At 36.7% G+C, this 62,549-nt stretch overlaps 3 protein-coding genes across 5 annotated transcripts; all 3 read left to right on the top strand.

Annotated features, from left to right (window-relative positions):
• The first annotated feature begins 6,017 nt into the window (after positions 1–6,017).
• LOC140801223 (ATP-dependent DNA helicase At3g02060, chloroplastic) lies at positions 6,018–30,775 on the top strand. 3 transcript variants are annotated; one of them, XM_073156235.1, is made up of 15 exons: positions 6,018–6,766; positions 10,232–10,457; positions 12,483–12,728; positions 14,841–14,975; positions 15,275–15,399; positions 16,194–16,333; positions 16,840–16,910; positions 17,140–17,301; positions 22,408–22,494; positions 22,697–22,870; positions 26,317–26,361; positions 26,515–26,685; positions 26,774–26,959; positions 29,714–30,085; positions 30,166–30,775. In XM_073156235.1, the coding sequence occupies exons 1-14, from the start codon at positions 6,177–6,179 to the stop codon at positions 29,813–29,815; spliced, it is 2,460 nt and encodes an 819-aa protein (XP_073012336.1). In that variant the 5' UTR covers positions 6,018–6,176; the 3' UTR covers positions 29,816–30,085; positions 30,166–30,775. The 3 variants fall into 3 exon arrangements, with proteins under 3 accessions (XP_073012336.1, XP_073012335.1, XP_073012337.1); XM_073156234.1 differs by having other exon boundaries at positions 29,714–30,089; XM_073156236.1 differs by lacking the exons at positions 26,774–26,959; positions 29,714–30,085; positions 30,166–30,775 and adding an exon at positions 24,042–24,102 and having other exon boundaries at positions 26,515–26,586.
• A 15,439-nt stretch (positions 30,776–46,214) lies between these two features.
• On the top strand, positions 46,215–52,330 carry LOC140801436 (enolase-like). Its single transcript, XM_073156557.1, has 17 exons — positions 46,215–46,508; positions 46,633–46,696; positions 48,246–48,310; positions 48,886–48,933; positions 49,055–49,141; positions 49,233–49,313; positions 49,402–49,503; positions 49,584–49,664; positions 49,755–49,829; positions 50,446–50,508; positions 50,598–50,678; positions 50,801–50,995; positions 51,074–51,124; positions 51,260–51,348; positions 51,419–51,470; positions 51,614–51,670; positions 52,001–52,330. The coding sequence occupies exons 1-17, from the start codon at positions 46,443–46,445 to the stop codon at positions 52,079–52,081; spliced, it is 1,338 nt and encodes a 445-aa protein (XP_073012658.1). The 5' UTR covers positions 46,215–46,442; the 3' UTR covers positions 52,082–52,330.
• Positions 52,331–58,968: 6,638 nt separating this feature from the next.
• On the top strand, positions 58,969–59,442 carry LOC140801147 (uncharacterized). The gene has a single exon (XM_073156152.1). The coding sequence runs from the start codon at positions 58,969–58,971 to the stop codon at positions 59,440–59,442; it is 474 nt and encodes a 157-aa protein (XP_073012253.1).
• Positions 59,443–62,549: the final 3,107 nt, after the last annotated feature.

The following is a 62,549-nucleotide window of genomic DNA, read 5'->3' as shown; positions in this document are numbered from 1 at the left end:
CCTTCACACTAGGATTAAGTGGGGGTGGTTTCAAGAGTGAGACATTTTTGAGTCATTTACTTTGTATTTTGTAATTAATTGGAGTGAAAGGAGATAAATGAAGAATTTTCAAGAATTTTGATGTAATTTATGATAAGTGTGGTGATACTGTGGCAAGATATGTTGATGATGACGTACAAGTTGATTGTGAGTTTTGGAGAATTGTAGGAATTTATCTAGAACTGCATAAAGCACAAATTTACTATTTGTGTAGTTCCAAAAAAAATAATTGAAAATATTTATATGAGGTTAGAAAATGAAGAAACTTACAAGAGATTAATTCGGTAATATCGAGATCTACGTTAAATACGGAATCTAATCAGATGAAATTAATTTGATCAAACCTAGGAAAGGACTTCTGAGTCTCACTTGATCTATGGATTTAAAGCTTCCATAAACTCCTCTAATAATATTTGAATTGTTTCTAGTTGTTTGATCCTAGTTCTTGATCAACTTTAGAGTTTGCATCTAGAATATTATTGTGAAGTATGTAGATTGACCAAATTGCATATTTAGTTGCGATTGTGAATTGAAAATTTAGATGATGCCTACCTTGGATTATGTGTTTGTATGACTCCTAATTTCACATAACTTGATGCATTGTTATGTTTGATTATGTCCAAGTGTAGGATTCATACATGAGAAAATTGGGCTTAAAGTGACGGATCAAGAACTTAAGCACATAGTCTTTGTTAATTAACTTATTAGACTGATTAAGAAAACTAATGGTTGAATTTGATGCTTTGGTGTTGCAATTATTTTGCTCAAAATCTTAATATCAATCAACATTTTCTTAAAAATTATTAATTTGGTTACAAACTTGTCATGCTATAACATTTAGTATAGCCGAAGCATTTTAAAAGGAATTTAGTAAGTATGTCTCAGAAAATTACTCTCTCTTATGAAAATATTGCTAGCTAATTTTGATTATTGTTTGATTGTTTTCTCCTAATTGGTGAAAATCGTTAAAGGTGGAGATGCTGAAAATTGGTGGTAGTGGAACCGCCATGAATTTAAAGGGAGAAAACGATCTAGTAGATGCATTTCGGGAGTAATTTTTGCTTTTTATGAGCATTTATGGTAGATGATATGATGGTTGTTGTATTTTTTATTTTTGTGGGTGTGTGTTTTTGTATTGCTTGTGTCTAGAAGTGTAATCTAGTCAAGCTCTTGAATTAAAATTAATTTCGAGCATAATTATATAGTCAAGTTTGAATTGAAATAATTTTAATTCTAGCCAATTTTGAGCTCGAATTGACTTAAGTCTAAATAAACTAATCAATAAATAATTCAAGATTCAATCAATTCAAGTCTTAATTAAGCCTGATAAAGCTTGAAAGAAGGCGGCCTCATTCAACGGTGAATGTATAGATACTAATATATATAATAAGAGTATAAGTCCTTAGATCTTTGATCTTAAAGTTCTTATTAGTCATATAGATATATTATATTATTATGTTTGAATCTCATCGAGTTGGCTCTTAATATTTTTGATCCTATTTGGCATATCAGAATCAGCTTTGTATTAGTGAGCTAAACTTAATCAAGCCTTACTGAGCTGAACTCGAGCTAAGCTTGTGCATGAATTTAATTTTGGCAACCCTAACTATGTGTCATGAATTTAATTTTTTTTAATTGCCAAGTAATAAATTAGAAAAAGAGATTTATATAGAGCAACTGGAAGGTTATATGATAAATAACTTAGAAGATAAAATTTGTAAACTAAATAAATCTCTTTATGGCTTAACGCAAGCACTACAATGATATAAAAAATTTTAAAAATAAATTAAAAAATTTGGTTTCAAAAAGTAAGAAAATAGAGAGTTGTGTTTTTATGAAAATAATTGATACATATAAGGTTATTATTACTCTCTATGTTGATAGTTTACTTATTTATGGCACTTACATGGTTAGTATAAAGAAAACTAATGAATTTCTTACTAGATCATTTGAGATGAAAGATATTAGTCAAGTAAATGTTATTTTGGTCATGAAATTGATTAAACGAAATAATGCTTATATGTCTTATAAGCTGAAACCTAATAAATGTAAGATAAGTAGACAAGAAAAGTATGTAAAAATTATTGGTAGTTTAATGCATGTTATGAATTATAGTAGATCAGATATTGCTTATGTTATTGGTAAGTTATGTAGATTCACTAGTAATCCTAGAGTTATGAGATATCTTAAACATACAATGTTTTATGGTTTACATTATAAATGTAATAATTCTATTCTTGAATGTTATAGTGATGCTAATTGGGCTTCTGATAAAACTAGTTCTAAGTCGGTTAGTAGTTTTATATTTACTTTGGGTGGAGACTTAATTACATGGTTTTGTAAGAAACAATTATGCATTGTTTTATCTTCTATGGAACTTGAATATATTGCTATGTCACAAGCTAGTAAAGAATTGATTTGGTTGAGATGTTTTTTACGTAATATTTTTTTATGAAATGCCTAACTTTTTAATTATTTTATATTGTGATAATTAAGCTGCAAAATATGTTTTTAAAACTAATAAACTTACTCGTAAGTGTAAGCATATAGCAAGGAGATATAATTACATGAGAAAACTTGTGAAAAAAGGTAAAATCACTTTAGAGTATTTACCTACGAATTAAATACTTGTGGATCCAATCAACATACCACTTAGTAGTGAGAGATTGAACAAAATTTGAAAAGATATGAGATTATTACTTATTCAAGAATAGTATGATTAAATGCCTACTCTTTAGGGTTCAAACGACTTAATCATTAATTATCAAAACAAATATTGATGTGTAGGTCATATTTCGAGTGAATATTACTTTTGAAGTGGGGATGCCACTATTTAATCCAAAGTCATATATCTAAATTAATGCACCTTAATCCACAAGATAAGGATAGACATTTAGTCCTTAATAGTATTCATAGGATTGGTAGAGTGATACAAAGCAATTGTGGACACTCTTGATGAGACTATTTTTGCCAGTATGAAGGTTAGGGCTACCTTCTATGGGTTATCAGTAAAATCTAAATGTATCTGCTAAGTTTGGATTAGCATAAGGTCTATACATTGTCTTAAGAAGACCAATAATTGCGTGCAATGTCGATAATAATTCATTTGACTTTAATGATATGATATCAAGGTCTAATCCTCTCATCCATTCAAAGTATTTGAATTGTGTTCAAATTATAGGTTCAAAGTTTTAAAGGTCATCCGCTTACGGCGATACATTGTACATTATTTAAATATTTTATTTATTTTTGATGTTTTTATTTTACTATTATTTTGAAAATAAGTGGGGAATTGTAAAGTATTTTCGTAAGTATATGAAACAAAATCTACATAAATAGGGTTGTTTTATTGAAAATATAGTATTATAGGAAAAACTGTTGAAAATCCGTTTGAACGAGATTGATCCATTTGAACAAAATTTTCTAGAGAGCAAATTTTATCCAACGTTTGGAACTCGTCTGAATGACTTTTAGAAAATAGTTCTTTTTGTTAAAAAAAAGGGCTCTATTTGGTCCAAAAAATGTCACTTCGAATGTGATCACTCAAAGAGATGCCTATTTGATCTCAAAAACTCTCTAAATAAAGAGGGAAAGAAATCTAAATAGAGAAGAAAAAATAATCATACTTTGATCCTCCCTTATTCATACAAAAATATTGATTTTTAATTTTCTCCTTGATTTTTGGGTTGGTAATTAGTCTCTAAGTTTCTTGGAAGTATAGTTATTGGAAACTTGATTGTGTTGTAAAGGCATTATATCGTAGAGAGAATTTCTAAGTGTTCATTTGTACCTTGGTAGAAAAATTATTATCTTAAAAGAAGTTTCTAGTATTTTGACTCTATTTTTCAAATTTTCCTAACAAATTTGTGAAAGTGACTAACATTATTCATCCAAGCAACCATTATGAAGATTTTCTTTAGTGTATCAGGATTGTCTATCTTCTAGTAGAGAAATGATATTGACTTCTGTAATTTTATACATACATATATAGAAAATGCAATGGAGATGCTAATTTGGCATTACCTGGATAAGACGAGTGCCTCTTCCCCGTTTGAGTTAGGTTATATCTTCTATTTTAACACATCTAGAGCCTTTGCCTCGTAAGTATAAATAAATCTTAGTCGGTTACTTGATCCCTCTATGAAAAAAATCACTCACTCAAAAAATAAATAAACTATATTGTGCACCATTTGGTGGCTTTTGTGATTTAATTATATTTAAAAATTTTAATTTGTAATAATAAGCTCTATTGTGCACCATATATTAACTATAACAAAATGTGCATTGAGTACAAAAAACATGTTACTCAGGTTTAAATGCTAAATTAAAAAAATCAAATATAATTAAATTTCAAAAAGCGCCATCATAGACAATTTACGTAAATTAATTGCATTTGGTTTGACTCGATTTTGAGCGAAATATGTGTACTTAGGTTTTAATGATGTCAGCTTATGATTTCCTAAATAAACCGATGGGAGATTATCATAATAATTAGGATAAATGGGAGAAATCGTGGAGTTTATCTATTGCTTCTAGAATTTAGATTAAAATATGAAAATTGATTTGGAATCGATTGACGACCAAAGAGAGGCTGATCAAACATGGTATGTTAGTTAGTCCATTGTGTGACATTTGTAAAGGGGATGTTGAAAGTAACTAGCATTTCTGTATGGAATGTGAAATGACCAAACAAATATGGAATCTTACTACGTCAACTTTTGATTTTTATATCTTTTTTGAAGTCAATTAGATCAATTGCAACCGGCTTAAAGAGGGTGTAACCTTTTTAAAGATAAACACAATCTTTTGCTAGGTATTATTGCTAATTCTTTCTAGCAGCTTTGGAAGCTCAGGAACGATTATAAATTTAACTTCTCTCCTCTCCCTATTTATAATTATTAGAGAAAGATGATCATTATAGCAATGGATTACCTACAACCAAATATTAATAGTGTTACTAATGTAAACCATCCTTCCCTACCTAAGATTGGCCGGACTCCACCTAATCATGTTGGGCTTAACTTAATTGTGATGGTTTAGTAGATCAATTGACATGGGGTTGGATATTCAAAGATTCTGACTGCGATATTTTATTGGCAGGTGGGGCACCACTGAGATGCAATAATGTTATCACTACATAAGCTTGGGCTTTGAGAGAGGTCTTGCTACAAGCAAGGAGTTTAGGAAAATAAAATTTCCATATCAAAATGGATTCGCAGATCCTAATTAGCTATATAAAGAATAGTGTGGGTTTTTAGGTCTTGTAGAACTTGATAGCTGATATCAAGATCTTTCTTTTATTTTTTGATAACATAATAATCAAACATAATTATAGGGAAGCTAACTTTATAGCCGACCTAGCTAGCCAATCGTACGAATCAATGTCTACTAACTTTTTTTGTGGAGGGGCTCAGATTTTTTTCAGTTCACTTCATTTTTATGTAAAGATATCATTAACACCTTGTACAAAAGAGGAAGCGAGTTGCAACATTTTAAGCTTCTTACTTTTGGTTTAATAAATTTCTCCTTTAATAAAACAAAACTGCATTCGATTTTTTTTGATTTGACATATAAACTAAGTGCATATTTTTTTATAGTTGATACATATTTTGTTATAACGAAGTACACATTAATTTATATATGGAGCATACACTAGAGTCAATTATTACAAATAGAAAAACTAAATGTAATTAAACTCCCCCAGCTATCGTAGCCACCTAACAATATTTTTACAAGAACGGTACTACGTTGCAACTGTAATGCCCTAATGTCGAAATTGCCCCGCTGTGAATGGCGTGAAATTTGACAGGTATTACGGCAACGGTATCTCATCCGCACGATTTCCACGACCTATCAATCTGCACCGCCAATTTCGTGCTCTTCCTATCCGAACTTTGATAAACTTATCCGACGGTAGATACGCTATCGACGTACGATATCCCCCATGACGGATAAAAAATATCTCTCCCTTCCACCCTGATATCCACAGAATCCCACTTCCTATGTCGATAAACCCTTCCCAAACCCCCCGCACTCTCTCTGCCCTCTAATGGCGTATTCGTCTTCTCTTCCATCCACTCTCATCCTCAATTCCTCTTCTCCTTAGCTCAAAATCTCACACAATTCCCCCCCCCCCAATGGCTGCCGTCCAAGCGCCTCCTCTCCCAACCCCTACCCCAAAGCTGCCACCTTTATGCTTCCCCTTTCATTCCCGCGTCTCAGGCTTCCCAATTCAAAGATTCCGACCCCTATCCATCCGCACCTGCGCATTCTACACGGAGGGGATCCCGGCTTCGTTGGCGCCGCGGAGGGAGAAGAAGTCACCGGAGACGGACGACATCGCGCTCCTCAACGAGAGGATCCGACGGGAGCATGGGAGGCGGCAGGAGTCTTCGAAGGGGATACCTGCAATGGACTCCGCCGAGGCCGATAAGTATATACGAATGGTGAAGGAGCAGCAGCAGAGGGGGTTGCAGAAGCTTCGCGGGGTCGATGCCGATGGGAAGGGTGGTGGGGGTTTTGGGTACAGGGTTGATCCCTATGCGCTTCGTCCTGGGGACTACGTTGTGCATAAGAAGGTCGGGATTGGGAAATTTGCGGCGATAAAGTATGATGTGCCCAAGGATTCATCCTCAGGGCCGGTTGAGTATGTGTTTATAGAATATGCCGATGGGATGGCAAAGCTTCCTGTCAACAAGGCAAGCCGCATGCTTTATCGCTATAATTTGTGAGTAGTCTAACCTTTTCTTTCCATCGATGTCTTGGTTTATATGTGATGCTTTGATTTGTAATAGTAGCCAAGGACAAAGAAAAGGAAATGGAACACTGGCTCCTTGGGAATATGATTTTCCTGAACACCAGTTAAGTAATAGTATGCCATAAGACTCCTTAGTAAGAATCTAGAAGATTTAATGCAAACTAACGCCTGCAGTTTTGATAGGATAATTCTTGAAGCATGTTGTTATTATTGGAATGTCCTTAGGGAAGAAGGATATCTCATATGTACGGTTAAAAAATGAGCTTTAGATATTGTTTGAGTTTCTTTCAGGCTGTACTTGGCTCATTCAAGGACCTGGGGTCAAGAACTTGTAGAAAAGACTCTTCAAGTCTACTTGAGTCACAAATCTGCATCTTTTCTATCAGTGGGTTTCCTGATCCTGGCTAAACGGTTTAAGTAGGTTTTTCCTAGTGTCATAACCCTATGGAATCTCATAAACATCTTCACCTAGCCGGTTAACCCCAAATATTTATCTAGTTTATAATGCTTATGCTTATGGGTTGAACCCACTGCATTAAGCTTTATATCTTAGATTATAAATGGACCAACCACCACCTGGGAAGCCTTCTTTCCTTATTTATGGGGATGGCAAGCAGATCTGATTGATCCAAAGTCTAGGTTGACCTAGATATCGGGACGGACCACTTGTTATTGTGTTTGTGACATTCTGGCAAAGATGTAGAGAATTCTGACAGAGATAGTGGGTTAGTCGACAAACCGCCATCTTAATAAGTTTGTCACATTAAAGCAGAGCTTACTGATCAACTTTGAACATGGATGTAAAGTGATTGTAAACAGTAAGTAGAACCTAATAAGTTACGAGTGTGTAAGGGTTCTGTTCCTTTTTTGTTTTTTTTTTTTGCTGTCCCTGAGGATACTAGATTTAGGCCCTTGCTACAAGAGATCCCTGGATTCCAGATGCACACTCCATCTTTTAGTGGTATTGTGTCAATTGTCAAGAATGGTAATTTTTCAAGGTTTGGCCATTCTACTTCTGGTTTCTGAGAATAGAAAAGGTGAAGGCATCAAGATCTTACGCAATGAACTTGATTCTGGGCATTTGCAATACAGTCGCCTTGTTTCTGTTTTAATATATGCATCTTTTTGCAGTTCTGTAGAAAAATATGATTCTTTTGTTATGTAAGCTCCATGGTATGAGAAGCATGTTCTTAATAGTTAATAGGGTGAATTACAAATTGTCCCCAAGTTTTGCCTAAAATCAAACTATCCCCTAACTACATTTGCATCACTTTTTAGACTAATTTGAAATTGTTAACTTTTCCATCCAAAATTAACAGAGAAATTACAAAAAAAATTTTAAAAATATTAGAGGGAATTTTCCCACCTAGTGAATATTAAAATGTCAAAATTACCCTTTTCCTTCCATAAATTTACTCACTGTATCCTATTTTTCAAATTTAAAATAAAGTACACTTTCAACATTTCTATCTTCCTCATATCTAATACTACAAACCTCAAATCTTAGTTATTATCTATCACAATGTACCTCCTTTAAAAATATTATCATGGAATAAAATTTTTTAATTATCTTAAAATATGGGTATTTACTCAAGTAATGGGATTCTTAATATTATAGGGGTATTATGGTAATTTACTTTTTCTTTGTTAAGTTTGGATGGAAAAGTTAATGATTTCATAGTACTCTAAATTAGCGAACCGCCCTAGATGGTGCTCGAGCTATGATACCAAATTAATACGAACTCGCCTAGGTTGTACTTGCGCTCTAATACCAAATTAATATGAACCGATTAGAGTTCATTCGCAACAAGGGTCTGCTCTGATACTAAATTGATACGAACCACTTTGAAGCGGTTTGATCTAGTCTGCAACGATCTTTGGATAGAGGGAGATCTACCTATTAGAACTTCTTGAAATTTAGATATTTTGTTTCTCTAGAAAATGGCTTTCCAACGAATCCAAGATTGCGAGGTTGCTAGATATTGAGATATCGTCTAAATAGTGGATGCAAATCGGAGAGCACAGACTTTTGAGATAAATGTCTTAAGCTGGTTGTAGGGATTCTGTGGGTGGAGGCATGGATTCCTAGGTGTTAGATGGAGGTGATGGATTGGTGGTGATAGGGTGGGGTCGGTAGAGAGGGTGGTGGTGGCTTATAGATGCGGATGCAATAGATGACGAAAGATTATGATTAGCCTACAACTATAGTATCATGCAAACACGAAAACCATTTGGCAGGTAGAAACGATTAAAGCAAAGAGAGACAAAGAGGGAGAAGTTTGAGACAAAAAATTTGTGTACAGTGAGAAAGAATACCGTCGTGGTCAAGATGAAAGCCGCTAAGAAGAGATGGCGACAAAGGAGAAAAGAATTTACTAGATGATTGAGAGAAGCTAAGGAGAGACAGAGAGATTAAGAAAGATAAATTCATTCCCTTCCAAAGCATTCCAAAACATTAGCATTACTAAGACAAGCTGTAAAACCCTATTTATAGATAATAAAATAGAAGAGTCAAACTAAATAATAAACAAATTAATAAACTTAGCTAAATCGGTCTTCTTATCTTCCTCGGATTAGTTCTCCATTTTGTTATAAATAGAGTCCGAATTTAAAGAAATTTTGAATATGAAAGTTTTAGATCATGATGTCACCGATCTTATCCAACTAGTTTCATAGTATTTAGATGTCTGATGAATATCTTCTGAATATTATTTTGAAACTGCGTAGAACTGAAAATTACTGGACTTAGCTAATTAAACAAATTCTAGCCTTTTAGAACTCTGTCTAAGTCATATAAGCTAATAAGATAAATAAAGTAAATTGAACCCAATGTTTTCCGAGGTAATCGGATCTGGTTCGAATCACATTAATCACATGGGGGCAAAGTGATACAAATAAAAGTTCAAAGGCAGTTTGATTTTAGGTATAATCATAGGTGGATAATTTGAAGTTTACATAGTTAATATCTTCTTTTAGATGATTTGTTTTTCTTGATATTAGTGTATCTTGAATGAAACATAATTGGAATATTTAAATTACAAAATCCCCTTTCTTTCTCCCCTTCTCTCTTGTCCACTCTTATTTTCTATTAGAGGTATATTGTGCCATTACAAATCATTTAGGTTGATTGGAAGGTGAAGGCAGTTAATCTTTAGTCTGAACTTTGCAACATGTATATTGCTAAATGGAAATTTTCCATCTGTTAAATCTCCATCAAGTGTATAGTCATTTGTATTAAAAGTTCTCTCAAATATCAATAACTACATTTGCATTTTATTGAACATCCTCACAAGAGTCTGCTGTCTGCAGTTTAGCGTGTTACAAAATCATTTTTGTAGAATAGTTAGTTAGTTACAAGCTCTTTCCAAGCTATTTCCATGTAGATATCACTCATCCTTATATATTGACGATTTATTCAGTTTGTTAGTTTTGCAGACCTAATGAAACAAAAAAACCACGAGCCTTGAGCAAGCTGAATGACCCTAGTACATGGGAGAGGAGAAGGATAAAGGGGAAAATTGCTGTACAGAAAATGATAGTTGACTTAATGGAGTTGTACTTGCATAGATTGAAACAAAAAAGGCCCCCATATCTGAAAAATCCGGAGATGACTGACTTTGCTGCTCAATTCCCTTATGAGCCTACCCCAGACCAAAAGCAGGTTCATTTCCTAATCTGTACTTTTTTTGTGCGTACTGCTGTACCTTTCCTACATCCATCTCTTGGATTAATCTATACTTGTGTTGGTTAACGTGGTGGATTTCTAAATTCATTCATGATGCACATTATTTGATTATTTCAGTATGTTAAAATAATCTATATCTATTCGCTGTTCAAGCCTTATGACAGTAATGCCTTGTTGCATAATGCACTTATCTTTTTGAACCTAAATGAATAAGCAGGATTGCTAATATTTTGGTAACATATATGGGAGAATTCTACATTCATACATAATGCACATTTTTTCAGTCTGTTGAAAAATAATCCAAGTGTATCTATTTGCTACTCAATCATTATGACAGTAATGCTTTGTTACAAATGCACTTATCTGTTGATCCTAAATGGATAAGCAGGATAGCAAATTCAACTTAGAGTTTACAAAGGTAATGGTCTTGTATGACCTAAACCATCGTAGTTACATTCGCCAAAGATTTTTGTGGTCATGCTATGATGAAGTCAATTTATGAACTATTTATATAATTCAACTGACAATCATAAGACCAAGTTTGCTCTTTAAATGGCTGATATCATGGTAAAATTGATGTCTCCTTGTAAGTTTATTCTAGTGTTTTGATAGGCTCTGATACCAAATTGATGGATTCTTATACCAAAAGATAGGCTACAGAACAATTCCGTTAAGATCTGAATTTATTGCAGAAAGCAGTCCGCGCAATCATGGGAAAATATTCGTCAAATATTCTCCTGTAGTCAGAAAATTATGAAACTAAGTAGATTCGATTCATAACTTCCTGATCTACAACTTTTGTATTTATGCCCTTCGTAGATTCGAACTGCAACTGGGACGAAAACACGGAATAACGTGGGTGATAATAGTAGTGACGGGTGAGTGGATGTTAGGGTTATGGATGATGGGTATGAAGATGGAGGTGGATGATGGATGTGATTAAGGGATATAGATGAAGGGAACAAAGTGGTTGAGATCCCAAAGAAGAGGGGTGGCTCGACAGTCGAGGGAGATTAGAAGTTAGGAGAAACCTTGCCAACAGTAGAGGTGGAAGGATGGTGAAGAGGGAGGAGGGAGATTAGGGTAGATAGATGATAAAGAGGTAAGAAATCAATATTCCAATAGCATTCTGAATTTGGCTGCCATTCACATATATATAGAGGCTAGCCAATAAGTCCTAAAACAATAAGTAACCCTAATTTTAGAGGATTCCCGCCGATCGCGTGCCTGATCGCATTTGAACGCACAAAAGGCGTTCTCTGTATGTGCGAATGCGATGCAGGCGTTCGAACGTGAGCGTTCGAACTCGTCAGACTGCGTTCGATCGCACAATATGCATTCTCTGTATTTGCGAACCTCATGTAGGAGTTCGCAAGGGCGTTCGAATGCGATCCCTCCTGCATTCGAATGCGACCTACATGAATTTCATTTTAATAAAAATAAACAACTAATGTAGTAAGAAATGATCCTAACTAAATGTATCATGTTTATATAGTGTCTGCTTTTGATTTTACTTTATGAATACTTTCTTGATTTGCAAAAGATAGAAACTTTTTTGTTTGCAAACATGAATACTCTTTGTTAGTGATTCTGTCCCCTTGAACATCATGTTGCCTTGTATGCCTTGATACTGTTTTTCCACAATGTTCTAGAATTGATTGCAGATGTGACAGAGTGAATAATAGTTCCCATTGTTATTGTTCTTATCTTGGGATATATAAACTAATTATGCACTTCTGATATAGTTACTTGCATTTTCTGTTTATTCTAAAAGTGACGCGAATGAGCATTTCTTATTCTCTTTTTGGCTTCTTCCTTCTTTCTTTCTGCCCACTTTTAATTTTCTGGATCTTAATGTACTTGTGCGTGCATCTGTGAAGCTCTGCTACCTCATTGATGAGATATCAATATATTACGTAATATCTACAAGTAAAATTACATTCTTATTTGGATTTTGTTGCACTTACTGGGAGCCTGTATGATTTTCATTGTGATTTGCAGGCTTTTATTGATGTTGAGAAGGATTTGACGGAAAGGGAAACACCAATGGATAGGTTGATCTGCGGAGATGTTGGATTTGGCAAAACTGAAGTTGCATTACGTGCAATCTTTTGTGTCATATCTGCGGGTAAACAAGCAATGGTTCTTGCACCGACAATTGTCTTAGCCAAACAGCATTTTGATGTAATTTCTGAGCGCTTCTCTATGTATCCTCACATAAAGATTGGACTTTTGAGCAGGTTTCAGGTATGCTATGGTGTCGAACTGGTTTAACTTCACACAATATGCTTAAAGCCAACTTTTTTTTTATATTTTTCAGATTGATCTGAAACAATCAATTAATTTTTTTTCTATTTCTCCATTACCAGTTCAAATATCGACTGTTAGAGATATCAGAATGTTGTGTTTTATGAAACACAGACATTTCAAATAGTATGTTGTCTCCGTGTGCAACACTCGTCAGACATTTGTTGGACATGTGTCAGGCACTTCTACAGCGTATCTGATATTTAAGAAATTATAGAATAAATTGGACACTCTTTTGGACACTCTTGAGACACTTTTTATGCATAAGATTTATCGTATGCTATAAAAGTTTATAAAAGAAATTATCTATTATATGAATTTCCTGCATATGCTATAGTAATATGATGCAACAATAACAAATTAGTGCATCCAAGAAAATTAATATTAATGCAAATTATTATAAAATCACAAACTTGCATGCGCCATCTATTGTAGTTAAGTAATGATAGTTAGTTATTTATTCTCATAATATTGATTTGGATTGTCATGTATTAGCATTATCATTTTTGACTTTTTAGTATTGTGTACATTTTGTTTTTCTATCATAAATAATTTATGCATGCTCGTGTATTTATATTATAAGTTCAGAAAAATATTTCTTTAAACGTGTCAATAATATATAATGTTTTTATTTATTTACATTGCCGTGTTCTGAACCTATCGTGTCCAATTTTTTTCATGATTTGCTGTATCTTTGTGTCCGTATTGTATCGTATTCGTATCCCATGTTTGTGCTTCTTAAGTTGTGTTTATTTGGAGAATGCCCAATTGATGCTTGCTTTATTTATAATATCAGATTATTGAGATTAGGAAAAATAAAACTAGGAAGACTGTTATAAGTGGTAAAATCTGAATGATATTTGATCAACTAAGTTATTTGATCAACTCATGTGGATTGTTACATACTTTTAAAAAGTCACTCATGTGGATTGTTCTCTTTGCCCACTGTAAAATGGGGGAGGCACCACCCATGTTGCCCTGCACAGTTGTTATGCCAACAAGGAGGCAAGGAGAGGCAGAGGGGAAGTGGCAAAAGGAGCAAAGGGAGATGTTGTGGAGGGAGGGAGAGAGAGGAGGTTAGCATTGACCATTTTCGTTGAGAAGAAGAAAAAGGTTTTGGTCCAGTTGGACCCGACCTGACCTGACCGGACCTTCATCTTCCTGTCTTCTTTCTGATTGAAACAATTGCGACTGGGTTTGGTCAAGCTGAATCTGACCTGACGGGGACCCTCTTCTTCCTGAGCAAAACAGTCACTGCCCCACTGCTCTCCTCCCTCTCTCCCCCTCCTCCCACTCCTCCCTCCCTCCAACATCCTTTCCCTCTCCTCTTTCATATTGTGACACAACTGTGATTCTTCTGCCTGCAAGCTGTCGCTGAGACATCTGCTGACCAGAGGACACAAAGCCTAGAAACTTAGTCCTTGCTTCCTATGATGCTCTGCTTAAAGAAAATTGTCCATGACTTGCTTTCATTGAGAGAAGAAGTGATCTGTATGTAAAATGTTAAATTCTTTGACTAGCTTGTCCTTCTAACTAGCATGCTGCCCCTTCTAGTTACTGCATTTCCATTCCATTCTAGTTACTGCTTTTCTTTGAGGATACTTTTGCAAATCAATATCCTGGTCAAGTTATTCATCTGTAGTTCTCTTACTTGCTTTTTCCAAGGTATGTGTTTGAAAATGATTTTTCTCTGTTATCAACATATTATTTGGAAGCATGCTTTCTTGAGAAACAATATCCTGATCATTTATGGAAACTTGTTCCTTTGAACTTTTGAATATCCCCGACCCATCTGTTTATATTAGGGACAGTGTCTTTTTGAACTAACCTAGTGAGGCAATCTCATTGGCTACCAAACTTAGATTATTGAACATTTCCGACTAGTGGTTTCTTGGCAGTCAACATGAATTTTACTGTAGTCCAGGAAACTGAAATCCTCGATGAAAAGTTTGGTATGCAAAAATTGCAAATATACATGATTGAATTTCTCATTTTAAGCTATTGGCCATCCATTTTTTGATCTTTTGTCATGAGTTCTGCTTTTCTCTGCAGACAAAGTCCGAGAAAGAAGAGTATCTTTCAATGATTAAAAGTGGGCATTTGGACATCATTGTTGGAACTCATGCTCTTCTTGGAAACCGAGTGGTTTATAGCAATCTAGGTCTTCTTGTTGTTGATGAGGAGCAGGTATCTTATTTATTCAAATGTTCTTAAACTCTTTCAGAATTCAGATAAATGTCGCAGCTTAAGGTTATCATAAGTTGTTTTTAAGGGTATTGATTCAACAAAGTCTAGAATTCTGATTTAAAAAGTGATTGAATTTCCTTTACATAAACAAAAGATTTTTCTTGCATTTACATAAATTATTAAAGATGTAATCTTATCTATGCTGTCATGCTGTTAAACTTTTCGTGTGGTGAGTCTTCAGGGATCTAACATCCTCAAGAAGTTGATTAATTTACACATTATCATTTTTCATTTGACAGAGGTTTGGTGTCAAACAAAAAGAAAAGATAGCATCATTCAAGACTTCCGTTGATGTTCTCACCCTCTCTGCAACACCTATTCCACGAACCCTTTACTTGGCATTGACTGGATTTCGTGATGCTAGGTATCATCTTTTATCTTATTATTGTTATCTGTTTTGCCACATGACATACTGAACACTTGGACAAATACATCTCATGAAGAAGACTATGTAGCAACTTCATATTTCAGGGATTATCTTTTTTTTTTCTTTTTGTTCATGTAGTTGAACTAATCAAAGAATTTCTTTATACAATGCCAAATTTATTGAACATTATAGATTATCAGTTGCTTATATTTCATATGCTTTGTTAATGCATGATAGTAGTGTTTTGTCATGTTACACTCTTTCAACTTTCAAAAAGGAGTCTCTTTCTAAAGATATCTCAATATGGATTAGAGGACATGGGGATTTTATCTCATGCAATATTCATAAATTGTTTTTCTAATACTCAAGGCTTACTTGCATGTGTAAGGAGGAAACTGTAGCCATAGAGTATCAATAACCTTTCTATTTTCTTAAGTTAATGATATTACGACAACATGCACTGACCATTATGTAACTTAGCTTCTACTATGTGGTACTTACTGTCAAGCTAGACAAATGATTTAGATTTTTCAGTGGCCTGTTATATATCTGCACATACCTTATCTTGGGGGGTTGAGGTTCATGGAGACTTCTCCAAGCGTAACTACTTGCGCTGATGGTTGTATAAAGAAGCAGGACAATTAACTGTTTGGCTGGAAAAGTGAAATTGCTCTAGATTTAGATGTACTTAAGACATCTCTCCCTGATATGCGTGTACCTATTGTAAACCTAAATTTTGGAACTTTCCATACTTGATTTACTCTTTGCTGAATTATACATATTACTTGCAGTTTAATTTCAACACCACCTCCAGAGAGAGTTCCTATAAAGACTCACTTGTCAGCTTATAGTAAAGAAAAGGTCTTATCAGCAATCAAATTTGAGCTGGATCGCGGTGGCCAAGTCTTCTATGTGTTACCTCGAATTAAAGGTTGGGCTCTTACATTTTCTGAGTGATATCCTTCCTTTGACAATTTTTAGTTTGGTTAATGCATACAAAAGAGAAAAGATGATTAGTTGATTTTCTCATCGATGCCTTCCCTTTCTGAATAATATGAGAGTTCTTTGAAATCTAACCACACATGCTTCTAATTCTTTATTCTTTTGAAAGGGAAAAGCCACTGAGTTTCCTAGCAATGGTGAGAATAGCTCTTGTAGAACACAAATTATCTGCTAGCTGGAATACTACTTAATATTTATGCACAATGGCATATTTTCATTGAAAGCAACCATGCCACTATCATTTCCACCGACCATCAAAGAAGCCAAAAGTATATAGAACAAAACAACTCAAAATTAAAAAGTAAAATGTATCAGCGAATAACTGCCTAACTAAATTTTTGCTAGAAAACAGAATAGGATGAGATAAAACTAATTTGTCTACTGGTCAGTTTCTTTCTTTCCTCGTGTTTTAATAGTTATATACTTATTTTACAGGGTTGGAAGAAGTGCAGGAATTTCTTGAGCACTCATTTCCAAATATAGCCTCTGCAGTTGCTCATGGAAAGGTCTGCTAATGGAGTTAATTTAGATTTACTGATTAGTGGGGTTTCCTGGTGTTTTCGAACTGACAATACTAGTAAAGGGAATAAAGATTTCAAGGACACATCCATACATTAGTTTATAGTATTCTTCTCTATAGTCTCAGCACTGCACTTCTTTTTATGTGTCTTTCTCTTTTGTGCTGCCTAGATATGTATACTTAACCCATTTCCCTTTTTTGGCAAATGTTTACAGCAATACTCGAAGCAGCTTGAAGAAACAATGGAGAGTTTTGCCCTGGGAGAAATTAAAATACTAATTAGCACAAATATAGTTGAAAGTGGACTGGATATCCAGAATGCTAACACCATTATAATTCAGGACGTTCACCAATTTGGACTGGCTCAGTTGTATCAGGTAGCATCCTTATCTTTTTCTTTTCTTATCACTTTGAATTGATAGTATTACTTACTATGTTGAATCCTAAAGATTCATAGACCACAGCAAGTTCTAGTGATTAATGATGCTGTACAAACGATTTTATTTGGAAGCCCCACATTAATCTATCAACTTTAAGTTTAGTAAAATTCTATTAATATTATCAAGTAAAGAAAGAGTGGCTGAGGAATAGACCATATATTAGGATGAAATTATGTGAGCAAATTCAAGAATGACATTGGTGAGTATTTCACCTATTAGCTTTAGGTAGTGCTTTGGACAATTTATCCCTTCAGTAGAAATTCCTGTGGACAATTTACATTGAATGTCTCAGAAAGTTCAGCTTTGCTAGTGTTCTTCTTGTTACTAAGAAATCAGTTGTTCTTCATGAGTCCTATCAATTGATATGTTTTGTTGAATAAAAACCCTAAGTTTTAACATCGTAACATCTAACGATGGGCATGCCAGTAAGCACTTACCATGTTGGCTGCGTATTGGCACGTGGCACGAGGGGTGCCGCATGGCGCACCTCTCTTGGCAACGATTGGCTCACTACCACCGTCGCTGCTCGTCTTTGCTCTTTGTTGCTCGTCGTCGAGCTTGCTGCATTGCTTGCCCCTAACCTCGTTATTGCCCGTCCTTCTCATGCTTGAGCTCAATGATGAAGGTGCCGCTTGCACCCGCGTCGGGTGCCCTAGCTCTAGGAGAAAGAAGGGGTCAAGTGGATCGAGTCGGGTTGAATAAAAACTTGTGGAGGGTGAAGGGTGAAGGCGAGTAGTCTCCCTCCACTTTTTTTCTCCCTCTCTTAATGGCACGGCCAATTGACGGCAACGGCTCGTGCCATAGGCATGCCATCCTTGTTACGGTCGATGACAATGGGCCGTGCCACAGGCATATTCATTATTGGTAACATCATAGATGACTACTACTGCTATTTGAATTGCTAATTGTTTCTAATAGCTTTATTGATTGAATGTTCAAATTGTATCCAGAAAAATGTGAAAAACTTTAAATAACTAAACAAAGTTATATCTTCAATGCAAGATTCCCAGGACCGGGATCGGTATCGGCCGTCCAGAAAAAAGATACGTATCAGCCATTCGTATCGGATCGGACTATTTTTTAATTATATAAAATTCTAAATATTATTTAAAAATGCAGAAAAATTTAGAAAAAATGACAAAAAAATAAGAAAACAAAAATTACTCACATATGAAGTCTAAAAATTTTAAAAATGTATAAACTTACTCAAAATTTAAAACTTTGATGAATACCGAGCTGGTTCTCGTAAATTTTTATAGTCTTCGTCATCATAATCACCATAAGTTTGTAAATATTAATGTCTGAGACCTGATGCTCTAAAAAGTGATTCCATCATACTAGTCATATTACATAGATCTTGTTGTGTGACTTGCGTTTGAGGAGGATAATAACCAGCATTTGAATCTTGTGCCTAAGAATACTGAGGATAATAACTAGCATATGGTTCTTGTGATGGCTCCAAATAATAAATACTCGATGTACCATAATCATAGGAAGCAACATTCTCATGACGACGTTATTGATATGTATATACATCCTCAGTTTCTCTGTCTTTAATCCTTATGCCTCTGACTTTTCTCAACAAATGTAGATGGAATGATCTCACCACCATATGTATCATCAGGACTATGACTAGTACTAGTAGATATACTATCTCTTGCTGCTGCACGACTCGTACCAGCCTCTGCTCTCGTTATGGTCTCTCCCAATATCTCATCTAACCATGGGTTATCTCTGTCATCTAATAACCTGTCTTCTATTTCTCTGATCCATGGAATCAAAGGGTCTTCTTCATCAAAAACATGATTTAAATTAATTAGTTATTCATTTTCTGTCTTTCTTTTTAAATTTCTCTCCCTCAATTTTATATTATAATGACAAAAAACTAACTTCTCCAATCTTTCCATTGTCAATTGATTGCGTGTTTTTGTGTGGATTAAGGAGAAAGTAATCCAATTTCTTTCACACTGTGATGAAGACACAGTTTGACTTAAAATCTTCTTTGTTATTGGCGTCAAATTTGGTGCCTCATACCATCTATAGATAGACCGTCATTCAGCTGAAGTGTTATGAGATATAGCTGTAGCAACTTTAGCAGTACTGAATTGCTCAGCTCTCAATCTATATCTCTCCATCTGAAATTAGAAATATATGATTAGCTTATTGCATACTGATTATATTGAAAGTTAAAACTTAAAACAAATAATAATAAAATTATTTAATTGAATCATAACTCACTTCTTTATCACAAAAGATTTGTTTATGAATATCGGGCTCAAGCTTGTTGATTACCTTTCTAACCCCCAACAAGACTTCACTATCATTATTGACATTTTTAAAGAATTAAAATCTTGGATTAAGAAAATACCTTGTAGAAATTTAAAATTTGTAAACATTCAAATTTTTAAATATTCATAAATAAAAGTAAATTAGTAAATTAAAACTTAAAACTTAAAAGCATGCCTACCAGCAGCGTGTATATCTCTAGGTAGTTGTTTGTTCCATCTAGAATCAATCATCTTCCACCATTTTCTATAACTTTGGCCACATTTTTTTTTATTGATTATTTTGCTATATCCATTGTCTCATATAAGAAACCCATTTCAGACTTATCATCACTGTCTATAAGTTTTAATACTTTAACAAGAGGCTCAAATACTGCGGTGGCAATTGTAATATTATCCCAAAATGCATTTCTAAGAGCCATATTTTTCAAAGTTTCACCTAAAGATTTATCTTTAGGTTTCATATTCTTAATTTTTATAGACCACTCCTGTGATGTAAACATTTACATAATATCATCCTTGTAGCGCATGATGCTCTCTAAGGCTAAAAAGTGAGTGACAAATTTAGTAAAACCGGGTCTAATGATCTCCCTACCACTAGTCATCTGCCTAAGTAAATTAAGAACCCAACCATGGTTATATATAAAATTTGTTAACCTCTGACCTTCACGTATGACCATGTCAATTTCAGGCTCTTTTGCAATATCTTCTAACATTAGATTAATACAATGTGCAGCACATGTCATCCAATATAAATAAGGTTTTTTTATCATTAGTAAATTTCCAGTAGCTTTATAATTTGCTGCCCCATTATTAGTAACCACTTCGACTATTCTTTTTTCACCAATTTCTTGTACCACCTCATCCATCAATTGACAAATATAATCTGCATTTTTGGAATTAGCAGTAACATCCATACTTCAAAAATATTATCCCCATGCCAGAGTACACTAAGAAATTAATTATATTTCTTCTGTTTTGTGTACTTCACCCATCACATATCAGTGTACAACCAAATTTATCCCAATACCATTTAAATGTCTCAATGTAAGTATGAAGTTCATCTACCTCTGAGTCAAAATATTTAGTAACAATATTATTTGAACTAGGAGGCAGAATACCAAACCCTACTGATTGTATAGCATTCACCATAGTGTAATAGTAAAGACTATTAGCTCTATTGAAAAGAATATGGTTGTAGAAGAAAAATTTAGAGATAGCCCTACCAATATGTTTCTTTGCATTTTTAATTCCTTTGAGAACTGTCTTAATGGAAGTCTATACGACCCATTTTTTTCTAAAGATATGTATCCATTGGTCCAATATTTTTAGACTCTGCTGTAACACTAGGAGCCCTATGGGTAGAATTGCTGCCCCTATATTCTCTGTCTCTCATTATATATTAACTGATCTAGATCTCTAAAAGTTACCACCAGTGCTTCTTCTCATTTCTTTCTCTTCTCTATGCATATTTTTGCTCTTTTTCATTGTCCTCATCTGTCTCTCCTCTTCATCCTCCTCACTTTGCTCACTACTATCATTATCAATGTGTACAGGATTATGCATCAATTCTTCACGAACCATTGACTCTCTTTGTTGTGCAGATTGTTTATCTTTCTTTTTGCCAATTAAATGAGCCAATATTTGCTTTCTAATTTCCAAGGACACTTGAGTGCAAGCTGCTACATTTCCTTGTCTTCCAGTTAAATATTTTTTCAAACGGCTGACACTACCACTCATTTTCTTTCCACACCAGTCGCATTTAACACGTCTTTTATCTTGCCCAATAGTGATGCAATGTTGCCACCTAATGTTGGTATCATATGATTTCTCTTTTGGAGCCATTGATATTTTAGCTTTGCAACTAAAAAACATAAATAAAAATTAAAATAAAATATAAAATAATTTAAAATTTATGAGGTATAATTGCATAAGCAGCATCAGCTGCAGCAGCACTAGGTGCTGCTACCACTGCTAGTGCTGCAGTTGCACAATGAAAAAAAAAAATTAAAAACTGAAAAAAAAACCTACCCAAGGTCGTCAGAAATCGGCCGTCGAATCTTCGTCGGAGAACATCGCCGGAGGTCGAGGTCACCGGAGATTTACTTAGTCGCCGGTGAGAAAGAGACCCGTGAGAAAGAGAGAAAGAAAGAAAAGAAAGAAAGAAAGAAAGAGAGAGAAAAGGGAAGAGAGAGCAGGTCGGGGGTGGGGACATCAATTCCCCTGGGTCGGATCCAGGTCGGATTTGACCCGTTCCCACCCGTTTCGGCCAAAACCAGCAAACCTGCTGGTTTCGGCTGGGATTGGGATCGGCCGAAACTGGAAACCATGCTTCAATGGTGTAAGATTTATCTATGAAGCCATTTATTTGTTTATGATTATTTTTTGCAGCTCATGAATGTCTATAGATGAGAAGCCAGTCCTAAGAGCTTTGGGTTTCCAAAATATTTTCTTTTATAGACAAAATATTTAAGTTAATTAAGATGCAGAATATTTCATTATCTAGGAAGATCTTACTTTCTTTGGTTGTTACGAGTTCCACTATGGATAACCTTTTACAGAGAAATCGGTAATTATGTCATAGTCCATAATCAAGAATCCTGTTGTGGACTGTTTGACCAAGCTGTTCTGTATACTTTTTCTTCTTTGACTCCATTAATGTCTGATTTCACCAAAAATGATTGTCCTTTTTGGAGTAATGCCACCAACAGTCTTTTTGTTACTTTGTTTTTAAATTACTGACTGTGTTTTCTAATAGCTGAGAGGGAGGGTGGGGCGAGCAGACAAAGAAGCTTTTGCATATTTATTCTACCCTGACAAGTCGTTGCTATCTGATCAAGCATTGGTTAGTTCTCTACAGCAGTCTATTCTCTGTTATATTCTTATATACCAATGTTAAAGTTTGACTTGAAACACATTCTTATTACAGCGACATTGATTCTTATATGTTATTGTTCATGAAATTGTTTCACTGGTTTATACTTAGTCTCGATTGTTTGTGCTTAGACCTATACAGCGGTTATCCATGACGTATTTTCTGGCTCCAGGAGAGACTGGCTGCTATTGAAGAGTATGGGCATTTAGGTCAAGGATTCCATCTAGCTGAAAGAGACATGGGCATAAGAGGATTCGGGAATATCTTTGGTGAGCAACAGACTGGTGATATTGGAAATGTTGGCATTGACCTCTTCTTTGAAATGCTTTTTGAGAGCTTGTCAAAGGTATTTTCTTGCCTTGTTTATCAAGATTCTTTTCCTATGTTAAATGTTTATGTTCTGTAACTTCATCTTATTTACATTCAAAGATTGAGTATTGATCTCTTTGCATATGGGTGAGGTAATATGTCAGAATCAGGAAAAAAAAATTTGAGGTTGAGAGAGGAGGGTACACGTGCTCTGCACGTGCAGGCCCTCCCTTTTCCCTCTCCGGCACACGACGAGGCGCAGAGAGAAATCGCGCCTAATTCGGATCGGATTAGATCTGGATTTTTCTTAATCTATAAATTAAAACCCTAATCCTCTCTCTCCCCTTAATCCCCTCAGCCCCCTCCCCTTCCTCTCTTCTTTCCCCTCCGTTTTTTTTTCTCTCACCGTCAGAATTGTGATGTGGGTTCGGCCCGTCGGAGCATCGCCGGAGGAAATTAGGACTACCACACTCCTCTCCGGTGAGCCCTCTCTCGTCCCTCTAGTTTAATTTAAATTTAAAGAGATAAATTAGAAATACCTAAAATGTGGAATTCGGCTTCGTCGGCAAATCAGGCCGGCTGGCGGCTTTGGGTCGCAAGTGCATCGTCACCGGAAGCTTTGTGCTTTAAGCCCGGTGTCGGTGATATCTTCTAGGGAGCCCTTGTGGCTCCAATCGACGTCGGCCTCGGCGTCAGCCGTCGGTGGTGAGTTCTTCTCCACCTCGTGAGGACGAGAGAGAGAGAGAGAGTAAGGGAGAGAGAGAAAGGGAGAGGAGAGGTTGAGGGTGATCGTGAACCACCGCCAGCGGGGGTCGCCAGCGGTCACCTTCTCCCTCAGTTCTTCTCTTCTCGCGTCGGTCGCGAGAAAGGAGAGAAGAGGTTGGCTGGGCTCGGGTTTAACCCGAGCCAACCCCTTTTTCATTAAGTTTGGGTTCGGGTCGAGTTTGGATTTCGGATCCACAGACCCGACCCGAACCAGTTAATTTTGGGATGGGCTGCAGGTTGGCCCATAGCCCAATCCATTAATTTGGCTGGGCCTTGGCCCAGCCCGATTAGTCTTTTTTTTTAATTGGGCCAGGCCAGCAGAAGCCCAGCCCAATCCAATGGGTAATTAAACCCATTTTAGTTATTTTTAGTTTTTCTTTAAATTTAAAAAAAAATATTGATATTATTGAAATTAAAATTTTTATTATTATTTATTATTTAAGGTGGTGATTTTTAATACGTGAGCTAGAGATTTGAGATTTCGATCGTCTTGCCTAGACTAAGGTGAGTGGGTTTACTCACATATTTATTTTATTATATTTCGTATCTTTGTCAAACCATGTAAATTTTCTGTGTGCAAATTATTTATTTCACCCTTACGTGCAAAAATTTAATTGTTACAATTTCTGTGTGCAAATCTATTTATTTTATTTGTACGTGCGAAAATTTAATTGTTATATTTTCTGTGTGCATTTAATCATTATACTCAGTGCATCACCATACTTCGTGCAAATATTAAAATTTGTGAAAAGAAAAATTAGACTAGTATTGGTACGACTTAGAGAACAGTCCCGGTATAAATCGTTTGCGATTTTTCGTGGTGACTCAAGTCTATCTGGAAGTCTAGGAGAAAGTCCTAAATTAAATCACTACGATGATTTTTTTAGGTGACTCTAGCGGAGTTAGGGAACAGTTCTAGGATGAATGAGAAATTTCCTAGGTGACTCTAACTTCTCTCAACGGTTAGAGAGAAAGACAGAGTGTGTTGATCATATGGTGATACTATCTGATGACCCTAACCGGATCAGTTATGAAGAAAAGTCCCGAGCATCATCTCGATGTGACTTCTAGTTGATGTGGATCCACAGGGTTTAGACCCATTGAGACATATGGCAGTATAAATATTAAAAAGATGTTAATATGTTGAAACTGTGCAATGTTACAAGTTGTGACTCTCTCTATTGTTATCATTGTTATTATTTAAAGAGCATGTCTATTGCATATTATTATGAATATTGTTGTTTTTAGTTTAATTTTATTCAGTATTATTATGATTAAAAATTTATTTGGGTTTTGAGTGAATTCTACTCACTGAGCTATAGTTGCTGGTTCATGGATTCTAGTTTTGTATTTATTTATCTATCTCAGGTAATAGTCAGCGGGGTGACTGAGTGAGATGTACCCGGACTCCACCTCCACTTAGGATTCACCTATTTACTTTTTCGCTCATTTAGATTTTATGCTTTAGATTAGAAGTTTATTTATTTCGTTAGAGACTCAAAAACAATAATATTATTTTATATTTATTGTAATTAGTATGAAATTTAATAAAGCAATTTTTCATTTTACTTATTTATTTGCCATCGTACTCGTAGAAAGTATTATTAAGACTTTGTGTATCTCAAGCATATTGAGATGCATGGCCGGTCATGATTCCTATTTCGGGTCGTGACATAATAATTGGCTGTAGGTGCAGTTTGATAGGTCATTTTTGGATTTCTAATGGATTAATTACTTAATGTGAAGATACAATACTTTACCTTTAAAAGACTAAACTAGGAGGCTTGGCCTATATGCCATTGGCATCAATTGTACAATGATTTGGTTTGCAGCTTTTGGGGATATAAAGGCCTTCTCTGACACCAGGAATCTGGGTATAAAAAAAGTTAGCCATAAATACAGAAGCCGCTTACTAAGGGACTATTAGTAAACCAAATCTTGCTGAAGGGAAGAAATATTTAGATATTTGTACGGACCAAATTTAGCTATTGGCATTAAAAGCTTTGAAGCTTGAACCGAGATAAAAGACATGGATATATTATTGTCTGAAAGTCATATTTAGGAAAAAGAAGTCTAAGCAAATATGCTTGCATAGACAATCAAATGCATTCTCTTTGTTATAACCTCAGAGCAAGCACTCCGTAATTTTTAGTTGAGCTGACATGAATAGCAAATTCCCCTATTTCCAGAGCATCAAATGGTCATCAGTTTCTCAACTGACACATGAATGTTCCTGTAATTCTATTACTTTCTCTAAAACATACAGCTATTGTTTGTTTAGACTTGTTATTTTATTCCTTTTATCCTTCATATTCTCATTGCAAGCTGCATATGCATACTTTGTTTTGTTGACTTCTGTCACTGGAAGAACTTTATCTTCATTTCTTCTTTCTCCTTTAGGTTATATATTTCTACTTATATGAATGTGTTGCTCAGAGGCATGAAATATGAATTTGTCTTTCAACTGTTGAGACAATTAGCTTTAAGACCATTTCTACTTTTCTCTATGTACAACTCGTCATACTTTATAGACTGCTTAGGACATAAATTTGCCCTCAAGTGACAAAGCACACTTATTTTCTACAATCTGTAATTGAAATTACAGATCTTGGATAGTTGTGCTTTTTTACGAGTATATATATGCTACAAAAGTTTTTGGTAGAACTCTAGTCTCTTGTGCAGCTGTGGTAATTCTGAAGTTGCTTCTTATATCTTCAGGTTGAGGAACATCGCCTTGTCCCAGAACCTTACAAAAAAGTTCAGGTGCTTATTACGGTTTAGAACTTTATGCATCTTTTTAAGGTTATAGATAACTACATTCATGTGATAATCTGATCTGATTCATATTTTTTTGTTGTTATCCAATTATCCCTATAACTATGTTAGCATTAATATGTTCAATTTTCTCTTTTGCAGATTGATGTAAATGTAACTCCTCACCTCTCCTCAGAGTACATAAACTATCTTGAGAATCCGATAGAGTTAATTAATGAAGCTGAGAAAGCTGCAGAGAGAGATATGTGGAGCTTGATGCAATTCACAGAACATTTACGTAGGCAATATGGAAAGGAACCTCGTTCCATGGAGGTATTATGAGAGCAATTGATGATAGTTGCTGAAGTCTATGAATATATATGCCATTTCGAAATTTGAAGCTTTCATTTTTCTCTTACAGTTACTATTAAAAAAACTTTACATAAGGCGAATGGCGGCAGATCTTGGCATCAGTAGTATATATACAGTTGGCAAGACGGTTGGTATGACCACCAATATGAGTAAGAAGGTGTTTAAACTTATGACAGATTCAATGGCATCTGACATACATCGGAATTGTCTAAGTTTTACAGGAAATGAGATTAAGGTATGTATGCAATCTTATTACTGTGCAATGCCTTCTCCAGTTACAAACTTGTTCACATGTATGTGGTGAAAAATTGTTCACAGAAGAAAGGAAAAAAATTTAGATGTTTGCTAATGGATGAACTTGCATTTAAGGTCTATGCATGTATACAATACATGCCTTCTCACTGTAGTATTTATTCCTGCTATGGTCAAAAGTAGTGAGGCATAAATGCAGCATTAGTGTGTACAAATTTACTGTGAAGTGTAGAAGGTAAGTTGACAGTAGAAGAGTTCTTAGTACATCAGCCAAAAAGGTAACTTGACTAATGAAAGCTCAAATTCTAGAAACAAGTTATCTGATCATCAAGTTGGTTCCAATGGTAGAAAGGGAAAAGAAGAAAACTTGAGTGCTAAGCAATAATAGTACTGTCTCTTCTGTTTTGCTTTATGACTTATGAGTCTTCCCATGGATCAAAGTAAAGCTAAATTCTCTCCAATATGATCTTGTGTGACCAACCATGGCAACTCTTGCCCATATAAAATCTGAGTTATTCGCTCTTCTTTGCTGGTTCTATGTGGGAAATGCAAAAGTTCCTTCTTTGAGTTCTTGCTGATTTTAACCGTCTTTGCAAGTTATGTGAAGCTTGGATGTGCCATTTTATCTACTAAGATCTGGTTAATGTTCTTAGTTTCTCCTAACCTTGGCCTTGAAATTCTCCTTTGTAATGTCACATTGTACCTAGGCTAAAGCATGATGCTTCTATTATTGTGAAAAGCTTCTCCCAATTTTCCCATATTTGGCTCAAGTTTCTTCCAATTTCCCCATATTTGGTTCAAGTTTCAAATGGTGTATCATCACAAACTCCTAGGGTTACCTACTTCAGGTTTTCAGTTGTAAAATCATCTCTCGCTGAAAACCTCTCTCCATCATTTCTTTGTTATTTTAATATGTTTATAATGTAATGATCAGATTGTGGTTTCAGCTCTCATTTCAGTTAATTTTCTCTAAGTTGTATTTCGCTTGCACAGTGGCGTGCTGATTTTGATTCCTTCAAAGCTTTCCATGAGCATATTTACACACAGGAGTAACCTATACCTTTTACTAATGCTGTAATAATCAGAAGTGACACAGACTGTATTTGAATTGCTCCTGGATTATTGATTCGGGAACTGCTTGATGTTTGTAGGATGCTAAGGATTAAGGTTGTTCTGTTACTTTGGTACAAAATTATACTGCACATACCTAATGAGTTGATACGATCACACCTCTGGCTATGGAGCTCTGATACCAGCTTGGTACGATCTCGCCTTTTTGGTGAAGGGTCGATCTCTTCTAATTCTTGATCTGGACTAGTTCTGGCACAGAACTTTGAAATAAGATCCCGAAATATGCCGTCGTCGGATCGACGTGAAACTTTGATATGTTGTAGCCCCAGAAAAGAGCTTTCCAACAAATCTAGTTGCAGGCGAATCGGATGTGGGGATCTCGAGATATCGTCCGATTTGTGGACAAAGGTCAGATGGTCTGTTTTGGATCCGTGGATGGAGGCACGTGATCCTAGGTAATGGTGGTTGAAGGTGGACCGGCGTTAATGTGGTGGCACCGGTGAAAAGTGATGGTGGAAGGGTTGTGGTTGATGGAAGGATTAGGGCAAGTGTTGGATAGATTGGACGAAAGGGGAGAAGAGGGCCACCCCTAAGGGACTAGGGTGATTAGCCGGACGAGGGAGGTTAGAAGCGGCGTCGCCGGGGATTGAGAGAATCGGAGCGAAGAAGACGAAGGAGGCAAGGCAAAACTCAATCTCAATAATCAATAATCAATTTGGTTGCCTACCACATCCTTTTATAGGCTAACCAACAACTCAAATTAACCCTAAAAACACAATTTTCGTCGACCGCGTTCGAACTCGCCCGACCGCGTTCGAACGCACCGAGTTCGCTCTTCTGGATTTGCGAACGCGATGCAGGCGTTCGAACGCGCGATCGAACGCGCCTGTCGGTATTTGCGAACGCGATGCAGGCGTTCACAGTGCGTTCGAACGCACCGCGTTCGAACGCACAGTACATTCTCTTCACCACGTTCACAACCCCGTTCACAAACCGCATTCGAACTCACTCCACCCGCATTCGAACTCACTCCACCCGCGTTTGAACGCGACTTACAGAAAACTTATTTTAATGGAAATTAAACACTAAAACATGAAATAAAAATACTCCTAAAGTGAATCCATGCTCGAGACGACGTCGGTGAACTCCGAATCGTATCATGAGTTTCCTTTTTCAGATAAATCTATTGCTACTCTGGCCATTTGCATTGGCATGTTCAGATAACTTATTTAAAGTTTCTATACTTATCTATGAGAACATGTGTGCTAGCTCCTATTACGTGTCTGTAATTTAGACTAGTGTTGGCTGTTTTTGGTAATAAGAGGAATCTATTCAATCTGAAAGATTCTGCTGAAATGTCATATTTCAAACAAACTCGAGAAGTTCAGAATGCTAATAATGTCATAAAAAGGTTAGTATGTAATTGGAAGTAAACTATAGTGGGTGCCTTTGTTATCCTCTCTTTTACCATTCGTGGTAATTTATAACCTCTGGTAATGGAGAAGGTAACTTTGCGACAGATATCCTGCATTACATTGTCTCTAGTTTTTGTAGCTCAATTATTGAGCCTTTGGTTAAACTTCTTGCCCCAGGTCTATATTTTAAATATTCTTTTTACACTATAACTGTTGCGGGATATGAATTATTATATTGTACTCTTTTATAGGCTGAACTACTTCTGGAGCTACCAAGAGAGCAGCTCCTCAACTGGATTTTTCAGTGCTTAACAGAACTCTATGCTGCATTACCAGCTCTTGTGAAGTACTAGGTCCCTCTCAGAAGAGCTAGTATCATATTTTTCACTCTTCCATTGAGATTGCAGTGGCTTGGCATATGTAAGGACAGTGTGACTCGGGTTTTGAATCAATATTTGCATGGAAAATTTGCAACAGATCCTTCATCCGAGATCAAAGTCATTCATATTTTATAACTGCAATGCCGATGACCGAAAGAACCTATCTTTAAAATGGCCTGGGAGATGCTATTGTTGGGGTTTATACTCATGCAACAGTTGCCGAGCATAGTAACTTTCACACTGGCAGGTTTTTGTCACTTGAACCTCTTCCTTAGTATTTGATTTTTTAAGATCTCTGATTGGGCTGATCAAACTTTTCGCAGGAAATTATTCATGGGAAAAGAAGTGGGCCTCCGTGGCTATACTCACAATTTACAGCACATGACTACTGGTTCCAAATTATTATTGCCTCATCACAATTTGCTGATATCAGATAGCATCCTAACATAATATCACATTGTTTGAGAGGTTTCCAAAAGGTTAACGACTATAACCTCAGAGAGCCAAAGCAGTAGAAAGCTGCCTAACAGGATCTCAGGTTAGTAAGCTTGCTAACATTATTACAGCATCTTCAGAAAAGCCTTATTATCATACACCATACAACATTCGTACTTCTTTTTTAACCATTGGTTCCTGCCACTGGCAAGTTTCTTCATCTAAATATTTGTAAATCTCCTTGATATGAGCTCCTATAGAAACTACATAGAGGTGCTCCTGTACACAACCATTGGATGCCGTTTCTATATCTCTTGTGAGAATCCATTCGACATTCTATTAGTTCGGTATTACCGTGAGATTTACTATCATTATAGGAGTACAGTCTGTTGTCAGGACGGAGAAAGGTCAGCTTGTGATTTGGTTAAATTCTCTCTTTTTCTTGTAATATTTATTGTGGACTGAGGTTTTCTAGCTAAATGTCACTGATTAGCAATATCCCTGTCTTTGGCTCGCAGAAGCTGTCTTCTTGTTTTATTGCATACCATGTGTGATTTCTTTTAAGAACAATGCCATTTGTATATTGATTAAAGTAGAACAGTTAGATCATTTGGGAGCGGCCATGCAATAATGGAAGTGTAAAATGTTTGTAGCTGCACCATTTTTGTGAGTTGCACTCTTTCCTTTCTACACAGGATGTATCATCTACAATGTTAAACAAGAAACCAATGTAAACAAAAATTCCTTACCTTCCCTTTTCTTTATTCTTCTCGTTAAAGTTTAAGCCCCGTATTCACTTTCTTTTGGAATAAGTTTTCTTATTTCGGTGCAGTAACTAAATAAAAATTTAACTTTGTTTTGGTGTACTAACTCATTATTCTTTCTATTTTTATTCCATACAATTTTTAGAAATTAATTTAATAACAACTCAAAATTATTATTTTTTATCATATTAAATATAATAATAATTATTGTATTATTTTATTACCTTAATACAAAGTTTATGTCATATTAAATATACATATTATTTTTTATCTAGTACTCAACTAAATAATAGAATAATTTATACTGATATTAGCTCTCTTCTTATGGTATTTTTAAAATTTAGAATTTGTTTTTATAAATAACCTTATTTCCTATGCAAATAGGGTAGTGGTGAAAACGGGTTAGGATTAACTTTGACTCAACTCGCTATCCAACTCGATTTGGATTTGATTCAGATAAAAAATTTCTATTCGATTTGAATACGGATAGAATTTTTGAAAAAAATTCTGGATACAGATTCTGATACAGGTAGGATATAATAATTTTTGGATTCGAATACGGGTTGGATATAATTTTTAAAATATCAAGGCTTCAAGGGAATATATTTATTTATTTATTTTGAAAAAAATGGTAATATGTTTATTGACGCATGTCCTCGGGGAGGACTTTTGCTTCAATTGTATATTATTTGTAGAAATTAATTTTTCTAATTTTATATGTATTTGACATAAAATAAATTATTTTTTGGTGAAACTCTTAATATTTTTGTGTTAATTATGTTTAAATAAAATATCACAATTCGTTTAAAATTTGATCAACATTCGTTTAAGATTCGATTTTCTATCCGAAAATTATTCGTATTTGTTTAGTTAGGATATAATTTTAAATTTTGCTATCCGTCTAATATTCGTATTCGAATTCGTATCCGGATTAAAAATATGGATTCGGATATAGGTTGAGCACTATTTGGTTGGTATTCGATTTGTTTTCATCCCTAACAATACGTCATTTATACGAGAAGGAAATAATTAGGAGATAGATTCTCCTACAATTCACAGCCAATCAAGGATATCCAAGTCTTCCCTTTTGATGTTGGATTTCGATGTTATAGTATGCTTAACAACAACAATAGCCTGCACATCTCTTATGAACAATTCATACTTCCCCAAGCTGCTAACTCCGCTAAATTTGCCATCTAGACATTTTGTTAAGAATCAAGGCACCTAATTAGCAGGAAGAAGAGGAAAAGAGATGTGGTAATCGCTTTGATGTATTCTCATACCCGTGATTACATGTATATATGGCTACATAACTAAAGAAAGGAAACAAAATATCTATACTGTCAACTACACTATACAAGTAAATTGTAATCTTGATAAGAAATGCTGGATATGTCTTGTGTACAATAATTAGGAGTATGATGGAAGATTATTAGAGTGCTGTTTCGAAAGGGAGATATATTCTAGACAATGAAATGTGGTCATCAATTATGATGCAGAAATATTATAAAAATGTTAAAGTGGAATCTTTTAAATTGATGAATTCTTCAAGAATTTCTTATTTTCGGAGAGTTCTATAATAGGAGTCAATTTTCAAAGCTAGTTTATAGTGGAAAGCAAATAATGGCAGGAGAGTCAAGTTTTAGATTGATATTTGGTTTGGGGATTGTTCTTATTGCAAAATATTTAGATCTTTTGATATTACTTGGGATGAGAATGTAACTATCCATGAGGTTTGAGATTGGACAAAGATGGTGCTTACAATATCAAAGAAGTTTAATGGCGCAATTAATAATAGAGAAGCAAAACATGATTAACTTGATTAGTAAATGTGCAAATAAATGAAAGGGATAAAGTTGTCTAGCGGCTTTAAGAGGCATCTTCACTGTGAAATCTTTATAGATTTTTTGAATAATGGTAGGATTATTTCAAAAGGACTTCCTAAGATTTAGCAAATAAAAATTTATTTAAAGATCAAGACTTTTTATGGTTAGCCTGTAATAATTCGCTTTTGATTAGAGACAATTTGAGGAGGAAAGGTTGATCGGATGCTGCGCAGTGTGTCTTTTGTGTTCAAAATGAATCAATGTTTCATCCATTTCTTAAGTGTGGCTGTAAGGAAAACAATGTGCAAAATAAAAAGAGCATGTGGAATAATTAGTAAAATAAAACATCTTAGAGATTGTTTTATGGGAAGAGTACTAAAATGAAGAATGGAAAGCTAAAGAGGTGATTGATTTGGTTATCTTATTTTGACCTATTTGGCTAGAAAAGGAATAATAGAATATTCAACAATTGTTCTAAATCATAGGAGGTTCTATTTCACAAAGTAACAACCCTCTTCTTATGCTAGGCATGGATCCAAAGTACAGAAGCTTAAAAAGAGAGCTCCCAGACTAATGCAAGGGGATGCAACGGAGGATCCAATCGCTTTGGATTGAAGTTAGGAGTAGCTGGTTATATTTTTTTGTTATTATTGCTTTAAACTCCTTGGTTGTAATTTTTATAGGATGTTGGATGGATATTTTTGGAATTGAATTTGTAGTTGGTGGTTGACTGTTATTTCACTCCAATATGGGGAGCTTATGTTTCTATGGTAGAGTTTAGGATTACTTGTTAGATGGGCTTGTTTGGTGTTGTTCTACTGATGTTGTTAGAATTTCTAATACTTTGTTGGTGTTTTTTTCTTGATAGTTCTGTGGGAGTTCCTTTGTTGTATCTGATTTTACGGATGGTGTATTAATCTCTTCGAAGATAAATAGCTTTTTAAGTTTTATTGAAATAAGGGCTGGGGTTTGTTTGCCAAAAAAAATGCTGAATATGTCAAGCAAATTGTAATATTGAGTAAATCATAATCTTGAGATGTTGTTACCAATTCTCGAAATATTGCAATTAATTATGATGTAAGCAAATCATAATCTTATTCATGCCATAATCTTGAGATATTTTAATCAATCTACTAGATATCGCAATCAATTGTAATACTCCCTCTAAGTTGATGCATGAAGATCTATAATGTCCAACTTGCATGCAAACTTATATAATAAATTGCGTCCGAGAGCCTTAGTGAAGATATCAGCGAGTTGAGTTGCTGAAGAGATATGAGCAGCAGTAATGAGCTTAGAAAATTTTTTCACCTCAACAATATGACAATAAATTGTTAGCACTACGTAGTGTCGCTTTATTATCACAATAAAATAGAATTCTTTGAGGATGGGGCACAGATAGATCTTCGAGGAGAGCTTTTAGCCAAACTAGATAACAAGTAATATATATATATATATCATAGCTTGATATTTGGCCTCAGCAAGAAAATAATAAATTGTACATTATTTTTTGTCTGCTATGAGGTTGGGCTGTCACAATGTCTAATAAAACAAAACCTATGGTGGATCTGTGAGTAATTAGAATTTAAACTCTTTTTTTTTTTAAGTAGCACATAACTAACTATACTACAACACATTAACATATATTATAAATTAGAAAATATATATTATATTATCTTTAAAAAATGTATATCAAACTAACTCAAGTGGAGCTTGAGAGAACTAAGTCTAGCTCGCCTCCGCTGGACTTGGCTCGACTCATTTAGAACTCGAGCCGAGTTCTAAAAATTCGAGCTTAAGAGCCTCACGAGCCGGGAAGCTACTAGATAGCCCTAATGTTGGAAGAGTTGAGTGAAGTATCAAATGGTGATGTGGTTGGTAAAGATAACATTGGAGTGAATATTGTTAGATAAGAGTGGACTTGTTGTGACCCGTAAGAAGTGATGATAGGTGATGTTAATTTTGACAACCTATCATGTATGCAAGTATGCTAACTTGCGATGGTGTAAGAGAAGAAATTTATTGAAATGCGAAAACATACATGTATGATTCATCTCTATTCTCTTTTTGACAATAATCTTTTTGGCTTGGGAGATAACCTAAAAATATAAAATTTGGATCGACTACAAAATTTAGAATACAAATTAAAATAAAAATCATACATGTATGGTTCATCTCTATTTTCTTTCTGACTTTCAAATAAAATAGATGATTAAGTAGGTCTTCCTCTCATTCTCCTATTCAACTAGCAGTTTTCAATGGGGCAAGCAAATTTGAATTATAGAATGGAGAGAGGACCTATCCTTTATATATATAATAAATCATTGGGCCCACCCATTATAGGCTTGCATTGGATTCAATAAGGCTTATATTAAGCCACCCAACCACATCATATAATAAATGCTCTTAAGCATAATTAAAGATCACTTAATAATATAGCTTAATATATGTCTCAAAATTCAATTTATGTTTAGCGTGATTTTTCAAATCTATATTTGAATCAATTAATGAAAATCCAAATTTATGAAACTCTAACAAAAAGAACCTAATAGTGGGGGGTTTTAAGGCAAGAGATCATAACATTCACTAGCCTCGAAACCCCTCTCGCTCTCTGAGATTTTGATACGGCGGATGTACATCTTCTCTCTCTGTACATGCTCATTTTGTACCTTCTCTCAGAAAAAATAACATAGAAAGACATTGTAAAATAAATTTGTAAAGAATCTTAAAAATAGTCTTTATCGATTAGATTTTCTCTTGCTTATGAAGTGGGCTCATCTCAAGAAAAGAGTATAAATCATTTTTTTTCTCTACAAATTATCTAAAGTTAAAAATTGATTGATATACAAACGTGTACAAGCTACCGAAGGACAAAAAAAATAATTCATAAAATATCTTTTCGACAAAATCCTTCTACATGTTATCAATTTTGAAGGAACCACTTCTTCCTTACGCGAAGTTATTTGGAAGGCAGAGGTTCCACAAAAAAGTAAAACTTTAATTTAGTTGGTATTATCAAAGAGAATTCATTTCAAAAGTTATTATGGAAGTCTACATAAAGATTCTCTTTGTATCTTATATACAAAAGATTAGGAGACTATTATTCACACCACATGCTTAGAACATGTGAAGCAGCACTAGGAACCACATGTAATGTTGTAAATCTCATTATCATTTTAAAGAGTAGTTCGCATGTTATTAATTGTGGCTTACTACTTCCTTGCCACATAGCGGTAGGAGTGTCATCTAGTTTAGCTCTGATCAAACTAAAACTAAAATCAATTTTGAGCATAATTATCTAATTAACCTTGAACTGAAATAATTTTAATTCAAGGCAATATTGAGCTTGAGCTCCAAAATAAACTAACTAATAAGCAATTTCAAGCTTAAATCAATTCATGCTTAAATCAAGGTTGAAACAAGGTCTGATTCAAAGTTGAAGGTATAAGAACTAATATAGTAATATTATGAGCATGTAGATCTTGATCTAAAGATTCATATTAGTCATATGTATTATATATTATATAATATTAAATATTATATTATTATTTTTTAGCCTTATTGAGTCAGCTTATGATTAAGCTTGTCTTGAAATTAATTTCGAGCCAATTCTATTGATCAACATAAATTATCTCATTTTTTAGCCGAGCTTGTTCAAGCCTTAGTGAGCTAAATTTGAGCCGAGCTCGATTATTTTGATAGCCTACATAGAAGTGCTCATCTGACGACCTAAAGCCTTATGGCCAAAGCTCGACCTTTAACTCGAATTGGGCATGCAAGGTTTTTATATAAGTAGCAATGTGTTTCAAAATATTATAAATGTGTAACTATGTCTAGAATTTTTGTAGGAGCATATATAAAACTATTATGAAGGTTGATGAAGAAAATTGAAGTGAAAGACAAGTTTCCTAAAAGTGATTTGAACATTTGTAAAGATAGAGATTTTTTATGTACATGAATTTGATGATTCATTTTAGCCAATCTGCAAATAGAATTTGAGGAAAACACAAGTTTGGCTTTTAGCATTAGTATGGTTTCAAATTTTCTGGCTTAATTCTAGTGACTTTGTAAATAAATATTCATGTTAATTAAACTTTATTTGGGAGAGGTATTTAAGGGAGTTCTAACCTATGTTATCTCTAAGAAATATTTATCTTATCTCTAGAAAATATTTATCTTATCTTTAAGAAGTATTTATCTTATATCTAGGAGATATTTATCTTATCTTTAAGAGATATACTTATCTTATCTTTAAGAGATATTTATTCGTCATTTAAGAGATATTTATTTTATCTCTAAGAGATATTTACCTATCTCTAGGAGGTAATTATCTTATTTTTAAAAGATAATTATCTTATCTCTAAGAGATATAAAGGAGTTTAATCTAACCCTAGGTGAGGTTGTCAAGTATTAATTTAAAAATCATCTTCTAGAAAGTCGTCTACAATTAATTAGGAGATCATCTTTTGGAGGTCATTAAAAATCACTTCTCTACTTTAGACGGAACGTGCTGAATTATTCTCATTTCAATGCATCTATATCAGATCTGAAAAAACTACATTTCGAGGGTCACTAAAATGGAAAGATCAACCTCGAGATCACTGAAGTTTAGAAACATATCATGGGATGTAGTGTTACACAGGATCTAGCAGTCAAGGTTGGTACAAATTGAGTCGTGAGAATCGGCAAGTGATATATAAGCTTCTTCTTAACTTGTACACGTTTTACTGATTAAGTTTTGATCCAAACTTGGATCCGTAATGTTTTACTCGACTTGAGGTTTTTCCGCGTAAAAACTTTTGTATTTGTGATCGTCTTTTTCACATTTTATTTTTTGCGTATTATTACTGATAGCCTGGGATAGAACATTTATTTTATTTTATTAAATTAGCATGTCAAAGCATGCTATCTTATCTTAAAGAGAGATCTTCTAGGAGATGGATTTTTTTGAATGACAATCCTCTTTTTCCATTAGAGCACCTCTCTTGTTAGATGGAGCAAAATATTTTTATTGGAAGGCTAGGATGTGTGCATGTTTAAAAACTAGAGATGAAAGACTTTGGTTATTTGTAGTGAATGGTCTGAGTCCTTCTACTTATGAAGTGGAAAATAAAATTGTTGAAAAATTAGCTGACATATGAAATAAAGTTGATTATGAGAAAGTTGGTTCGAATAGCAAGGCAATAAATGCAATCTTTTGTTATGTCTCCCCTAATGAATTTTGTCAGATTTCTACTTGTGGAGTAGCTAAAAATATATGGGATATTCTTTAGACTACTCATGAGGGGACATATATTGACGATAAGCTTTAAAACCCTCCGCATAGAGGAGAACAAGTCTTTTTTATGAGTTTTATGCAAAACTTAGTGATATTGTGAACTCAAGTTTTAATCTAGGTGAAAGAATTCCTAAGAACAAAATTGTTAGAAAATTCTTAGATTCTTGCCTGAAGTATTTTAAGCCAAAATCACTACTATTAAGGAAAGCAAGGATATAGACTCAATAAAAGTGGAACAACTTGTAGGCAACTTAAAGACCTTTGAGTCTTCTCATCATAAACCTAAAAAATCTAAAAGTTTTGCCTTGACAACTATTAGAGATGAAGATGAGGAGTCTATTGAGAATTGTGAGCTAGACCCTAATATTATGGATCTTCTTGTGAAAAAATTTGAGAAATTTTTAGGAAATTGAAAAGTGCAACGGACAACAAGTTTGAGAGCAAGGTCATAGAAAAGAATAAAAAGTCTTGTGAACCTCAATTAACCCTAGTTCTAAAGCCTCAAAATCTAGAAGCAAAAATCAAAGAGTGGTTCAATGTTATGAATGCTAAGGGCATAGCAGCTTTGCACATAAATGTCCAAATCGTCTGAAAAAAAGGCAAGGTTTTGAAAGCCACTTGGAATGATACTGACGATTCTGAATCCGAAAAAGAAAATTATGTTACTTTCACTACTTCTTTATTATCTACTAAATATTTTAATAAATTTTTGAGTGTACATGAATATGATTTAGATAAGTAAGACAAATAAGATGACTCAGAACTTTGAAGAGCTTATAATGAACTATACAATGAATTATATAAGAACAAAAATCATATGAATTATATAAGAACAAAAATCATAATCTAAAACTTGAAGGACAACTCAAAGTGGCGCAAAAAGAAAATACCAAGATGATAGAGCATCATGCGGACATGTTGAAAGATATGGAGAGTCTCAAAGAAGAAAACCTAAAGTTCTAAAAAAAATTGGATAATACCATCTTAAACTCAAACTCTTTAATTTCTGAAAATTCTTCTTTATGAGATAAAATTAAAATTTTGGAGGTTAATGTGCATGAGTGAATTGTTTTAAAGAGACTTTACTTAAAAAGGTCAAGTGTCTTAATATGAGTTACATAATGCTAAGATTGTACTTGATAAAATATCTCTAAAGTGTAATATTATATATATATTCTTCTCCTTCTTTTGTTAAATTATCTTGTTATCATATTAGTACTTCTCATATTGATTATAAGACAAATATTAAGAATAATAAATGTAATGTGAATGCTAAAACATATATGAATAGATGTAAGTGTAGAATTTATGTTCCTACTTATCATCATTATGAAGCTAAAAGACATATTAGGCCACATTGTAAGTTTTTGCAGAAATCTAAATATGTCTTTTATTATGGGTTAAGAATTAAGCAAGTTTGGATTAGAAAAAAAGACCTTTTGGCACCCCTTCAGGGTGGTGCTATCGAGTGATCTCTTAGTGGGATGTGCTAGGTAGAGAGAGTTTAGTTACTTATTTATATTCCCTAGCTATGTGCTATGTATATATCTAACTTTTGAGTTTTAGATATTTTTTAAATTTGTTGATCATTTGTGCATTTTAAGATTTTTTTTTGGTTTAATTATTTTCGATTTCTTATTTTTTTTTTACTTTGGATTATTTGCTTTGTTTAAAAAATTAAAATTTTTAATGCACTTATTGAATTAGAATAATTTTTATGATATGAAGTCGTCCTATTATATAGTTATTATTAGAGTCATAGTCACTTGTGTTAACATGTGATATATTATCTATAAGTGTCTTGTTTACTCTTGAATATTCTTTATCATATTTTATGCTCATCCATTGTAGTTATTATGATTCAATCTTTGTGTGACCATTATTTTATAGCATGTTCTTAAGATATTTTTAACCTTTTGACTTAGTTTGATAATGATTGATTGTTTGACTTATTTTAACATTTCTAATATTTTTTCTTATTAAAATAACAATAAAATGGCTATCATGTAATTAGTGTGAAATTTGTCTTGAATGTCCACTTTGACACTATGCATATTTATATCACTTATGAGTTATCTAATCTTTCAATATAGTAATTGAATGCATTATAAAAAAAGAGCTACCTAACTTGCGTATGAAAGCCATTATTGCACCAACATAGTTATTTGATATATATATAAAAAATAAAAAATAAAGAAGTAGATAAAAATATAAAATAAAAAAATGTTTGAATTGAAAGGCAAATTGTGAATTAAGTTCAATTTGACTTCAGTTTATATCTCCTTTTGATGTTTGATGTCTTAAAATTTCTGTAAATTTTTTTATGCTTTACTAGAGAAAATTATTAAGACACTATAATTAGGTATTTTCTTTTTACAATTTTAGGTAATTAACCGCTTAGTCTATAATATGTTAATGTAAATATTTGTACATCATTTCCTCTTCACTTTATAACGAGTCAATCTTCTTCCATAAGTTAATTTTAAATTCTTATGTGTATCAACCAAAAATTCTTAAATATAATTTGTGAACTCAAATGTTAAATCTTTTAATTTTCGAATCATATTTTTTTACTTTGAATATCTAAAAAATTAGAATAATTTTGTGGATCTCTAGAATATTTTTGTGAATAATTAGATTAGAGGCAAGAGTGTTTGATTAAATTCATTGTCAATTTATGACAAAAAGTAGGAGAGTGATATATAATGTGTTAATCATTTGAGTTTGGTTTGCTAGGATTGCTTAATTTATTTTTATAGCTTCACATGTATTTCACCTGGTATGAATGTTAAATTTGTGCAGGATATTTAGTAGCAAACAAAACTTGTGCTATGCTCTATTAAGATGTATATATTATTATAAGTAGACACTTTGTATTTTAGGAAATTATGTTTTGTCACAAATTGCCAAAGGGAGAGATTATTAGATTTTATTTGTACTTATGTAGTTGATAAATTATATTTCAAAACATAATTTATATTCATATAATGTGTCTAGATTTTATGTACGAGCATATGTACAAATTATAAAATATTTGATGAAGGATATTAAAGTGCAAGATTGATTTTGAAGTCCAAGTGTGTCATTGAAGTGCTCAAATAGTGTCATTAAGGTTGGAGTAGTATTAAAAAAAATACCCAAAGGCATAGGAACGACCACTCTACATTCAATCTAGTTTACCATTCGAATAGAGCATTTAAATGCACCCTACGATCGATCGCAATGTGTTCACATATATAGATAACATATTTTGGTCATCTGAACACACTTGGAGGTTGTTCGAACGCAATTGTAGAATCTTCATAAAATTTGCTACTTCGTAAAATTTTTTTAGGGACCTTTTTAGTTTATCTCTAAGAAGTATTTATCTTATCTCTAACAAATATTTATTTTATCTCTAAAAATTATTTATCTTATCTCTAAGAGATAATTATCTTATCTCTAAAAGATATTTATCTTATCTCTAAGGTATATCAAGGGGTTTAATCTAACCCTAGGTGAGGTCGTCAAGTATTAGTTTGGAAATCATCTTTTAGGAAAGTATTGACAATTAATTAAGAAATCATATTTTGAAGGCCATTAGAGATCTCTTCTCTACTTTAGAGATCACTTGTCAATACATCTACATCAGGTTTGAAAGAACTACGTTTCGAATGTCACTAAGATGGAAGGATCAACCTCGAGGTTACTGAGATTTAAAACCTATCACGAAATGCAGTGTGTCGTGGGGTCTAGTGAGCAAGGTTGGTACAGATTGAGTCGTAAGAATCAACAGGTGATCTATACGTTTCTTATTAACTACTATAATTTTAGTAATTGGTTTCGATTCAATTTTGGATCCGTAGTTTTTTTACCCGGTTTAAAGTTTTTTTTACGTAAAACTTTTATGTTTGAGATTGTCTTTTTCACGCTTTATTTTCTCCATATTATTACTAATAGTGTGTGACTAGACATGATCAAAGGGCCCAGCCCACTTGTGCCCGGTCCGACTCGGCCCGGTTTAGGCCCGGCCCGGCCCGAGCCCGAATTATACATGGGCGGCATGGGCCAGCCCTTTGCCCGCCCGTCTACTACAGTACTTTGCCCGTCTGCTACAGTAATTTACCATTGCTACAGTAATGAGGGAGGAGGGAGTCGGCTCTTAGGGTTGAGAGGGAATGACTAGTTGAATAGGGGGGAGAAGGATATAACCATGATGAGTCAAATCCTAGACTGATAGAAGGGGAAGAAGTGGGCTCAAGCCAGAAGTTTCATAATAATTCATCTATGATGCTTACAAGTGAATATCAGCTCTCTTATTTATAGGAAAGAGATACAAGTGGGCTTAGCCCATTACCTAATGTGGGACTAAACTAAAGCAAATACAATAAGTAAATAAGCAAATAAAGTGGATAACTGTATTAAGCTCAGCCTAATACCCTTTGAGTGGACTAACTTGGCCTATGGCCCATCCTCTAGATCGACCTAGATCAACTCGAATCATAACAGATTGTCTAATGTGTCTACCATACTAGTAGCACAATTTGCCATGAAATTTTATTGACTTTAAATGTGAGAGATAGTACTTGAGTTAAAATGAAGATAATTAAGTCCAAGATTACCTGACCAGATTTTAGTCTCACTAGGAACATTCTTTATTACAGTTAAGGATGTCCAAAAGGCTCATTTTGCTCGATGCCAGCTTAAAGTTCCTATCATGAGATGCTTGTTTTAATCCATTGGTGGATTTATTATAAGTGACAAATATGACTCTCCCTTTTATGACAATATCCTAGTGGATGAGTTGTGTATACCTCATCATCTAAGTCTCTTGAGTAGAAGGCATTATTCACATTCAGTTGTTGAAAATATCAATTGCAAACAACAACAATAGCTAAAATACAATATAATTAGGTGATTGAGATGATGTGTCACTGCAATCGAGACTTTCAACTTGAGTGTAGCCTTTACTACTAGATGAGCTCTATACTTTTCAATGAGTCTAATTATATGAAATTGGTTTTGAAAATGCATTCATTTGCATCCAATAGGTCTCTTACTTGGGAAGAGGTTGAAGACTCCCAAGTATTATTAGCTTCTAAAGCGCAAATTTCATAAATCACCTCAAGTTGAATTGCTTGTGTATAACCAAAAAGATCAAAGAATTTAGACAAAGATCTAGCATAAGATAGCATTATGAATAGGTGAAAACTTACAATAAGAAACATTATAGCATAGAGGATATGTTGTATCTCTTGGATGCTATGAAATGAACAAGCACGTATCAAAGTCTAATGGTTAAGAAAAGCAAACACTAAGATGAGTTAGTTGAATGATAGTACAATATAGTCTTGTGTGAGGAGTTAGTCATTTAGTGGCAAATGAGCAACAAAAGTAGCCTTAATATTATGGATTGCAGGAATTTGAATACCGAGACTTATGAGACATAGTAGAAATGTTTCAATATTTCGTAGAAGATACAAGAACTTCTCAAAGAGGTTGAGGAAATTAATAACACATTGAATAGAAAAGGAAACATTAGCACCAACAATCTGTAGCACAGATTATAGCTATAAATTGTAGCTATAGATACGTTGGTACCACCCCAGGATAGGAGGTCATGGGGTTGAACCCTAGCGGGAGGTGAAAATTGGTTATTTATTTGCAAGTACAAGTGGATTTAATGGCTTAGTTTAGCCCACTAGTTTGACTCGAGCTCACCAGTGAAATGGCTTAGAAAATTAGTCTGACAACGCGACAAATTGGAGTATTAGCTAAGTGGCATTTAGCTTGGAAGTATGATTTGACAACATAGCATCGCTTAGTGTAATAACTCGATGAGATGGCTCATGTGTGGCTCATTTAATAGGAGAGTTGGCCTTATTATCCAACTTACTATCTTATATATTCTAAAATCTAGATATTTTATATTTAAGGGGGCTGACCCTTTATCGAGCCTTTGTCTAGCCCAAGGGCTCTTGAATGATTAAAAAAAAGTTAAAACATATGCACAATACATCACTCGAAATGAACATTATTTCTTTTTTTTTATTTTGCTTCTAAATTTAGAGGAATCAATCAAGAGAGATAATGCTAGTTGCATGTTGTAGAAGTTGAGCAGCTAATAGAAAGAGATGAGATGGGCATATAGCTTGTTTAGAACAACAAAATAATTAAAATAAAATTTATATATTTTTTCTTTATACATAGTTAAATCTGCTTTGTAAACTAAGCCGATGAGATAGAGCTTAGTTAGTTAAATAAGCTTACGTTGTATGAGCACAATCAGATTTAAATCATAGCGATATCGGTATTTAGTGAGACACCGTTCAAGTTCTCACTTTTCTCTCAAAAAAAAAGAAAAGAAAATAGAGATTAGGTAGAAAATAGAAATGACATTCTTTAGTAGTTTTCCTTTAGGAGCTATTTTCTTCACTATATAGTTATTTCATAAAATTTATTTTTAATTGTTAAAGTCAAATGTAGGAAATACAAATCATAAAAAAAAATCACAAGAAGATATATTAATTATAATAAACATTTTACTTTCGAACAAAGTATATTCATTCCTCTTCTCCTCCCACCCCTTCTCCCCTCACATGTACTATTAATTATCAATTAGGAGACTCCATGATAAGAACAAAGAATAGAACAAGCAACATTGAGGTGAGCAACCATCCATGAGTTCCAAATTTTAAATATCCAAAAAAAGCTCAAACTTTGCTCAAGCGTGGGTGGTGATGGAATCCATTTTAGTGCTCTCTTTTTAACCATAATAGTTTATTGTTAAGCTTAATGCTAACCTAATATCCTACACTTCATATGTATTAAATAAGGGCTGTCAAAATAATTCCCTCAATAAGGCTCGATAAAGATTAGCTCATGCTCAAATTTAATTCCCTCAATAACTCGATCAATAACAGCTCGATAAGACTCACATTCTATCATAAATATAACATAGTCTCCTTGTTGCATCTTGGTGGAATTAATTAAAATAAGATACCATTCATTTCCACCTAAAAAGTATACAATTATTTTAATATAAAGTTATGCTGATGAAAAGCTTAATGAAGTTGACGTGCCACCATTTGAATAGTTAGGATGACAGTTTATGTATTTGGTCATCTTTACATGCCATCCCTTCGTTCTTTATTTTATTTTCTTATGCAACTTTCTAGAATACTCAATACCATTCCAATCTTTTCTTATTAGTGGTCAATGTGAATTTCTAAAGGAAATTTATAAAAAACACCGTTCCTTTTATTTTTATTATTATTTACATCATACCATCGATCCTTGTGCTTTGCTTTTGCTGTCTAATTCTATTATTTTTTAAAATAAAAAATAAAAATATTTAAAATACTCATAAAAAAGCAATAAAAACAATTCAACTAATTAATGTTAAGTGTTTCTGAGGCAATAGAAGCAAAACAAAGAAGTTGAATAACAAATACCCAAATAATATGATGTTTATGATAGTATAAGTGAGCAGCTCATACAAATGCCATTTTTAACCAATAATTTTCATGATGAATTGTAATTGACTTTATTCATTGTCACATATTATTGATGGCACATTAAGCTAGTTTATTTCATATTATTTTCACAAAAGGATCGCTTTCCTTTATATGCCATTTTCTTCTGCTATATTAAGTATTAAATCTTTGCTAATTGGATTGCACCCAGAAAAGTACTCTTTTGCACACAACCTCAAAGTGAACTAAGAGAAATAGAGATTTAATAGTGTCCCAATTAAATATTATAGCTATTAAGTAAAGATAGTTATTTTGAGATTCATTTTAATTTTAGTTATGACATTGTTTAAGAAGTCTATTAATTTTAAGAGATAATTATAAACTATTGTCTATTTTTTGCGATACATTAACTCTTTAGGGACTAGTTCATCTTTATTTTATAAAAAATTAAGAGTATAAAATTGAAGATGATTATTTAATGTTTTTCGTAATGTTATCATGGATAAAAGATAATATTTTAAGAATACAGCAAATGCAATACTTTAAAAAGTTTCTATGAAATTATGTAAAAAACCCCTTTCTTTTTATAAATTCGTAAAAAGGACGAGGCGAACCGTCACTTTTCCACTTTCTCCGCCCGCCTTCTATATATTTATTTTCTCCGTCCTTTCGGTCAAAAACCATCTCGATCCCACCTTCTAGAATCCAACGGCCGGCATCGGTTTTCCAAGCCCCAAGACTCCACCTTTCCTCTATAAAACCCTCCGCTCTCATTCTTCTAAGCCTGCCTCGAATCTAACGAATCCGATATCACATCTCGATTCGCAGAGAGAAGAAAGGGAGATGGCAACGATCAAATCCGTCAAAGCTCGCCAGATCTTTGACAGCCGTGGGAATCCCACCGTCGAGGTGACTGGCTAAAGATGATAGCTTAAAGCGATCTCTTTTTTTCTATTTTTTTTGTTATCTTTGGTGTGATTTCATTCAAATCCGCTTCTTTTCTCAGATCTAAGAGTGTCTGTTTTATATGCAGGTGGATGTTTGTCTCGATGATGGCAGCTTAGCTAGGGCTGCTGTACCAAGTGGTGCATCGACCGGTATAGATTCGTACTCCCTCCCTTCAGCAGTTTAGCTCATCTTGCTTCTTGGATTTGAAATTTCCTATATGTCCTAAATCTGGATCCATATTTTTATTAGGATGCCAATGTTGGTTAAAGCATTTTAGTTGAATCTAGATCAAGATGACCGTTTCTTTTTTTTTTCTTTTTTTCATGTTACTATATAAATTTCTGATTTTCTGCTATACATTTCACCAAATAGTATATATATGTACATCTTTTAGTAATATTACTTTATGAAAGATTTTTTTTAATGTTTTTACCTTTTTAATTATTAATATAACTTTCCATGTTCATATTTCGGAAAAAGGTAAATTGAAAATATGAATTAATAAAAATATATGATTCTTTTGACCATAGTTGCTCGCTATGATAAGGAAAAAGAAATCATCTTTGACTTTTGAATTGAGGTATTTATTGTAGGTACGGCATGTGACCAACTTAGAAGACTTCTCTTATGAGTTATGCCAGCCACGTATTTCCTTACTTGGTCATGATGCATATGTAATTCTATTATGTTTTGTTATTGTGTCTCTTCGTCATATGGGGGTATTGAATTATTACAACTATCAGTTTAGTAAACAAAGGCTTGTGCATGGGTTATATGTTGGTCTTGTTCAGGTTTCAAGTTTTTTACTAGGTTTATTTACTGGTCAAAGCAGTGAAGCTCTAAACTCTGATTGTTCCTATAAGAGGATGATCATGCTGATAACTTTTTGTTGGTAATGGCACTAAAATTTCTAAGGGCCATACTCTATTGCTATATTCGTGCCATTCTTTACAGCTAAATGGATGTTTAAGAGTGGCTGTGGTACTAGCGTTTCTAACAGCCAAACTCCGTTGTTATATGTCTGTCATTCCTTCCCAGTGAAATGGTTACATAACAGTGGTACTAGCGATTCTAATGGTCAAACTCTATTGCTATATGCGTGTCATTCCTTCCTTTGAATTGGATACTTAACATGGTTGTGATCCTATCTAATATGAAAAATTAAGTTCTTCCCAAACATTTTTAAGTGAGTAAACAGATACTCCTCTCTCTCTCTCTCTCTCTCTCTCTCTCTCTCTCTCTCCTCTGAAGCAATTGTGTAGATGGAGATTAAATAAAGATGGTTCGGTTCATGTAGATGATAAATATTTGAGGAAGGCAAGCTAGCTGTTTCCCTTTTACATACTCTTTTACTGCTATGTACTCCATTTATAGATTTTTTATATGTGAGGTGTATTTTGAGATCATTTATCACTAATGATTGGACCTAATATTAGCTTAACATAATGAAGGAACAATTGTGCACCTTAAATGATAGCTCCATAAAGAATGACTTTTGTGTTTAATGTAAAAGACTGGACAACATTTATGGTACAGCATATTTGTTGCCATAGAAATATACTGCCAATATATCTTCTCATATCTACCATTTTTTCTTCATGACATTGAGATTATGCATACTTTCACATTAATGTTTTTGTCTATTTTCTCAATTATTAACACTTACATGAATTGATACATTTTCTCCTCACTGTAAAGGGATATATGAAGCACTGGAACTAAGAGATGGAGGGTCTGACTACCTTGGCAAAGGAGTCTTTAAGGTTAGTTGCTGCTATCTTGACATTTGCTATGTGATAACTGAATATTTATGATGATATGTGGCATAGCATTGTCATGAAGAGGAATTATTGTGGACCAGCTATTTCTTTTGGAAATGGTATGACATTAGCATAGGTATCTGATTGTTTACCATATTGTGGTTAGGTTGTATACTCTTGGAGGGTCTGTATGTGCAGTATAATTTTTTTTTATAGCAATTAATGCAATTATGATCTTTAAGTGTCTTGTGAAAAATGGTAAGCTTTTTGGCTGTAAGAGCGCATCCTCCTTTCTTTTGTGTCCTAGTGGTCTATACCAACAAGTTTTTGGCTTGTTTCATAACTGATATATGAACATGTTTTCCACTATAAAAATATTTCATGGACTAAAAGTTTCAATTTAGTATGATATCTTTTTGGTTTCTTTTTGACTCCATTATATACTCACATTGACAATATACCTTAGTTGTGTATATACATGCATAAACATTTATTTTTTCCTTATCTAGATCTCTCCTAGTTATAACATCACATCAACTCTTATAAGTTTAAGCTGATCAAACTGTTTCTGCTTTTAGGCTGTGGATAATGTGAACACCATCATAGGACCAGCACTCATTGGGAAGGTATGTTTTTCATGATCTAACGTTGTCCTTTACAGCAAGGAGATAAAAGTTCATCCATGGAAATGAGTTGCAGAACATATGCTAGCTATGGCTAATGGACTATCCAAAATTCATGTCACAGGATCCAACAGAGCAGGTTGACATTGATAATTTCATGGTGCAGCAGCTTGATGGAACTTCTAATGAGTGGGGTTGGTGCAAGCAAAAGGTATCATGATATCTCATGAACATTTTGAGTTTTCACATTCCTAGATTGCATTATGGTTGACTTTGTTTTATTTATTTATTCTTTAAAATAGCTTGGTGCAAATGCTATATTGGCTGTGTCACTTGCTGTATGCAAAGCGGGAGCTGGTGTGAAGAAGATTCCACTTTACCAGGTTTTCATTTTTCAGAACAAGTAACATTGTAATCTCCAACTATTTTCTATTTGCAGTAGTTGCTTACCTTTTATCCTTTCTTCTGCAGCATATTGCAAATCTCGCTGGAAACAAGACCCTAGTGTTGCCTGTACCTGCATTCAATGTCATCAATGGTGGATCACATGCAGGAAATAAGCTTGCTATGCAGGTAATGCTCTATCTGATCATCTTTCATGGAGTATATTACCTGAGTGGGTATATTTTATGCTCATTGTAATGCTTGTACAGGAGTTCATGATCCTTCCTGTTGGGGCCTCTTCATTTAAAGAGGCCATGAAGATGGGTGTGGAAGTTTATCACAATTTGAAGGTAGATGATACAGTCAGCTCATAATATTTTTTCTTCATTTGTTCCTTAGAGCATCATATGAACATCTTCTTTTTCTATTTTGTTATCCAGTCTGTGATTAAGAAGAAATACGGGCAAGATGCTACTAATGTTGGGGATGAAGGAGGTTTTGCACCTAACATTCAGGTTGATATTATAACCAATGAATTGAACATCTTTCTTCTCTATATGATTATATATGATTACACTAGCATCATAATGCTGATTAGCTTGGGTTACATAGGCACTCGTAGAGCACTTTGTTTCTAGATTTGTCTATAGTAAGCACATTAATTAGTGTAGTATGTCATTCTGTAGCATTACTGATGGCTAAGGCAAAAGTGGTTGCAGATTTTAAGCAGAAAACTGTACAAATGATTGGATCTGAGCTGATTACTTTAAGATTTTATTTGATTATAGATTTGACATAGTGTATTTTCTGTTAAGTTCTCCATATTTATATCTTGGGAAGCTTTTCCTGGTATGATAACAGTGACTTCCTAGTTTATTTTTGTGTGACATTTTATTCTCATTAAATGTCTTAGAAGACATACAGAAGTAACTATAAACTTCTAAATTGTCTGCTTATAACATGCTATTTTAAAGCTTTTGATATTCCTGCACAAAAATGTCCTCTCTGCTAGGCACATAGCCACATAAATCGCAGCATTTGGTTAATTGTTTTGCAAGAAATCCTTTCATGCCTATTCATATTGTGCACATTCATTTGGTTTATTTATATTTTCTTCTTGTGAAACTACAGGAGAACAAAGAAGGCCTTGAACTGTTAAAGACAGCTATAGAAAAAGCTGGATACACTGGCAAAGTATTTGCTCTTTCTTTCAAGTTGACTGTTGTTTTACCCTAAAATAATGTTGACTTATTGGTCTGCCACAATTGCTTATCTAATGGCAGGTCGTGATTGGGATGGATGTTGCTGCTTCAGAGTTCTATAATGACAAGGATCAGACTTATGATCTTAACTTCAAGGAGGAAGTAAGCTTTCCATTCATTATTTCCGTCCTATTCTGCTGATTTGGAAGTTGGCATTTGCCTTCATTTGAAGTTCTTATGTCCAGAGCATCAGATAGCAAACTGAATATTCTGGTCTTTTTCAGAACAATGATGGCTCGCAGAAAATATCAGGAGAAAGTCTGAAAGATGTCTATAAGTCCTTTGTGTCTGACTACCCCATTGTATCCATAGAAGATCCATTTGACCAGGATGATTGGACACACTATGCTAAGCTAACTGATGAGATTGGGCAGCAAGTGCAGATTGTTGGTGATGACCTTCTTGTCACAAATCCCACGGTAAACATATATCTGCAAAGTTGGTAAAGTAGTTCTATTATCAGAAAGCTGATATTGTTTAATCATTGGCTTCTGCAGCGGGTTGCCAAGGCAATCAACGAAAAGACATGCAATGCACTTCTTTTGAAGGTAATATTGAATTGATCTTGTGTTAAATATATAATGTCTTTTTAACAGATATGCAATCCAAGTTTCCTGTCATGTTTCCTTGACAATATCTTCAATTCTCAAGTCTTAAACATAATGATTCTTCTTGTGGAGCAGGTGAATCAGATAGGCTCTGTGACAGAGAGTATTGAAGCTGTTAAAATGTCCAAACGTGCCGGCTGGGGTGTCATGACTAGCCACAGAAGGTAGGACAAGTGTTGCTTGTTACATTTTAGAATTCTCTATCATTGCTGCTGACTTCTGCTTCTGATCCAGTGGCGAAACAGAGGATACCTTTATTGCTGACCTCGCAGTTGGTTTGGCAACTGTAAGTTTCTTTCCTTCACTACCAATATGTATTGTTTTCCTTTGGAATATATATATGTATGTTAGTATGTAAGTGTGTGTGTAACGATACCATCAAATTCTAAATTCACTAGAAACTGATGTGCAAACTAATTTCTGAAACAGGGGCAAATCAAGACTGGTGCTCCATGCCGCTCAGAACGTCTGGCCAAGTATAACCAGGCAAGCACTTATTCACTTGCTCAGTTGTAAAGAAAAAATATGTTTGTCTTAATCTAAAATTGGCATCCGTAGTGGCTTGTACTCTAGACTTCCTTTACTTTTGGCATTCTTGAAACATTCTTTTTGGATGCTTCACCCTTGATCCTCCTTAGCCCTTGTGGTTTTTATTCCAAGTATTGCCTAGGAGTTTTCCCAAATTTTCTTAAGGAAAAAAACAGCAATTTCTTGGAGCATGTTTATACTGTTCAGTAGTGCCGATTAACCAGTTAAACTAATATTTGGACAAAAGAGTGGTCTGGATTAAATCTTTTTCAATTTGACTGGATGCAGCTTCTTAGGATTGAAGAAGAGCTGGGTGATGCTGCAATCTACGCAGGAGCCAACTTCAGGGCACCTGTAGAGCCATACTAGACACAGCTAGTTCTGCAGTTAACTTACTGTGCTTTGAAGCCTTTCTTTTCCCTGGAATCCTCTGTGTTTTGAGAAGAACTAAATAAAAGAGAATTTCTCTCGTAGCAGTGTCCTTATCTGCAAGATAAAGATGCCAATGTTTGTTGGAGGCGGCTGCTTTTGTTTTTTGTACCATGTTTTTGTAATGATTTTTCCTCTAGACATGCCATGATGAGTAAATTATGAATTAAGTCCACTTCCCTGCCCAAACTCAAGAATTGTCTTCTACATTATTATGTCTTTTCGATGTTCTAATTCTTAGTTTGCAAAAAAGAAAATGCTTTTACAGTTCACGGATTAGTATACCATTGGATGTGCATTAATGCATTATATTTAATCGCCTATTAGAATATTAAGATAATAAATATGAATACGATCCGATTAATAATAATTAAATTATACATGTTGACTGTTTATGACTAAATTCAATTAAAATAAACTTAAACTTAAACCAGTTTAAAAGTCGAATTACTATATCTACAAGGTGATTTGCACAAAAGATAAGAGTCCATTTTTATTTTTGTAGATTAGTTAGGCCTATTTTGATTTTCTCTTGCAGGTCGAACTTTTTTCTATTTTGTTTTCTAAATTTGCCATTAGGGCGGTGAAAAAAGAGAAATCGAATTTTATTTATTTTGCCACGGGGAAGGCAAGGACAATAAATACAAAACTATAATATTTATAATAAAATTATAAAATAAAAAAATACGTGTGTTCAACAACTATGAATTTTGTAATAAAACTCCAAAGCAAAATATATTAGTGTTAAACATCTACGAATTCCATAATTACAAATTATATAAATATTAAATTTTCATTCAAATAACGGCCGCTACGATTGCCTCCCATCTCATCAGAGAGGAAGGGTAAACTTGGAACAAAAACACGGAGTTCATTTGTAGGGCTAAATCGCTTGCAACGAGTTCATTCGTAGGGTTAAATCAGCAATAGTCTACGGTATTGGCATAATCGAAGGATTACATGAGAAGCATACGCCAAAATAGACGACGAATTTATGCAAAACATGCTCCTAAAGAAACCAACATAAAAGTTAGTTACAAATATTTTTTTTTCAAACCTTTGATTTGATTGCAAGTGATGGATATTTGCTTCATAGAATCTCTCCCAACAATTCTATTCTTCTTAATACTTGAGAACAAACGATATTAACAAAACTTCATAGAATTGCAGTTATACACTTTAATTGAAGAGAAGATTTCTAGTTCCCATGGTGATGCTGATGCTTAAAAAAAGCAAACAGTAGAAAATGAGAGAACAGAGAGCAGCAAGTAGGTTTAAAGACCACCTTGAATGCGGATGTCTCCAATATTGAGTAATAATTAATTCAAGCTACTCGACGCAAGCAGAGGAAGAAGTTTCGAGATCCCAAGTTGATGAGCTTCTCCTCAGGGTTCAAACCTATAGAGAGGCAATTACTTAGCAACATGAGAAGGTGATCGGGAGGAGCAAGAGGAAGAGGAAGAGGAGGAGGAGGAGGAGGAGAAGCAGAGGAAAGAGACCGTACTCTCGAGGCTATACTGCGAGTAATGGAGCTCGAACCCCTTGGGATCCGTCGTCGGCAGCAAAGGCCTCCTCCCCTCCTTCACATACGCCATCGCCGCCGCCTTCACCACCTCCGCCACCGTACTCTCCGGCGCCACAACCACGTGAACTGGCCCCAGGCTCCTCTCCACCGTCACGTTCACCAAAACCCTCGTCAACTTCTTGGATCCTCCGTAACCGCCGCTAGCCTCCGCCGCCGCATGCACCGGCCACTTGATCGGGGCCGCGGCCGCCCGCGAGCTCATGGCGGCGCCACCGGAGGACCGCAGCGGGCTCCGTCGTTGGGATGGAGAGTTAGCGTCACCCTTAGGGTTAGGGTGTGGGAACGGGAACAGAATCTAGGGTTTGGCATGGCAAGGGAGGAGGAGAGCGAAGGCGAATTGAAGAGGTGAAGGCAGAGAGAGACAAAGAGGAAGTTTCCAGGAAATGGGAATTCTCGGTGATTAGACACAGAGTCTCATGATAATTACAACCCGTGCCACGATTAAGGTGAAAATGGTATCATTACTGAGGGCCCCTTAAGGTGACTCATCCAGAAAGGCCGATAGAGCGTCTGCCTGAACTTAATCCATTCGCTACGTGTTACTCGGTGGCTCGCCCAAAAGTGGTCTAATTATCTTCGAGAGAAATTCCAGCAACCAGATTTGCATACGATCAGGGCAAGATAGTCCTCCACACTCTCTCTGCGCTGCTAGCAGAGGGCCTCTTCGTCCTCCGGGGAAAAGAATGTCACCAGCGACGACAGGAGGTGAGGATGTGCACCAGAGAAGGGCATCGTCGTCGAAGGTGTCGGAGCCGGAGAGAGCAAATCAGATAGGAACGGGCAAAGGGAAACCTATTGAGCACACCAGATCCTGGGCTTCTGTAGCGACGGGAAGTAAGAGAACACTAGCAAAACCAGGAGCTATACCGGAGGAGATACTAGGAACAGCGCCGGTTTGGATACAGCTCCACAATTTACCGTAGGAATACTAGGAACTGGAAGCACTTATTCCCGTTGCTGCTTTCTTTGGCAGACCCATACGGGTGGACGAAACAACCTTAGACCACACCAGAAGCAGATTTGCCCGGGTTTGCATAGAGGTAGACCTCAGCAAACCTCTGAAAATAGCGGTCTGGCTAGGGCAAAAGGAAGAGAGAGTGGACCAAAGAGTCATGTATGAAAGCATCCCAAAATTCTGCTTAAAGTGCGGAAGAATAGGGCATAAGGCGGAAGAGTGTGGTTTCAAGCCAAAAGACAGAGCGGATGAGCCGCCGGCGTCCACAGGCGGTGAGGACGGTGGTGACCATCAAAGGACAAATCCTATCCCGCCAGAGGAGGACAAGGCGAAAGACAACTCGTACTATGGTCCATGGTGCACTGTCCAAAGGAAGCCAAGGTGGCAGGCTACCCAGAGAGGAAAAGGAACCAATAATTCTAATCGAACTTCTGCAGAGGTGAGGAAAGAACAGGTTCCAATAGTAACAAAGAAAGAAGGGGCAAAAAATCAAAGAGAAAGGAAACCATATCCGCAGGCCAACACAGCCCAGGGCAAGGAGAAGATTGCAGGCAAATATGGCAAAGAACACCAGCAGGCCAGCACCAGCAGGAGAGCGGAGGACGGAGGTATCATGGAAAAGGATAGCCTACGCCGAACGCATGCTCCCCATGCAAATCAAGAGTACGTAGAGAAGTCAAAGAAGGTGGTAGAGTCTAACCTAAGAGAGGAATCAGCAAAGTGGGAAACCTCGAACATGAAGCCAAGCAGGCCAGGAGGAGTGATAATTACAGAACGATCTGCGGGGCCCGCTCAAAAGGGACGATCCAATGGTGTGAATCAGAAGGAAGTACGGACGAACGAGCGAGATGTCGACACAGAAGGTGATCAATTAATGATGGACGAGATGGATCAGGAGGGCTCAAATTAACAAATCGACAGTTGCCGGATCCGTGCAAGGAAGAACTGCTGTTGTCCAAGGGATAACAGTGCTACTGGGCTTAGGAGACCAGCGTGCTCAACGGTCGGCCTATGTTAAAACAGTTAGAAGCCACGGAGGAGCGAGGAGGACCACTAGCGAATACTCGGCAAACATTTTTCAAGATGGGATAGCCTCAGCAGGGTTCACACCGGCCTCTAAGCAACAGACAAATCCACCGGAAAAGCACGGGGAAACGGCGGCAAGAGTTAAGTGGTATTTACTATTGGCTGACCGGGAGGAGGAAGTCAGGGAGGGAGATGGAAGACAGTTACAGTTGGTCCTGGTGGCAAGCCAAGGAGCTGATGCTCTAGGTGAGGAGACCATGGAGCTGGAGCATCCAAGTGAAGACACCAATGGAGGACGAAGGGATATATCCACCTCCAAGAGAGGACGGACTCACTGACAGATCGTCTGCTCGTCATACCAAGGTTTTATCAATGTTAAAAACCTTAGTGTGGAATTGTAGAGGTGCCCGCAAGAAAGAGGCACTAGATCGCTGTAGAGTAATGATCTGGGACCACAAGTTGGACATGGTAGCCTTGCTAGAAACACATACTAGCTGGCTTGAAGCGGAGCAGGTGACAAAGAAGCTCGGAAGAGGACGGGCGTGGTTTGCCATCCTGGCGCATGGCAGATCTATAGGCATCCTAGTCCTATGGAATCAGGAGATCGGGTGGGTGGACGTGGCAGCTGTATCAAGATATGCCGTGCACCTCACCATCACCCTCACGTCGGGGCAAACCTGGATCTGGACAATGGTCTATGCCAACACTCACAAAGAAGCTCAGAAAGAACTATGGGATGAACTGATGAACATGGCCAACATCAACATGTCGTGGGCGATTATAGGGGATTTCAACGCTTTCCTTTCCCCTCAGGAGAAGCGGTGCAGTGGAGAGGTATCCCTGGGGCCGAAGTGCAAAGCATTTGCAAAGTTTGTGGACGAAGCGGGGTTGTGCGACCTGGGCTACGAAGGCATTCCCTACACTTGGTGCAACAACCAAAAGGGAAACCGACGCATGTGGAATCGTCTAGATAGGGCCTTGGGAAATACAGAGTGGGTGAGCGAGCACCCGGCATGCAATGTCCAGCATCTGGACCGGGGTGCCTCGGACCATGCGCCGATCCTCCTCAGTGTTCCGGTAGCAACGGCAAAGGTTAGAAGACCTTTCCGGTTCGAACTCTACTGGATGGAATATGAGGAATGTCAAAACATAGTGAAAGACACCTGGGCGCGGCACGTTGGAGGCAACCCTATGCATGCGCTCACACACCATGTAAGCGAACTCCGAAGGAGCCTGAACGATGGGAGCCACGAGACGGTAGGGTGCGTGGAATGTCGCCTGAAAGATACCAACACCTAGTTGGCAGACCTAGAAGAGCAGGACGCAAACGGCCAACTGGCAGAGGAGGGAGAGCAGATGATGAGAAGCCTTTACAATCGCAAAGCTGCCCTCAACAAACAGCTAAACATCAAGTGGCTGCAAAGGTCCCGCCTCAGGTGGACGGAGGAGGGAGACCGAAACACCAAATTCTTCCATATATCGGCTACCATGAGAAGGCAACGGAACATGATATCAGGTATCATGGATGAAAATGAAAGATGGGTGCAGGATCCTGAAGAAGTGTGCAAAATGTTCACCTCCTTCTACCAAAGCCTCTGGGGTGACGTGGAAGATCAGGGCGGCGGGAGTAACGAGTGGCCCTCGCTACCGAGCATCTCGGCCGAAGAAGCGACCGCAATTGAGAGGCCGGTAACGCCGGAGGAGATCAAAGAGGCGGTGTGGAGTATCCCGCGCGGCAAGGCCCCGGGCCCGGACGGGATGATAGCGGAAGTCTATACCAAATACTGGGATACCATCGGTGGAAGCCTTAGCCAGGCAGTTGGCCACTTTTTCACCTGCGGGGCTATGCCGAGAGCATGGGGGGAAACTTTCATAACCCTCATATCGAAGAAAGAGCACCCGACGAGGGTGGCGGACTACAGACCCATTGCGTTGTGTAATGTCATGTATAAGGTCATTGCAAAGGTCATGGCCAGCCGAATAAAGATGGTGCTACCCAACCTCATCGGACCGGAGCAGGCAGCCTTCGTGGCCGGCAGAAGCATAGAAGACAATACGCTGGCGGCTCAGGAGGTGGCTCACTCCATGGCTACTGATAAGGTAGGAAAGCCTATTATGATGATCAAGTTGGACATGGAAAAGGCGTATGATCGGATTAGTTGGCAGGCGGTGATTGGATCGCTACAGTGGATGGGCTTCCCACCGTTGTGGTGTAACTGGGTGCAGGCGTGCATCGCGTCCCCCCGTTTTGCATTGCTGATTAACGGGAGCCTGACAAACTAGATCACACCACACAGTGGTCTGCGGCAAGGAGACCCACTCTCACCCTATCTCTTCATCATCATCACGCAAGTTCTGACGAGGATCATAAACGAGAAGGTGGCCCACGGGTTGCTGCGAGGGTATAGGGTTGGAGATGTGCAGTTGTCTCACCTGCTATATGCAGATGACCTTCTACTAATGACGGAGGCATCTATGTCTAGTGCTCAGAGCATCCTAGAATGCCTTAACCACTATGGGAAAATCACCAACCAGAGAGTAAATTATAACAAGTCGGAATTGTATCTGCCAACCAGGATCGAGGCGGAAGAGGGCAAACATCTTAGCGCTAAGCTTGGGTTGAAGGTGACAGCCATGCCTTTCATATATCTCGGGGTGCTTATCTCGGGGAGGAGAGTGAAGGTGAAAGAACACTAGGTGCTGGTGGAACGCATCGCCAAGAGGCTTGCCGGTTGGAAAAGGAAGCTACTGTCCTAAGCCGACAAACTAACCTTGATTAATGATACCCTGATGGCGATCTCGGCATATTGGTTGGGTAGCACGTGGGTGCCGAATGGGGTGCTGGAGGAGATGACCAAAAAAGCTCGGACCTTCTTTTGGAAAAACAATGAAGGCCACGGCTTACACCTGATGAACTGGGAACAGGTTACCACAGCCAAGCAGCAGGGCGGCCTCGGAGTCCGACAACTCAGAGATGCAAGAATAGCTCACCTAGGTAAGCTGGTCTTCAAGATGTTAAACAGGGAGCAAGCTCCATGGATCAGAATAATGCAGGCCAAGTACGGGTGCCTGCACCCATGGGAATCAAGGAAGAGTCAAAAAGCCTCAGGGGTGTGGAGGGCTCTAACTCAAACAGCCAAGAAAATAAGGATGGGCTGTAGAGTGCTGATTGGGAATGGCAGAAGCACGAGAGCTACCTACGATCCTTGGATGCAAGAGGTCTCGTGGAGCAAATAGCCGAGGGAGCTCGAGAGTGCTCTAATGGATGAAAACCTGAGAGTGGCGGACATCATCAACAATCAGCGATGGACCATCCCGAGGCTGTGCAGGGAGGCGGGCTCGGATATGGCGTATGAGATATCAAACTTTCCCATGGGCACTGACACCAGTGAGGACAAGTGGATCTGGTGGCCGCACCCAAGGGGAACTCCATCTGTTAAAGCTATTTACCACTCCTTACAAGCTCAGAGTGAGCACCATTGGGAAGGGTGGAGGATTCTCTGGAGGCTACCGGTAGCTCCGAGGATCGATTATTCTTGCTGGAAACTCATGTGGGTAAAGCTCCCAACGCGAGCTTATCTCCAATATATCCATATTGGATCAGAGGATAGGTGTGCATTATGCGGGCTATTCTGTGAGACAATTGACCACCTCATGTTTACGTGTAGATATAGCCGGGAGGTGTGGGAGATTCTGCAAACTAGGGTAGGGGTGGAGCTCGTAGGAATAGATTAAGAATGGATCACAAGAGAATGGAGCTCAAACAAGGAGGAAGACTGTCGGATCAAGGGATGATAGCCTGCACACTGTGGTCCCTCTGGAAAAGTAGAAATGAAGAGGTTTTTGGTGAGAAGAAGACGTTGGAGGAAGCCATGGTGAGAAGAGGAGTAGCGCTAGCGGAGGAGTTCAGGCATAAGAACAAAGAAAAGAAATAGAAAGAAGTGAGTAGGAAGAGATGGGAACCACCGCAACCGGGGTGGATTAAAGTCAATACGGATGGCGCGCTAAGGGCCGGCGCCTACCAAGGTGGTGCAGCGGCCGTCCTCCGCGACGAAAATGGGGAGCTTGTCCAGGCGGTATGGGAGCCATGTCCGGGAAGCTCGGCATTACAAACAGACCTATGGGCCATCAGACTGGGACTGAAGGCGGCTGAAAGAGAATGTAGGTTGGAGATCAAAACTGATTGCCTGGAGGCCATCAAATGCATGAAGAGGATAGAGCTCAGCCCTTGGCGCGTTCGTAACCTGGTGCAGGAATGTGTTGAGCTAGCGAACGAGTGTATGGATGTAAGGCTTACTCACGTAGGTAGAGAGGCAAACAAAGTAGCTGACTGGGCAGCTGCCAAGGCAAGCGTGGCCTCTGGCACTAGCTCTATCGAGCGGACAAGCCATGGTCCCCCAGAATTATGTAATCTCATCGCTGTCGACGCGGTTACGTGTCGACTTTTAACTAATACATAGCTGGGTACAGCTCCTTAACATTCAAAAAAAAAACGAGGGCCTCTTCGTCACCAACCAACTCTAGTAGAGTTGGTAGGTATCTTGCTCATGACCAAGGAGGTCATGAGTTCAACTCCAACCCCAAACAATATTGTAGAGAAATTATTTGGTGGTTGGTAGTTTGGTGGCTTGGCTCGATTCGGTTGATGGCATGGCAGTGCGGTTAGCTTGGAAGAACAGCTTGACAACGCAACGACTTGGAGCAGGTCTCGGCGGCGTTTGATTCAAAGCAATTGTCGGCGACGCGTATGGCTTGAAGCCTAGACTAGATAGCTAAAAGCTCGGTGGGGCCTAAAGTGCCTTTGTATCTAGGGAGGGTTGGCCCTTTGTCCAGCTCATATCTAGCCTTCAAGCTCATAAATGATCAAAAAAAAAAAAAGAGGGCCTCTTCGTCAGAGCCTCTCTCGACGACGCCATCATCGTCCTCCTGAGCGATTAACGACCGGAGGGATGGAGGCGAATCCCCAACCGGCCCAAGCTGGTGGGGGGACTAGTCACCGTGTGACAGATCAAAATGCAGGTGGGAAGGAGGAAGACAGGCCAAGATGCTCATGGGCATCCGTAGTGATGGGAGGAAGGTCGGCCAAAGGAATGAACGGCCACATCCCGGAGGAAATTCTGGCCAAGTTGAGAGAGCAAACGGAGGACTGCATAATCATAGATCCGAAAGTTTTGGAGAAGTGCAGGAGCCGGTGGAAACTCACCATCTTTGGGAGGTTCTTGGGGCGTAGCATTCCACTAGATCTCCTTAAACGCACACTGATCAGATTATGGAGCGGGATAGATCGGTTCGCTGCTTCAGACATGTCCGGTGGCTACTACCTATTTCAAATTGAGAAGGAGGAAGACATGGTACATGTTTTAACGAAGGGCCCGTGGACTATACAGGGAAGAGTTCTCAGCCTTATCCCTCGGAGGAACAACTTCAGACCCTCGGCTGAGGCATTTACGTCCGCTCCAGTATGGATTCAGCTGCACAACCTTCCGCAAGAGTACTGGGAGCTGGAAGCACTAGTTCCGGTGGCCGGGTACTTCGGAAAGCCGCTGAGGGTGGACGAGATGACGCTCGATCACACCAGGAGCAGGTTCGCTAGGGTCTGCGTGGAGATAGATCTTCAGAAGCCTCTTAAGAAGGCGGTGTGGTTAGGACCAAAGGAGGACCAAGTGGACCTCATAGTGGTCTATGAGAACATACATATGTTCTGCTACCTCTGTGGCAGAATCGACCATCGGGCAGCTGGCTGCGAGCATAAGAGAAAAGAAGTGGTGGAGGAGGAAAATGCAGCGGATGACATAGAGAGTGGACAGGTTCGGTCGGAGAAGGAGACTGGGCAATCGGAGATGGTGGAACAAAACACGACCTATGGGCCGTGGTGCACGATGACCAGGAGGCGGAGGAAGGTAGTGCAGCCTCAGCTGAAGCAATCCGTGAGGCGCGAGCCCCAAGGGACAGGAAGCGAGGGTCAAAGCAGGAGAAAGGCAAAATGGAGCCTAGGGAGACGGAACCTGCAGGCAGGGAGGACCCTATACGCGAAAATGGAAGCTGGAAAAGAAGCGTCATAGCTGAGGCATGCAATGGTAGCACCGGGAAGTTAAAACTGGCAGACTGTAGCCAGACGTTACCCAAGCCTTCGAACCAAGGCAGGAAGAACAACCAATCGATGGGGAGCACGAGCCTCAATAATGATAGTGTGAGGTCGGGGAAAGGGAAGGTTGTGGATATAAAGCACAACCTGGCGCAACCTACCAAGAGAATGGAAGCTGGAGCTAGGGTGCAAGTCAACCAAAGTGGAACCCTTTTATTCAACGGGCAAAATTTGTGCATGATGGATAAAGGGAAGGCGATGCAAGATGATGAGATGGCTTGTCAGACGATGAAAGAACCTAAGCCATCTGTCCAAGACAGGGTTGGTGGATTCGGGCGATAGTGGTACGAACCTGGAACCAGACTGGGCATGTGTCACCATCAACGGTACTGCTATTAGGCTTGGCACGGGAGGGGAGATAAGCTGGAAGCGTACCTTCATGGCAACTAGTAGAGATCAACGCGGACGTGGGATAGCAATATACCCAGCTGGAGTGTGCAAGGAAGGGATCGCGGCTGCCGGCACTAAACCACCACTGGAGAAAAGTGGACCGGTCGAGGGACATAGTAGAGCTGTGCAAAAGCTCCGGGAGGCATTGACGAACCCACATAACCATGACCATGACCTAATGGAGGTGGAAGACCCGAAGGAGGATCACTGGGCACTAGTATGCATTGAGAACAATAATGGTCTCACTGCTTCGGGTACGGATGGAAAGAAGGTGGCGGAGACGGAAAAACTGGATCAGGAAGAGCGG

The sequence above is a fragment of the Typha latifolia genome, chromosome 14 (genome assembly GCF_019914945.1).
Source record: "Typha latifolia isolate L0001 chromosome 14, TyphaL0001v2, whole genome shotgun sequence".
NCBI classification, from domain to species: domain Eukaryota; kingdom Viridiplantae; phylum Streptophyta; class Magnoliopsida; order Poales; family Typhaceae; genus Typha; species Typha latifolia.
The sequence above is the reverse complement of the archived record's forward strand: the minus strand, read 5'-3'. Positions and strand labels throughout refer to the sequence as shown.

What these genes read in the sequence shown, in the direction of transcription:
- LOC140801223 (XM_073156235.1), top strand. Translation starts at nt 6,177, where the DNA reads ATGGCTGCCGTCCAAGCGCCTCCTCTCCCAACCCCTACCCCAAAGCTG. An exon ending in GACTTTTGAGCAGGTTTCAG is followed by an intron (nt 12,729 to 14,840) that starts GTATGCTATGGT and finishes TTTTCTCTGCAG; the next exon opens with ACAAAGTCCGAGAAAGAAGA. An exon ending in AGGAACCTCGTTCCATGGAG is followed by an intron (nt 26,686 to 26,773) that starts GTATTATGAGAG and finishes TTTCTCTTACAG; the next exon opens with TTACTATTAAAAAAACTTTA.
- LOC140801436 (XM_073156557.1), top strand. Translation starts at nt 46,443, where the DNA reads ATGGCAACGATCAAATCCGTCAAAGCTCGCCAGATCTTTGACAGCCGT. An exon ending in GACCAGCACTCATTGGGAAG is followed by an intron (nt 48,934 to 49,054) that starts GTATGTTTTTCA and finishes TTCATGTCACAG; the next exon opens with GATCCAACAGAGCAGGTTGA. An exon ending in AAGCTGGATACACTGGCAAA is followed by an intron (nt 50,509 to 50,597) that starts GTATTTGCTCTT and finishes ATCTAATGGCAG; the next exon opens with GTCGTGATTGGGATGGATGT.
- LOC140801147 (XM_073156152.1), top strand. Translation starts at nt 58,969, where the DNA reads ATGGATGAAAACCTGAGAGTGGCGGACATCATCAACAATCAGCGATGG.